We start from the raw sequence: 72089 nt of genomic DNA, 5'->3' as shown, positions 1-72089 counted from the left end.
CTCCCCCTTCTCTCACTTCAGTACACAGTTGTCTCTCAGCCTTCATCGGTGAGAGAAGGCAAACAGTGGGGAACAGAGACCAAACATTTCAGACCCGTATTATCTCAGACCTGGCAGTTCATTTCAGACCCTTATTATCTCAGACCTGGCAGTTCATTTCAGATCCGTATTATCTCCGACCTGGCAGTTCATTTCAGACCCGTATTATCTCAGACCTGGCAGTTCATTTCAGACCCTTATTATCTCAGACCTGGCAGTTCATTTCAGACCCTTATTATCTCCGACCTGGCAGTTCATTTCAGACCCGTATTATCTCAGACCTGGCAGTTCATTTCAGACCCGTATTATCTCCGACCTGGCAGTTCATTTCAGACCCTTATTATCTCAGACCTGGCAGTTCATTTCAGACCCGTATTATCTCCGACCTGGCAGTTCATTTCAGACCCTTATTATCTCAGTCCTGGCAGTTCATTTCAGACCCTTATTATCTCATACCTGGCAGTTCATTTCAGACCCTTATTATCTCAGACCTGGCAGTTCATTTCAGACCCGTATTATCTCAGACCTGGCAGTTCATTTCAGACCCGTATTATCTCCGACCTGGCAGTTCATTTCAGACCCGTATTATCTCAGACCTGGCAGTTCATTTCAGACCCTTATTATCTCAGACCTGGCAGTTCATTTCAGACCCGTATTATCTCCGACCTGGCAGTTCATTTCAGACCCTTATTATCTCAGACCTGGCAGTTCATTTCAGACCCTTATTATCTCAGACCTGGCAGTTCATTTCAGACCCGTATTATCTCAGACCTGGCAGTTCATTTCAGACCCGTATTATCTCCGACCTGGCAGTTCATTTCAGACCCGTATTATCTCAGACCTGGCAGTTCATTTCAGACCCTTATTATCTCAGACCTGGCAGTTCATTTCAGACCTGTATTATCTCTGACCTGGCAGTTCATTTCAGACCCTTATTATCTCAGACCTGGCAGTTCATTTCAGACCCTTATTATCTCAGACTTGGCAGTTCACAATGAGTAACGATAACGTGGCTATATAGACAGTGTACCAGTACCAAGTTGCTGTGCTGGGTACGAGGTAATTGAGGTAGATATAGGTAGGGGTAAAGTGACTAGGCAACAGGACAGAAAGTAAGCAGTAGCAGCATATGTGATGAGTCAAAAGATTTATTGCAAAAAGGGTCAATGCAGATAGTCTGGGAAGATATTTGATGAACTATTTAACTAACTATTTATCAGTCTTATGGCTTGTGGGTAGAAGCTGTTCAGGGTCCTGTTGGTTCCAGACTTGGTGCATTGTTACCACTTGCCATGCAGTAGCAGAGAGAACAGTATGACTTGCGTGGCTGGAGTCTTTTACCATTTTCAGGGCCTTCCCCTGACACTGCCTGGCATAGAGGTCCTGGATGGCAGGGAGCTCAGCCCCAGTGATGTACTGGGCGGTACTCACCACCCTCTATAGCGCCTTGCGGCCGGATGCCAAGCAGTCAAGATGCTCTCAGTGGTGCAGCTGTAGAACATTTTGAGGATCTGAGGTCCCATGACAAATCTTATAAAAACTGCTACATGCCTTTGTGGAAAACAGGAAGGAAGATGAGAGATTGTTCTTTAATAAGGAAGGTTTTCAGGGTCACCTCCGGCTCCACAGATCAGAGTGTTCTTCTGAAGGTGTCTGCTGGCCAATCACTGTAACCAACATTACATTCTCATATCCTACTAACCAACAACATCTTCCATACAGAGAAGAAACAATAGGCTTTGATTTGGGGGTAAAAACATCATAGGACACACACATGCACACACACACTATTAATGTAATCTTCCCCAGCTGGCCCTTGGCAGAAGAAAGCGTGACTCAGAGAAAAGGAAAGGTCAGTGTTTGTTTACAGCAGAGAGAGATGATCGCTGCAACATCTCTGCTTTGAAGTGAGCGTCTCTGTCTGTGCCTGGAATAGAAATAACTAACAAAGAACAGAACACAGCAGGGCAGGGGGGCCACTCTGTCGCACTGATTCCAGTGTGTGTGTGTGTGTGTGTGTGTGTGTGTGTGTGTGTGTGTGTGTGTGTGTGTGTGTGTGTGTGTGTGTGTGTGTGTGTGTGTGTGTGTGTGTGTGTGTGTGTGTGTGTGTGTGTGTGTGTGTGTGTGTGTGTGTGTGTGTGTGTGTGTGTGTGTGTGTGTAAAGCCACACCATGGCTTTACAGCTCTGCAATTAGGCCATTGTCTGTGCTCATAAAGCTGTCGGTCCTGTACCACATGTCTCCTACAGAGAGACAGACTGACAAGATGGAGGACAGGAGAACATATGTAGAAACAGAGAGGGCAATTGTGGGGGAAATGAAAGATCAGTCTAAAGGGTAGATACAGACAGGGAGACATGGAGATAAATGGAGAGAGTGAGTAGAGGAGAGAGACAGAGATAGAAGGAAGGCAAAGCAGATGGAAGTGAGACAGACAGTTCCTCTTTAGTGTTTGAGAATGAGAGGGGACCTGTTACTGGAAGAAAACAAACTGCAGTACTGCAATGCTGTGTGAAAGTAGACAAGAATAACACACACGCACATAGATTGCTGTTATTCACACCACCCTCCTATCAATTAGAGTACATGGGAGCATCACAAAGAGAGGATGAGAGAGGGAAATGAAAGCACTCTCACTTTACTCAGCATTCTTTCATCTGCTGCTCTTTTCTCAGCCTTCTCTCTCTCACCCTTCCCCTGTCTTTCTGCTGCCCGACTATCCTGTCTCTGCATCTCCTTTTGTTCCAAACCTCCTTCTCTCTCTTACCCTTCCCCTGTCTTTCTGCTGCCCGACTATCCTGTCTCTGCATCTCCTTTTGTTCCAAACCTCCTTCTCTCTCTCTCCCTTCCCCTGTCTTTCTGCTGCCCGACTATCCTGTCTCTGCATCTCCTTTTGTTCCAAACCTCCTTCTCTCTCTCTCCCTTCCCCTGTCTTTCTGCTGCCCGACTATCCTGTCTCTGCATCTCCTTTTGTTCCAAACCTCCTTCTCTCTCTCTCCCTTCCCCTGTCTTTCTGCTGCCCGACTATCCTGTCTCTGCATCTCCTTTTGTTCCAAACCTCCTTCTCTCTCTCTCCCTTCCCCTGTCTTTCTGCTGCCCGACTATCCCGTCTCTGCATCTCCTTTTGTTACAAACCTCCTTCTCTCCTCTTCCCCCGTGTCCTCGCTCTCCCTCCCTCCCTGCCTGGACAATTCACATGCTGCTTGTAATTTAGATGAGTGTGGGACTAATATTTCCACACAGACACAGCACTAGTGTGTCAGTGGTTTAGTAGGACACCTCCATCACCAGGAGACTCAAGTGGTCTCTGTATCAACCTGCTGGCTGTGTTTGTGTGTACAGCACAACACAGTAGAATGACACTTTATTCATCCCCACCAGACAAATGGAAATAGCTGCCACAAGCAGCTGAAACAATGACATGCATTCTTGTCCACGTCTGAGTGTGTGTGTGTGTGTATGCACATGCACACGCTCATCTTAGAAGATTGTGTGTGTGTTCGGCCATATGTGGTTTTCATTCCTTCTACATTAAACTTGTATCTGTTACACCACAGCTTGTGAGCTGGCTACAGATGGGGCATTCGCAGCACATTCTCATTCCTGTCACAGTGACAGTTCCTCTGGGTCAGGCCGGGGTCAAAGGCCAGGAGGCCCATTTAATACATTTAATACACTCAATACAAGGACATATTCCATACAAAAACATCCCCTTTCCCCCCAGTGGCCTTCCACAGAGATGTGTCATGCATATTCGTGTTATTAGATGTGCAGAATGCATTCATACGAAGAGCTCCAGCACAGGTCATAGACACTATTTAGAGGTGTATATGGGTCACTGCACATGGCGTTCCAGTGTTCTGATCGGTTCTAGAGTGCTGCTGGAATTTTCCATTTGGCCACAGATGTGCCTATGTGCTGTAAGTCATTCAGCTAGATAGAGTTAACACTAAGGTTAATAGTGATGGGAGCGCCGTGGCAGGAAGATACACAAGCAGCTCTTTACAGGAGCAGTTAGTATGTTTTAAATATAGAGAGAGCACGAGAGATCGACATGCTTGTTATTCCAGAGGTGTTTTAAAATGCCATTGAACAGCTCCTGCTTCATCACATAATCCCTGCATATTACAAAGAGAGAAATGTAATTAGGAGGAGAATGTGGAGCATGAATGTGAGGGCTTAAATGTTCCTCTGTCTCATTAGTGTTACGTCGTTGCTCCCCCAGCGCCCGGACCTCCGCCTGGGAACACCAGGAGGATGGAGAGACTGTGACTGCAGGGTGTGGGGCTTGGTGTGTGGGTGTGTTTAACTACACTCAGCTGACTTTCTCTCTCTATCGCTACTTTAAACACTGTCTGAGTCACGTCAGCACTGGGTGAAATAGCGTCTGGATGGGAGCAGAGGCTGAAATATCTCCCTGGCAAAGCAGCCAATAACTCACATAGAAATGTCAGTTCATTTCTCAGCATGAAAGGGAGAGATGGAGTGAGCGATTGAGAGTGAGTGAGAGAAATTGAGTTGGTGACTAAGAAAGAGAGGAAAACTGCTGAATAATTCTGTGTAAATTTGAATTGGGCTTTTGTTTTGTTTGACAGAAACCAGAAAGCCGTGCTGTTTGGATCCCCTCAACCTCCCTTTTTGGCAGAGTCTCAATGTACCATGAGTATGTTGTTCTCTGCCTATGTTCTTTAATCAGAAGCCAATAGACATGTTATCAACTTTACAAACACAACAGTAAACCCTCATGTTGAATGGTGGTTAGGAACCACCAAGTCTTCCTCCCAGGAAAGATCTGCTTTCTCTCCAATCCCTCATGGCTTGTCCTCCCTCTCCATCCTTCCACCACCACCACACCTTCTGTCCATCCCTCTACAGGTGAGACCTCATGGCTTGTCCTCCCTCTCCATCCCTCCACCACCACACCTTCTGTCCCTCCCTCTACAGGTGAGACCTCATGGCTTGTCCTCCCTCTCCATCCCTCCACCACCACACCTTCTGTCCCTCCCTCTACAGGTGAGACCTCATGGCTTGTCCTCCCTCTCCATCCCTCCACCACACCTTCGGTCCCTCCCTCTAAATCAAATCAAATCAAATCAAATTGTATTAGTCACATACACATGGTTAGCAGATGTTAATGCGAGTGTAGCGAAATGCTTGTGCTTCTAGTTCCGACAATGCAGTAATAACCAACAAGTAATCTAACCTAACAATTCCACAACTACTACCTTATACACACACACAAGTGTAAAGGGATGAAGAATATGTACATAAAGATATATGAATGAGTGGTGGTACAGAACGGCATGGCAAGATGCAGTAGATGGTATAGAGTACGGTATATACATATGAGATGAGTACTGTAGGGTATGTAAACATAAAGTGGCATAGTTTAAAGTGGCTAGTGGTACATGTATTACATAAAGATGGCAAGATGCAGTAGATGATATAGAGTACAGTATATACATATGAGATGGGTAATGTAGGGTATGTAAACATTATATTAAGTGGCATTGTTTAAAGTGGCTAGTGGTACATTTTTACATAATTTCCATCAATTCCCATTTTTAAAGTGGCTGGAGTTGAGTCAGTATGTTGGCAGCGGCCGCTAAATGTTAGTGGTGGCTGTTTAACAGTCTGATGGCCTTGAGATAGAAGCTGTTTTTCAGTCTCTCGGTCCCTGCTTTGATGCACCTGTACTGACCTCGCCTTCTGGATGATAGCGGGGTGAACAGGCAGTGGCTTGGGTGGTTGTTGTCCTTGATGATCTTTATGGCCTTCCTGTGACATCGGGTGGTGTAGGTGTCCTGGAGGGCAGGTAGTTTGCCCCCGGTGATGCGTTCTGCAGACCTCACTACCCTCTGGAGAGCCTTACGGTTGTGGGCGGAGCAGTTGCCGTACCAGGCGGTGATACAGCCCGACAGGATGCTCTCGATTGTGCATCTGTAGAAGTTTGTGAGTGCTTTTGGTGACAAGCCGAATTTCTTCAGCCTCCTGAGGTTGAAGAGGCGCTGCTGCGCCTTCTTCACAACGCTGTCTGTGTGGGTGGACCAATTCAGTTTGTCCGTGATGTGTACACCGAGGAACTTAAAACTTTCCACCTTCTCCACTACTGACCCGTCGATGTGGATAGGGGGGTGCTCCCTCTGCTGTTTCCTGAAGTCCACAATCATCTCCTTTGTTTTGTTGACGTTGAGTGTGAGGTTATTTTCCTGACACCACACTCCGAGGGCCCTCACCTCCTCCCTGTAGGCCGTCTCGTCGTTGTTGGTAATCAAGCCTACCACTGTAGTGTCATCCGCAAACTTGATGATTGAGTTGGAGGCGTGCATGGCCACGCAGTCGTGGGTGAACAGGGAGTACAGGAGAGGGCTCAGAACGCACCCTTGTGTGGCCCCAGTGTTGAGGATCAGCGGGGTGGAGATGTTGTTACCTACCCTCACCACCTGGGGGCGGCCCGTCAGGAAGTCCAGGACCCAGTTGCACAGGGCGGGGTCGAGACCCAGGGTCTCGAGCTTGATGACGAGTTTGGAGGGTACTATGGTGTTAAATGCTGAGCTGTAATCGATGAACAGCATTCTCACATGGGTATTCCTCTTGTCCAGATGGGTTAGGGCAGTGTGCAGTGTGGTTGCGATTGCGTTGTCTGTGGACCTATTGGGTCGGTAAGCAAATTGGAGTGGGTCTAGGGTGTCCGGTAGGGTGGAGGTGATATGGTCCTTGACTAGTCTCTCAAAGCACTTCATGATGACGGAAGTGAGTGCTACGGGGCGGTAGTCGTTTAGCTCAGTTACCTTAGCTTTCTTGGGAACAGGAACAATGGTGGCCCTCTTGAAGCATGTGGGAACAGCAGACTGGGATAAGGATTGATTGAATATGTCCGTAAACACACCAGCCAGCTGGTCTGCGCATGCTCTGAGGACGCGGCTGGGAATGCCGTCTGGGCCTGCAGCCTTGCGAGGGTTAACACGTTTAAATGTTTTACTCACCTCGGCTGCAGTGAAGGAGAGCCCGCAGGTTTTGGTAGGGGGCCGTGTCAGTGGCACTGTATTGTCCTCAAAGCGGGCAAAAAAGTTGTTTAGCCTGTCTGGGAGCAAGACATCCTGGTCCGCGACGGGGCTGGTTTTCTTTTTGTAATCCGTGATTGACTGTAGACCCTGCCACATACCTCTTGTGTCTGAGCTGTTGAATTGCGACTCGATTTTGTCTCTGTACTGGGACTTAGCCTGTTTGATTGCCTTGCGGAGAGAATAGCTAAACTGTTTGTATTCGGTCATGCTTCCGGTCACCTTGCCCTGGTTAAAAGCAGTGGTTCGCGCTTTCAGTTTCACGCGAATGCTGCCGTCAATCCACGGTTTCTGGTTTGGGAATGTTTTAATCGTTGCTGTGGGTACGACATCGTCAATGCACTTCCTAATGAACTCGCTCACCGAATCAGCATATTCGTCAATATTGTTGTTGGACGCAATGCGGAACATATTCCAATCCGCGTGATCGAAGCAGTCTTGAAGCGTGGATTCAGATTGGTCGGACCAGCGTTGAACAGACCTGAGCGCGGGAGCTTGTTGTTTTAGTTTCTGTTTGTAGGCTGGAATCAACAAAATGGAGTCGTGGTCAGCTTTTCCGAAAGGGGGGCGGGGGAGGGCCTTATATGCGTCGCGGAAATTAGTATAACAATGATCTAGGGTTTTTCCAGCCCTGGTAGCACAATCGATATGCTGATAGAATTTAGGGAGTTTTGTTTTTAGATTAGCCTTGTTAAAATCCCCAGCTACGATGAATGCAGCCTCAGGGTGTGTGGTTTCCAGTTTACAAAGAGTCAGATAAAGTTCGTTCAGGGCCATCGATGTGTCTGCATGGGGGGGAATATATACGGCTGTGATTATGATTGAAGAGAATTCCCTTGGTAGATAATGCGGTCGACATTTGATTGTGAGGAGTTCTAGATCAGGTGAACAGAATGACTTGAGTTCCTGTGTGTTGTTATGATGATCACACCACGTCTCGTTAATCATAAGGCATACCCCCCCGCCCCTCTTCTTACCAGAAAGACGTTTGTTTCTGTCGGCGCGATGCATGAAGAAACCAGCTGGCTGCACCGACTCCGTTAGCGTCTCTTGAGTTAGCCATGTTTCCGTGAAGCAGAGCACGTTGCAATCCCTGATGTCTCTCTGGAATGCTACCCGTGCTCGGATTTCATCAACCTTATTGTCAAGAGACTGGACATTGGCGAGTAGTATGCTAGGTGGAGCGCGATGTGCCCGTCTCCGAAGCCTGACCACGAGACCGCCTCGTTTGCCCCTTTTACGGCGTCGCACAGGGTCGCCGGCTGGGATCAGATCCATTGTATTGGGTGGAAGGCAAAACACTGGATCCGTTTCGGGAAAGTCATATTCCTGGTAGGAACGATGATGAGTTGACGTTAATCGTATATTCAGTAGTTCCTCCCGACTGTATGTAATGAAACCTAAGATTACCTGGGGTACCGATGTAAGAAATAACACATAAAAAAACAAAATACTGCATATTTTCCAAGGAACGCGAAGCGAGGCGGCCATCTCTTTCCGGCGCCGGAAGTTCCGGATCTACAGGTGAGACCTCATGGCTTGTCCTCCCTCTCCATCCCTCCACCACCACACCTTCTGTCCATCCCTCTACAGGTGAGACCTCATGGCTTGTCCTCCCTCTCCATCCCTCCACCACCACGCCTTCTGTCCCTCCCTCTACAGGTGAGACCTCATGGCTTGTCCTCCCTCTCCATCCCTCCACCACCACACCTTCTGTCCATCCCTCTACAGGTGAAACCTCATGGCTTGTCCTCCCTCTCCATCCCCCCACCACACCTTCGGTCCCTCCCTCTACAGGTGAAACCTCATGGCTTGTCCTCCCTCTCCATCCCTCCACCACCACGCCTTCTGTCCATCCCTCTATAGGTGAAACCTCATGGCTTGTCCTCCATCTCCATTCCTCCACCACCACGCCTTCTGTCCCTCCCTCTACAGGTGAAACCTCATGGCTTGTCCTCCCTCTCCATCCCTCCACCACACCTTCGGTCCCTCCCTCTACAGGTGAAACCTCATGGCTTGTCCTCCCTCTCCATCCCTCCACCACCACGCCTTCTGTCCCTCCCTCTACAGGTGAAACCTCATGGCTTGTCCTCCCTCTCCATCCCTCTACCACCACGCCTTCTGTCCCTTCCTCTACAGGAATGTGCCACATATCTCTGGCATACTGTGCACATCCTCAGAGTGTAATTGCTTTTCACTTGTCCCTGAGGAGAGGATAATTACACTATGATTACTGTTTTCATTGGCATTTCGCCCGCGCACCAGTTGGTGTGTGAGTTCATGTCAGACACGGGGTCTCAAAGGTCCCCTCTTTGATGACAGCTTCCCTGGGCACAGTTTACCCCTTTGAAGAGAAGCCACCATGCTGCAGTACATTTGCATTCCCAATAAGCTGTATGATCTGGTGTGTGTGTCTTTGTGAGTGTGTGTGTTGCGTGTGTGTTCATGATCCCTGCAGAGAGTAAGTCCATAAGGTAGTTGTATGGTGCTGCCTCTATCTGAGTAGTGACTGGTTGGGTTGTGGAGCTCTGGGTTATTGGCTTTGTTCTCTGCTGGTGTCGGCTTCTGGGAACTCTTTTTTATTTCCTAGGAACACAATATTTTTCAGACTGCTCCAGTATCTGTCTGTTTGTTGGTAGCTCTCTGTTGTCAGATAGAGGCAGCTCCAGTGTCTGTCTGTTTGTTGGTACCTCTCTGTTGTCAGATAGAGGCTGCTCCAGTATCTGTCTGTTTGTTGGTAGCTCTCTGTTGTCAGATAGAGGCAGCTCCAGTGTCTGTCTGTTTGTTGGTAGCTCTCTGTTGTCAGATAGAGGCTGCTCCAGTATCTGTCTGTTTGTTGGTAGCTCTCTGTTGTCAGATAGAGGCTGCTCCAGTATCTGTCTGTTTGTTGGTAGCTCTCTGTTGTCAGATAGAGGCTACTCCAGTGTCTGTCTGTTTGTTGGTAGCTCTCTGTTATCAGATAGAGGCTGCTCCAGTATCTGTCTGTTTGTTGGTAGCTCTCTGTTGTCAGATAGAGGCAGCTCCAGTGTCTGTCTGTTTGTTGGTAGCTCTCTGTTGTCAGATAGAGGCAGTTCCAGTGTCTGTCTGTTTGTTGGTAGCTCTCTGTTGTCAGATAGTGTGCTCCAGTGACTGTCTGTTTGTTGGTAGCTCTCTGTTGTCAGATAGAGGCAGCTCCAGTGTCTGTCTGTTTGTTGGTAGCTCTCTGTTGTCAGATAGAGGCTACTCCAGTGTCTGTCTGTTTGTTGGTAGCTCTCTGTTGTCAGATAGAGGCTGCTCCAGTGTCTGTCTGTTTGTTGGTAGCTCTCTGTTGTCAGATAGAGGCTGCTCCAGTGTCTGTCTGTTTGTTGGTAGCTCTCTGTTGTCAGATAGAGGCAGCTCCAGTGTCTGTCTGTTTGTTGGTAGCTCTCTGTTGTCAGATAGTGTGCTCCAGTGACTGTCTGTTTGTTGGTAGCTCTCTGTTGTCAGATAGAGGCAGCTCCAGTGTCTGTCTGTTTGTTGGTAGCTCTCTGTTGTCAGATAGAGGCTACTCCAGTGTCTGTCTGTTTGTTGGTAGCTCTCTGTTGTCAGATAGAGGCTGCTCCAGTGTCTGTCTGTTTGTTGGTAGCTCTCTGTTGTCAGATAGAGGCAGCTCCAGTGTCTGTCTGTTTGTTGGTAGCTCTCTGTTGTCAGATAGAGGCTGCTCCAAGGCTTCTCTCTGTGTTGATAGCATGTTGCTATCCAGTAATTATCTGCTCTCCAGTAATTATCAGATTTTTTGGGAAGACTTGCAGTAGTAGTCGTAGTGGCAACGATAGTTGTTGTACAATAGTGGCGTTATTAGTAGGTAGTCACTGTCATGTGTCATTAGTAGGTAGTCTCTGTCATGTGTCATTACTAGGTAGTCTCTGTCATGTGTCATTAGTAGGTAGTCTCTGTCATGTGTCATTACTAGGTAGTCTCTGTCATGTGTCATTAGTAGGTAGTCACTGTCATGTGTCATTAGTAGGTAGTCTCTGTCATGTGTCATTAGTAGGTAGTCACTGTCATGTGTCATTAGTAGGTAGTCACTGTGATGTGTCATTAGTAGGTAGTCTCTGTCATGTGTCATTAGTAGGTAGTCACTGTCATGTGTCATTAGTAGGTAGTCACTGTGATGTGTCATTAGTAGGTAGTCACTGTCATGTGTCATTAGTAGGTAGTCACTGTCATGTGTCATTAGTAGGTAGTCACTGTGATGTGTCATTAGTAGGTAGTCACTGTCATGTGTCATTAGTAGGTAGTCTCTGTCATGTGTCATTAGTAGGTAGTCTCTGTCATGTGTCATTAGTAGGTAGTCACTGTCATGTGTCATTAGTAGGTAGTCACTGTCATGTGTCATTAGTAGGTAGTCTCTGTCATGTGTCATTAGTAGGTAGTCTCTGTGATGTGTCATTAGTAGGTAGTCACTGTCATGTGTCATTAGTAGGTAGTCACTGTCATGTGTCATTAGTAGGTAGTCTCTGTCATGTGTCATTAGTAGGTAGTCTCTGTCATGTGTCATTAGTAGGTAGTCACTGTCATGTGTCATTAGTAGGTAGTCTCTGTCATGTGTCATTAGTAGGTAGTCTCTGTCATGTGTCATTAGTAGGTAGTCTCTGTCATGTGTCATTAGTAGCTAGTCTCTGTCATTAGTAGGTAGTCACTGTCATGTGTCATTAGTAGGTAGTCACTGTCATGTGTCATTAGTAGGTAGTCACTGTCATGTGTCATTAGTAGGTAGTCACTGTCATGTGTCATTAGTAGGTAGTCACTGTCATGTGTCATTAGTAGGTAGTCACTGTCATGTGTCATTAGTAGGTAGTCTCTGTCATGTGTCATTAGTAGGTAGTCTCTGTCATGTGTCATTAGTAGGTAGTCTCTGTCATTAGTAGGTAGTCACTGTCATGTGTCATTAGTAGGTAGTCTCTGTCATGTGTCATTAGTAGGTAGTCTCTGTCATTAGTAGGTAGTCACTGTCATGTGTCATTAGTAGGTAGTCTCTGTCATGTGTCATTAGTAGGTAGTCTCTGTCATGTGTCATTAGTAGGTAGTCTCTGTCATTAGTAGGTAATCTCTGTCATGTGTCTTTAGTAGGTAGTCTCTGTCATGTGTCATTAGTAGGTAGTCTCTGCCATTAGTAGGTAGTCTCTGTCATGTGTCATTAGTAGGTAGTCTCTGTCATGTGTCGTTAGTAGGTAGTCTCTGTCATTAGTAGGTAGTTACTGTCATGTGTCATTAGTAGGTAGTCACTGTCATGTGTCATTAATAGGTAGTCACTGTCACGTGTCATTAGTAGGTAGTCACTGTCATATGTCATTAGTAGGTAGTCTCTGTCATGTGTCATTAGTAGGTAGTCACTGTCATGTGTCATTAGTAGGTAGTCACTGTCATGTGTCATTATTAGGTAGTCACTGTCATGTGTCATTAGTAGGTAGTCTCTGTCATGTGTCATTAGTAGGTAGTCTCTGTCATATGTCAGTAGTAGGTAGTCTCTGTCATTAGTAGGTAGTTTCTGTCATGTGTCATTAGTAGGTAGTCTCTGTCATTAGTAGGTAGTCTCTGTCATTAGTAGGTAGTCTCTGTCATGTATCATTAGTAGGTAGTCTCTGTCATTAGTAGGTAGTCTCTGTCATGTGTCATTAGTAGGTAGTCTCTGTCATGTGTCATTAGTAGGTAGTCTCTGTCATGTGTCATTAGTAGGTAGTCTCTGTCAATAGTAGGTAGTCTCTGTCATGTGTCATTAGTAGGTAGTCACTGTCATATGTCATTAGTAGGTAGTCTCTGTCATTAGTAGGTAGTCACTGTGATGTGTCATTAGTAGGTAGTCACTGTCATGTGTCATTAGTAGGTAGTCACTGTCATGTGTCATTAGTAGGTAGTCTCTGTCATGTGTCATTAGTAGGTACTCTCTGTCATGTGTCATTAGTAGGTAGTCTCTGTCATGTGTCATTAGTAGGTAGTCTCTGTCATGTGTCATTAGTAGGTAGTCTCTGTCATGTGTCATTAGTAGGTAGTCACTGTCATGTGTCATTAGTAGGTAGTCACTGTCATGTGTCATTAGTAGGTAGTCTCTGTCATTAGTAGGTAGTCACTGTCATGTGTCATTAGTAGGTAGTCACTGTCTTGTGTCATTAGTAGGTAGTCTCTGTCATGTGTCATTAGTAGGTAGTCTCTGTCATGTGTCATTAGTAGGTAGTCTCTGTCATGTGTCATTAGTAGGTAGTCTCTGTCATGTGTCATTAGTAGGTAGTCACTGTGATGTGTCATTAGTAGGTAGTCTCTGTCATGTGTCATTAGTAGGTAGTCTCTGTCATGTGTCATTAGTAGGTAGTCTCTGTCATGTGTCATTAGTAGGTAGTCACTGTGATGTGTCATTAGTAGGTAGTCACTGTCATGTGTCATTAGTAGGTAGTCACTGTCATGTATCATTAGTAGGTAGTCACTGTCATGTGTCATTAGTAGGTAGTCTCTGTCATGTGTCATTAGTAGGTAGTCTCTGTCATGTGTCATTAGTAGGTAGTCACTGTCATATGTCATTAGTAGGTAGTCTCTGTCATGTGTCATTAGTAGGTAGTCTCTGTCATGTGTCATTAGTAGGTAGTCACTGTCATGTGTCATTAGTAGGTAGTCTCTGTCATGTGTCATTAGTAGGTAGTCTCTGTCATGTGTCATTAGTAGGTAGTCTCTGTCATGTGTCATTAGTAGGTAGTCTCTGTCATTAGTAGGTAGTCACTGTCATGTGTCATTAGTAGGTAGTCTCTGTCATGTGTCATTATTAGGTAGTCACTGTCATGTGTCATTAGTAGGTAGTCTCTGTCATGTGTCATTAGTAGGTAGTCTCTGTCATTAGTAGGTAATCTCTGTCATGTGTCTTTAGTAGGTAGTCTCTGTCATGTGTCATTAGTAGGTAGTCTCTGTCATTAGTAGGTAGTCTCTGTCATGTGTCATTAGTAGGTAGTCTCTGTCATGTGTCGTTAGTAGGTAGTCTCTGTCATTAGTAGGTAGTTACTGTCATGTGTCATTAGTAGGTAGTCACTGTCATGTGTCATTAATAGGTAGTCACTGTCACGTGTCATTAGTAGGTAGTCACTGTCATATGTCATTAGTAGGTAGTCTCTGTCATGTGTCATTAGTAGGTAGTCACTGTCATGTGTCATTAGTAGGTAGTCACTGTCATGTGTCATTATTAGGTAGTCACTGTCATGTGTCATTAGTAGGTAGTCTCTGTCATTTGTCATTAGTAGGTAGTCTCTGTCATATGTCAGTAGTAGGTAGTCTCTGTCATTAGTAGGTAGTTTCTGTCATGTGTCATTAGTAGGTAGTCTCTGTCATTAGTAGGTAGTCTCTGTCATTAGTAGGTAGTCTCTGTCATGTATCATTAGTAGGTAGTCTCTGTCATTAGTAGGTAGTCTCTGTCATGTGTCATTAGTAGGTAGTCTCTGTCATGTGTCATTAGTAGGTAGTCTCTGTCATGTGTCATTAGTAGGTAGTCTCTGTCATGTGTCATTAGTAGGTAGTCACTGTCATGTGTCATTAGTAGGTAGTCACTGTCATGTGTCATTAGTAGGTAGTCTCTGTCATTAGTAGGTAGTCACTGTCATGTGTCATTAGTAGGTAGTCACTGTCTTGTGTCATTAGTAGGTAGTCTCTGTCATGTGTCATTAGTAGGTAGTCTCTGTCATGTGTCATTAGTAGGTAGTCTCTGTCATGTGTCATTAGTAGGTAGTCTCTGTCATGTGTCATTAGTAGGTAGTCACTGTGATGTGTCATTAGTAGGTAGTCTCTGTCATGTGTCATTAGTAGGTAGTCTCTGTCATGTGTCATTAGTAGGTAGTCTCTGTCATGTGTCATTAGTAGGTAGTCACTGTGATGTGTCATTAGTAGGTAGTCACTGTCATGTGTCATTAGTAGGTAGTCACTGTCATGTATCATTAGTAGGTAGTCACTGTCATGTGTCATTAGTAGGTAGTCTCTGTCATGTGTCATTAGTAGGTAGTCTCTGTCATGTGTCATTAGTAGGTAGTCACTGTCATGTGTCATTAGTAGGTAGTCTCTGTCATGTGTCATTAGTAGGTAGTCTCTGTCATGTGTCATTAGTAGGTAGTCACTGTCATGTGTCATTAGTAGGTAGTCTCTGTCATGTGTCATTAGTAGGTAGTCTCTGTCATGTGTCATTAGTAGGTTGTCTCTGTCATGTGTCATTAGTAGGTAGTCTCTGTCATGTGTCATTAGTAGGTAGTCACTGTGATGTGTCATTAGTAGGTAGTCTCTGTCATGTGTCATTAGTAGGTAGTCTCTGTCATTACATTTACATTTACATTTAAGTCATTTAGCAGACGCTCTTATCCAGAGCGACTTACAAATTGGTGCATTCACCTTATGATATCCAGTGGAACAACCACTTTACAATAGTGCATCTAACTCTTTTAAGGGGAGGGGGGGTTAGAAGGATTACTTTATCCTATCCTAGGTATTCCTTAAAGAGGTGGGGTTTCAGGTGTCTCCGGAAGGTGGTAGGTAGTTAGTAGGTAGTCACTGTCATGTGCCATTAGTAGGTAGTCACTGTCATGTGTCATTAGTAGGTAGTCACTGTCATATGTCATTAGTAGGTAGTCTCTGTCATTAGTAGGTAGTCACTGTCATGTGTCATTAGTAGGTAGTCACTGTCATGCGTGCGGTAGCGTACCTGTAGTAGCATACAGTAGTCATAATCATGTGTTAAAATACAAGTCACTGTGGGTTTTCTCCTCTCCAGATCCTCCCCTATCTGTCACCACCAGTCTATGATGAATAATGTGCTAGTAAAAGAGAACCATCTTCTCTCATTAGCACGTTTAGCCATGCATATGCCTGTAAACAGTATAACTATTAACGATGAATGAATCTGAGGATAATTTCTGGAGCTGTCAAGGTCATTAGTACTCCTCTGGCCTGTCTTATTTCTAGCTTGCAGAGCACATTCACTCCTGGACTCGGATCATCTCTCGCTCTAGCTCTCTCTCGTACGCTCTCGTTCTCTCTCTCTCGCTCTCTCTCAGCCAGACTGCAAATCCACCACCACTCACTTTTACTCCACTGAGTGACTGACGAGAAGGAAAAAGACTCACTTGTCCAGTTTCAGTTCTTTTGGAAATGTGAAAGGAATGTAGGAGAATATAACACAATAGATCTGGTAAAAAATAATACAAAGAAAAAAACAAGTTTTGTATTTTTTTGTACCATCATCTTTGAAATGCAAGAGAAAGGCCATAATGTATTATTCCAGACCAGGTGCAATTTAGATTTTGGCCACTAGATGGCAGCAGTGTATGTGAAACGTTTTTGACTGATCCAATGAACCATTTGATTTCTGTTCAACATTTTGTATCAAGACTGCCCAAATGTGCCTAATTTGTTTATTAATAACTTTTCATGTTCAAAATTGTGCACTCTCCTCAAACAATAGCATGGTATTCTTTCACTGTAATAGCTACTGTAAATTGGACAGTGCAGTTAGATTAACAAGAATTTAAGCTTTCTGCCAATATCAGATATGTTTGTTTCCTGGGAAATGTTTTTCTTACTTACAACCTAATGCTAATCGCATTAGCCTATGTTCGCTCAACCGTCCCGTGGAAGGGACACTGATCCCGAAGATGTGACCTGAAGTCCTGAATGGGAAACTGTCTTCTTCTTTGCATCTAGCAGCTCCACTTTTTATAAATTGGTATTAGCTGTAAAAATAAAAGCTGAACCTCAACTTGACTGGATCAAGCTTTCACTGAAGCACATGGACCTTGGTCACCCATGTTTACATTTAGCACAGCCTCTGACAGACTAACCATCCAAACAACAGATTCAGCTGTCTATCTACTGGATGTGGAGCGTCCATCCTAATTGACATGGACTGACCAGTTGGCTATGCTTGTACTGCTGTAGAATCAACAGAGATTGTTTTCTTTTCAAACAATAGAGTACCCTGTTTACAGACTAGTTTCTTAATTTAAGACCAAAAAGAGTGTTACTCTTCTCGGTTAATTTGATCGTATGAATATCTTAAAGTGACAATCAGCAGTAGAAACAATAACAAAGCGTTCTCCCATCCCTTGTTTCAATTAAAAGTTAAGGGATGGCAGAGATGGATGCAAGGACTGACCATCCATGATATCACAATTATTTTTGGACTAAAATAATGTTATGTTTTGGGTTCTGATGGGGTACGACAGTAGAACTAAGCTCATGAGGCATTTATAAGTAATATTCTTCAAGAACCAATGGGTACATATCATTACTTCAGAAGTCCAAAAATGTATGTAGCAACTGCTGATCCCCATTTTAAGAATATGCTAACACACAGTCTGGATTATTAACACAGTACTATGACAATAATAATTATATAATAATTTGCTCCAACCTTGTAAATTATCAAATCAAATCAAAAATCAAATCAAATTTTATTAGTCACATACACATGGTTAGCAGATGTTAATGCGAGTGTAGCGAAATGCTTGTGCTTCTAGTTCCGACAATGCAGTAATAACCAACAAGTAATCTAACCTAACAATTCCACAACTACTACCTTACACACACACACAAGTGTAAAGGGATAAAGAATATGTACATAAAGATATATGAATGAGTGGTGGTACAGAACGGCATGGCAGATGCAGTAGATGGTATAGAGTACGGTATATACATATGAGATGAGTACTGTAGGGTATGTAAACATAAAGTGGCATAGTTTAAAGTGGCTAGTGGTACATGTATTACATAAAGATGGCAAGATGCAGTAGATGATATAGAGTACAGTATACACATATGAGATGGGTAATGTAGGGTATGTAAACATTATATTAAGTGGCATTGTTTAAAGTGGCTAGTGGTACATTTTTACATAATTTCCATCAATTCCCATTTTTAAAGTGGCTGGAGTTGAGTCAGTATGTTGGCAGCGGCCGCTAAATGTTAGTGGTGGCTGTTTAACAGTCTGATGGCCTTGAGATAGAAGCTGTTTTTCAGTCTCTCGGTCCCTGCTTTGATGCACCTGTACTGACCTCGCCTTCTGGATGATAGCGGGGTGAACAGGCAGTGGCTTGGGTGGTTGTTGTCCTTGATGATCTTTATGGCCTTCCTGTGACATCGGGTGGTGTAGGTGTCCTGGAGGGCAGGTAGTTTGCCCCCGGTGATGCGTTCTGCAGACCTCACTACCCTCTGGAGAGCCTTACGGTTGTGGGCGGAGCAGTTGCCGTACCAGGCGGTGATACAGCCCGACAGGATGCTCTCGATTGTGCATCTGTAGAAGTTTGTGAGTGCTTTTGGTGACAAGCCGAATTTCTTCAGCCTCCTGAGGTTGAAGAGGCGCTGCTGCGCCTTCTTCACAACGCTGTCTGTGTGGGTGGACCAATTCAGTTTGTCCGTGATGTGTACACCGAGGAACTTAAAACTTTCCACCTTCTCCACTACTGACCCGTCGATGTGGATAGGGGGGTGCTCCCTCTGCTGTTTCCTGAAGTCCACAATCATCTCCTTTGTTTTGTTGACGTTGAGTGTGAGGTTATTTTCCTGACACCACACTCCGAGGGCCCTCACCTCCTCCCTGTAGGCCGTCTCGTCGTTGTTGGTAATCAAGCCTACCACTGTAGTGTCATCCGCAAACTTGATGATTGAGTTGGAGGCGTGCATGGCCACGCAGTCGTGGGTGAACAGGGAGTACAGGAGAGGGCTCAGAACGCACCCTTGTGGGGCCCCAGTGTTGAGGATCAGCGGGGTGGAGATGTTGTTACCTACCCTCACCACCTGGGGGCGGCCCGTCAGGAAGTCCAGGACCCAGTTGCACAGGGCGGGGTCGAGACCCAGGGTCTCGAGCTTGATGACGAGTTTGGAGGGTACTATGGTGTTAAATGCTGAGCTGTAATCGATGAACAGCATTCTCACATGGGTATTCCTCTTGTCCAGATGGGTTAGGGCAGTGTGCAGTGTGGTTGCGATTGCGTTGTCTGTGGACCTATTGGGTCGGTAAGCAAATTGGAGTGGGTCTAGGGTGTCCGGTAGGGTGGAGGTGATATGGTCCTTGACTAGTCTCTCAAAGCACTTCATGATGACGGAAGTGAGTGCTACGGGGCGGTAGTCGTTTAGCTCAGTTACCTTAGCTTTCTTGGGAACAGGAACAATGGTGGCCCTCTTGAAGCATGTGGGAACAGCAGACTGGGATAAGGATTGATTGAATATGTCCGTAAACACACCAGCCAGCTGGTCTGCGCATGCTCTGAGGACGCGGCTGGGAATGCCGTCTGGGCCTGCAGCCTTGCGAGGGTTAACACGTTTAAATGTTTTACTCACCTCGGCTGCAGTGAAGGAGAGCCCGCAGGTTTTGGTAGGGGGCCGTGTCAGTGGCACTGTATTGTCCTCAAAGCGGGCAAAAAAGTTGTTTAGCCTGTCTGGGAGCAAGACATCCTGGTCCGCGACGGGGCTGGTTTTCTTTTTGTAATCCGTGATTGACTGTAGACCCTGCCACATACCTCTTGTGTCTGAGCTGTTGAATTGCGACTCGATTTTGTCTCTGTACTGGGACTTAGCCTGTTTGATTGCCTTGCGGAGAGAATAGCTACACTGTTTGTATTCGGTCATGCTTCCGGTCACCTTGCCCTGGTTAAAAGCAGTGGTTCGCGCTTTCAGTTTCACGCGAATGCTGCCGTCAATCCACGGTTTCTGGTTTGGGAATGTTTTAATCGTTGCTGTGGGTACGACATCGTCAATGCACTTCCTAATGAACTCGCTCACCGAATCAGCATATTCGTCAATATTGTTGTTGGACGTGATGCGGAACATATTCCAATCCGCGTGATCGAAGCAGTCTTGAAGCGTGGATTCAGATTGGTCGGACCAGCGTTGAACAGACCTGAGCGCGGGAGCTTGTTGTTTGAGTTTCTGTTTGTAGGCTGGAATCAACAAAATGGAGTCGTGGTCAGCTTTTCCGAAAGGGGGGCGGGGGAGGGCCTTATATGCGTCGCGGAAATTAGTATAACAATGATCTAGGGTTTTTCCAGCCCTGGTAGCACAATCGATATGCTGATAGAATTTAGGGAGTTTTGTTTTTAGATTAGCCTTGTTAAAATCCCCAGCTACGATGAATGCAGCCTCAGGGTGTGTGGTTTCCAGTTTACAAAGAGTCAGATAAAGTTCGTTCAGGGCCATCGATGTGTCTGCTTGGGGGGGAATATATACGGCTGTGATTATGATTGAAGAGAATTCCCTTGGTAGATAATGCGGTCGACATTTGATTGTGAGGAGTTCTAGATCAGGTGAACAGAATGACTTGAGTTCCTGTGTGTTGTTATGATGATCACACCACTTCTCGTTAATCATAAGGCATACCCCCCCGCCCCTCTTCTTACCGGAAAGATGTTTGTTTCTGTCGGCGCGATGCATGAAGAAACCAGCTGGCTGCACCAACTCCGTTAGCGTCTCTTGAGTTAGCCATGTTTCCGTGAAGCAGAGCACGTTGCAATCCCTGATGTCTCTCTGGAATGCTACCCGTGCTCGGATTTCATCAACCTTATTGTCAAGAGACTGGACATTGGCGAGTAGTATGCTAGGGAGTGGAGCGCGATGTGCCCGTCTCCGAAGCCTGACCACGAGACCGCCTCGTTTGCCCCTTTTTCGGCGTCGCACAGGGTCGCCGGCTGGGATCAGATCCATTGTATTGGGTGGAAGGCAAAACACTGGATCCGTTTCGGGAAAGTCATATTCCTGGTAGGAACGATGATGAGTTGACGTTAATCGTATATTCAGTAGTTCCTCCCGACTGTATGTAATGAAACCTAAGATTACCTGGGGTACCGATGTAAGAAATAACACATAAAAGAACAAAATACTGCATATTTTCCAAGGAACGCGAAGCGAGGCGGCCATCTCTTTTCGGCGCCGGAAGTAGTCAAATTATCAAAGCCGTACCATGCAGGCCCTGACCTTGAATGGTGTTCAAATGAATTCAATAGATATTCCTGCATAATTGACTAGTCTAGTTCCTCCAGGCCGTGACCTTGTCTTCTGAACAATACACAACAATTTGATCATTGAATTAGTCTTCCAGTCTGGAGCCTTGTTGCTTCACAGGACATATACAAAATGAAAATGTCAGGTCAAATACATAATCCGATTTTCTGCTTTTTAGATTGTATTTAAACATTAATTCCACTGAGAAATGGACATACTGTCTCCATCCAAATATCTTTATCTTTGGCCTTCCATATTAATCAGACCAAATCATGACTCAGACTGTTTCTGTATAATGGCGAATATGTTAATCTAGTCTAGATAGTCCCATGTTACGACTCGTTGCAGTATGTTTGTTTTTGGTTATATAATTAGAGAGGCTTTGGATGTTCCTAATTATTTCTATGTCATAGGTCTATATTCAGGTCTATATTCTACAGTCTTGACATAATGTTTTTCTACAGTAACAAAGCAGTTTTGGTAACAAATATGTCAAAAAACATTCAGCTTACTTATTCTCTCCAAAACCATTGACATGCTGCTTATTCATGCCCTGTTCTCTCCTCAGTTCTCGTCGCTGTGTGAAGGCTGTTTGCCGTAGTGGTGCTAGTTGGCTCATAGTGAAGTCAGAGGGGAGGCAATTAGCTCAAACAAGAAGAGGTGCTTGATGCCTGCCGGGACTCAAACTAACTTGCTATTATTCACTTCTCTTCTGCTGAGGAACACATGCCAGGTGCCCTCAGCTTCCGTCTTTCTGTCCATCCGTCTGTCCGTCTGTCCGTCTGTCCTAATCTCTCAGCCTCTATCTTATTCTGTCTTTCTCTTCTCCTGTCTCCTACTCCCTCTCTGGTTCTCTGGCCAGTAGCCACAGTGGAAATGAATATGGATCACTAGCTGCCTTGCACTCTCTGAAAATTCTAATTCTCCTCCTGAATGTATTGGCTGTTGGCAAATCATTTTCACACACTGTTTTTAGAAATAGATTTTCCCAGCTACAGTTGTAGTGCTAGTCCCTGATGAAGTGAAGGTGTTGATTTATTTTAGATTTGCTAAAAACAAAATGGACTCTTACATGAGGGTTCACTTTGACTGAGATAAACATAGACTAACTTACATATTCTGTGTCACACACTCAGGAATACACTCACAGCTCTATGTACCCCAGGAATGGTTTACGTTACATTACAGCATTACGTTACATTACAATATTACCAAGCACGTGAGAAGACATGGTTACACACTATTATTAAAGCCCAGCCTCAGTCTTCCAAGCACACTCTGTAGACAGAGACAGAGACAGGGGTGGGGTGCATGCACAGCTTCCTATCACTCTAATGTTGCCTCACACACTTGTCTCTATGTTCACACATCATACATGGAGCAGCACATTGTCCCATCCCAGTGAATAACATTTAGTGTTTAGTCACCACCCGCAGGTTCCCTGCAGTGCACACACATGATTGCAATAGACTAATTGAGGAATCATTTGACTCATGTTGCCTGTTTTATTACCGTGAGGTGATGGCGCTCAATAATACGCCGAGTTGAATAGTGAAGATGTTGTTAGCAGCACTGACATGTTAATTGTGCTGTTCTCTTAAATGACTGAAATACTTTTCCTTGAAACTCGACATGCCACACATTCTCACCGACTGCAGTTTTTCTGTACAAGTCTGTTATTGATATGTGGAGTGCAGTGGGCTTATTAAATGAGATTCTGTTGCAGTCAAATCAGTTAGCAGCAGCAGAACCTGTGAGAGGCTGAGACCAGGATGTGTTAGCATTGACATGTGGCTACCTGTCTGCCTGGTCTGTATGGTGATGTAGCCTAGCACTAGCTCTAATGGATAGCAGAGGAGTGGAGATGAGAGATTGGGTCCTACTCTAGAAGAAGTGAGATGTGATTAAGATCGATAGCACCGTCTCTGTTTGAGCATCGATAAGAGATGTTTTGTTACGGTCCTACACTCCATACCCCATAATGTCGACGTGGAATTATGTTTTTGAACATTTTTACAAATTCATTTAAAATGTATTCAACCCCTTTGAGCCTAAATATGTTCAGGAGTAAAAATGTGCTTAAGCAGTCACGTAATAAGTTGCATGGACTCACTGTGTGTGCAATAATAGTGTTTAACATGATTTTTGAATGATTACCTCATCTCTGTACCCCACACACTCACACAATTATCTGTAAGGTCCCTAGGTCGAGCAGTGAATTTCAAACAGATTCAAACCCCCAAAAATAAATGAAACACAAAGACCAGGGAGGTTTTCCAATGCCTCACAAAGAAGGGAACTTATTGGTAGATGGGTTAAAAAAAACAGACATTGAATATCCCTTTGAGCATGGTGAAGTTATTAATTACACTTTGGATGGTGTATCAATACACCCAGTCACAACAAAGATACAGGTGTCCTTCCTAACTTAGTTGCCAGAGAGGAAGGGAACCGCTCAGGGATTTCACCACGATGCCAATGGTGACTTTAAAACATTTACGGAGTTTAATGGCTGTGATGAGAGAAAACTGAGGATGGATCAACAACATTGTAGTTACTCCACAATACTAACCCTAATTGACAGTGTGAAGAGAAGGAAGCCTGTACAGAATACAAATGTTCCAAAACACGCATCCTATTTGCAACAAGGCACTAAAGTAATACTGCAAGAAATGTGGGAAAGAAATTCACTTTTTGTCCTCAATACAAAGTGTTATGTTTTGGGCAAATCCAATACAACACATTACTGAATACCACTCTACATATATTCAAGCATAGTGGTGGCTGCATCATGTTACAGTTATGCTTGTAATCATTAAGGACTGGGGAGTTTTTCAGAGTAAAAAAATTGTAACGATTTTCCTCCTCCTCTTCATCCGAAGAGGAGGAGTAGGGATTGGACCAAAGCGCAGCATTGTGATGTGACATATTGATTTATTAAACGAAACCAAAAAACACGAAGAACACTAGAGAATTACAAAAACAATAAACGACGTAGACAGACCTAGACTTGAGAACTTACATCAACACGAAGAACGCACGAACAGGTACAAACTACATCAAACGAACGAAAACACGAAACAGTCCCGTGTGGTGCAAAAAGACACAGACACAGGAAACAACCACCCACAACAAACAAAGTGAAACCACCTACCTTAATATGATTCTCAATCAGAGGAGATGAAAACCACCTGCCTCTAATTGAGAACCATATTAGGTACCCATAAACCAACATAGAAACAGAAAACATAGAATGCCCACCCACACTCACGCCCTGACCGACTAACACATACAAAAACAACAGAAAACAGGTCAGGAACGTGACAGTAATGTAAATGTTGAGCGGCTTCACTGCAATTAGATTGTATGTCTTAATATTCAATAAAAAAAAATATATATATACTGTATATATTTTCAATAAATGTTTTTCTTTTTAATCTAAAAACATTTTTTCACTTTGTCGATATGATGTGTGCTCTGTAAACGGGTAAGAAAATATATGCTGTAACACAAAAAAATGTGGATTAAGTCAAGGAGTATGAATACTTTCGTTTTTTTGTAACATTATATATATATATTTTTTTACATTACAAAACATTCAAACGACAGCATTCAGGTACACACAAACATCCACAACATCACCCCTGCCCAGACCCACCTGCTCACACCCCATCTCCATCCACAACATCACCCCTGCCCAGACCCACCTGCTCACACCCCATCTCCATCCACAACATCACCCCTGCCCAGACCCACCTGCTCACACCCCATCTCCATCCACAACATCACCCCTGCCCAGACCCACCTGCTCACACCCCATCTCCATCCACAACATCACCCCTGCCCAGACCCACCTGCTCACACCCCATCTCCATCCACAACATCACCCCTGCCCAGACCCACCTGCTCACACCCCATCTCCATCCACAACATCACCCCTGCCCAGACCCACCTGCTCACACCCCATCTCCATCCACAACATCACCCCTGCCCAGACCCACCTGCTCACACCCCATCTCCATCCACAACATCACCCCTGCCCAGACCCACCTGCTCACACCCCATCTCCATCCACAACATCACCCCTGCCCAGACCCACCTGCTCACACCCCATCTCCATCCACAACATCACCCCTGCCCAGACCCACCTGCTCACACCCCATCTCCATCCACAACATCACCCCTGCCCAGACCCACCTGCTCACACCCCATCTCCATCCACAACATCACCCCTGCCCAGACCCACCTGCTCACACCCCATCTCCATCCACAACATCACCCCTGCCCAGACCCACCTGCTCACACCCCATCTCCATCCACAACATCACCCCTGCCCAGACCCACCTGCTCACACCCCATCACCTCCAGCGCCCACTTCACTCTCCACCACATGGCCTCAAACTGCACTGTTTTGTTTCTCTCTGTTGCCCATGCACTTTCAACATTTAGATAGAAATGCATTTGACCTTGCAGGCCTACAAAAGGGGTGCTGTGGGACGCATGCAGCCCGCGGACCGCCAGTTGCCCATCCCTTATATAGGACATCATGATGTGAAATGTCTATGAAAACAGAGGAAGAAAAGAAGAGGAGGAAAAAACTATAAATGATAGATCAACTAGACTCCAACAGTGTGAATGAGATCATTTCTGAAGCATTGTCCTTTCCCCCCAGTGCTGTGATTGGTGAAGGCCGTGTTTAATGTGGATGCTCCCCTGGTGAGATGATTGCCTATGTGCAGCCATTACCTCCAGTACCAGTGAGAACTAAATGTTAAGATTTAAGAGAAGGTAACGATGTGCCTCGGTGTGGGTGCTCACACCTTGGATGTGTCTTAAATGGCATCCTATTCTGTATATATTGTACTACTTTTGAACCGCAACCCATAAAGTTCTGGTCAAAAGTAGTGCACTAGGGAATAGGGTGCCATTCGGGATGGAACCCTTAGCGGCTATACTGAATGTGTGAGGGAGAGAGGGAGGAATAAAAAGGTGGTAAAACTGTAATAGGTTGTATTTGGATCCCTGCATGTGCACATGGAAACAGATATCAATGTGGATTTTTCACTCACTTGTGTGAATTAACTATTGCAGTGAAAATATCTCTCTGGAACCATTTGTAACTTCAAAGACAACATGAAAAGGAGAAAAGAAAGGAAAGGACAATACCTGTGTGCCATCCCTCTGCTCACCTTATTTCATATGATAGAGAGTTAGAGCAGGACCAATTCCATGAGGTCAGATGGTCAGGCCGCTGACCATGATTGGGCCACTTGCTGGGTGGTTGCACAGCCTCACACGTCTCTGGGAATACTCATCTCCCAGGACCCATTACATAGTGATAGATTTCTGAGGCATCGCTGCAGGTGTCTCACCCACACTAACACGCGCTCATGCACTGTAAACACACACACACACACACACACACACACACATACTTAAAACTGGGCATGCTGAGCGTACTGAAGGATTATTATGTCTCCTGTTAATTTGATCATAATGCCAGCAATATTGTTAATGTCAAACTATTAACATTGGCCATCCCCTCTTTTCACAGTGAGTGAAGACATTGATCCCTCCCCTCTCTCATCTCCCCCAGTCTGCTGAAAGGAGTCAGGCCACATGGGCTTAATGGGAACTTAATGACTTTTTTACACCATAAAAACTGCTGTCCACCAGGAAACGGCATCAAACACATGCTCTCTGACCATTTCCCTCTGTTCAGTGACCACATAGGTCCTCCAGAGGTTGATGATCAACATTCACAGTGGCGACCCGTTGTTTTGCATGTTATTTTGGCATTAATACGTGTCACATATCAGTTTGCAAACAACAACAAAAAAACATTGAGTTAAAATAGCTGCATACAAACTTGATATCTTTTTTGCTTTCTTGAGTAAGGCAGCTCCAAAATGCAGATGTTTCAGCCTAGCTCAGTGCTTTCTGTGGTAGTGGGGCAGCCAGCGGAAAATACAGAGCGATGGGGTTGGCAATCTTCTCTAGTTGCGCCGTGATTGGCTCAGTGTTCTGTCACTCATGGGGAGACTACACAAAATCCACGGGGAGAGCTCGAAAATTCAAGCCCCTTGGGTGATGCCATAGAGCAACGTTAGAAGTGCCCATCCAAGAAGGCTCAACGTCATTGGCCACAGATAACTGATCATGTCAACATCATACTTTTAAAATTAGCTAGCAGTCATCATCATGAATCAAGACGACAATCTACTGGCAAATCCTTTTCAATACTTGTCATATGTAGAGAAATTATATGTAAAATGTGTCGGTGCTCATCGGCCATTGGAAATCGCAAATTAAAAAATGAGTGGTTTGGAAGAAATCAGTGGCTAACTGCAAGCATTACAAAGCAATAACCAGCCTGCTATTCAGTGGAGTGGCTGTGTGGTCCAAGTCTGGGTTTAAGGATCTCTTTAACTTATTTGGGATAGGGGGCGGTATTTTGACGTCCGGATGAAAAGCGTGCCCAAAGTAAACTGCCTGCTACTCAGGCCCAGAAGCTAGGATATGCATATAATTGGTAGATTTGGATAGAAAACAGTCTAAAGTTTCTAAAACAGTTAAAATAATGTCTGAGTATAACAGAACTGAAATGGCAGGCGAAACCCCGAGGACAAACCATCCCCCCCCAAAAATGTTTCATCCTACCACTGATTTCAATGACTGGCACTTTTACTATAGGGCAAAATCGTGCCCGATTGCAGTTCCTAGGTCTTCCACTAGATGTCAAAAGTCTTTAGAAAGAGTTTCAGGCTGGTTTTTGGAAAAATGAGCCAGAAATTGTAGTTTTTCTAGGTGGCTCCCATTTTTGCTGTAGTGTTTCCAAGCGCGTAAATGAGAGCGCGTTTTGGTATTTTTCTCCGGTAAAGACAATAACAATTCTCCGTCTTAAATTGTATTGTTTATTTGCGTATTAGGGTACCTAAGGTTTGATTATAAACGTTGATTGACTTCACCACCAATATTTACATGCTAAAATTGCCACGGAATACTCAGGAGGCAGGACTGAGGCTGGGCTTTGGTGTCATGCAGGAGAAGGGACAGAAAGCAGGGGGGTCATTCTATTTGATCAAATGGAACGACCCATGGCAGAGGTGGAGGGCTTGAAGGAGACTTTGATGCCACCCCAGATAAAGGCTCATTTACAGGGTGACAGTGACATGACAGCATATGGGAAATGCAGGTTGTCCCCTGGCTGTCCCTACAAAGAAACACAGCAGCCATTATGTTCTGGCCGCCTGCTTGGATGTGACAGCTGTGGGAGTGCTGAAGTAGTAGGTGATGAAAGCATGATAAAAATGGCAGCAGTCTTGGTGTTCATGCACATGCGTGTTTGGTAGTATGTGTGTGGAACTTGGAAGGTACGTGATTTCAAAAATCCTCCACCTGTGCTGCTTTTCCACAGGCTTTGTTGGCCTGTCAGCATAGATTACTATGAAGTTGATGAGATTGGACAGAGGCACTACTACAGTGGGCCGTGACAATGATGCGATTGGTCAGGGACTAGTTCCAAGAAGGCAGCTGGAGACACCTGATTGGTCAAAAGTACTCTTGTAGACGCTGATGAGGTTGATGTGATTGGGCGGTGAAAAAAACAGAGGTGATAATGACATTGACATTGGTGGTCAGGGACAGACAAAACACTTTGGCCTAATACCATTGAAATGCTGCATTTGGTTGTTAAAACCATCCCTGAATAGTACCTAACTATCGAAATGGCCAAGAGCTGTGTTGTTTTCTGGAGAGCCACTTCTCATGTTAATCCACAGAGACTGATAACCAGAGAGAAATATGATCATATGACTACCTTTAATTTATGGATGCATCCATATTAACCAGTCAATGCTGGATATGAGGGATAAACTGTGTGTGTGTGTGTGTGGTGTGCGTGCGTGCGTGCGTGCATGCGAGCGAGCGAGAGAGAGAGAGCGACGGGAAGAGTGAAATGGAGAGGCGGAATCCACAGCTTTATAACTGGGGGCTGATCTAGTGTGAGACGGGGGGGGGGGTTATTTCATCTTAAGGATGTTTGATTTAGGGTACTTCAAAAAGAGGGATATTTATTTCCTCATCAGAAGTGCAGTTCAAGTGTCTGAGGCCACCTGGGCCTACTGCATAATCCCTGTTCCTGATCAGCCAGAGTGTCCCAAACCCCAGCCCTCCTCTCTTCATACCCTCCTCTGTGTTAAACGCCATTTCGTGACATGCTGGAAGCAACTGCATAATAACCAGGGATGATGCTTTTTGTTTTTCAGGAATCTTAAGCACTGAGTTGAATAACAAATCATTAAGATCTATTGTACTGTGACACATGGGACATGTTTTTGTTAAATGTTGTCTTGCTCTCTGGGATAGATGTATTATTTGTATTCTAGCACCAAAAATCTTGAAATACAAGTTGATGAAATATGCTCTCTTGAGTTTCATTCTCTTGTATCAGTAATAAAACATTTGGCCGTTGGCAGTATTGAGGGGTTTTCTAATGACTTTCCGACTGAGTGACATTTTAGCATTCAACACATGTACTGTAACATGCTGCTGCGAAGGCTCAGAAATCAAACAGACAGAAGCAGAAGATGGTTTATCAGGCCAACTGCTGACAGACCACATCGTTGCACAGCCAGGCCGACCCAGCTCTGCAACAGACTCATTCGTTGGTGTAAATGATCCCAGAGATATTGATCCAGCATGTGAAGATTTCCCTGGGAAAACACACAACTACTCAGCGTTGTCAAAATGAAACCATCTACAATGCTGAATCTGCAAGTGGAACTAGTGCATGAACAGTATATACCAGAGTTCCCCAACCACAGGTGGGCCCATAAACCCTCGCTCGTTGGACACATTCTAGGTGTTTATAATCAGTCTTGTTGTGGACATTGTGTCCAGAAAAAAAAATTGGAACGAAAGGGAAAATATGGGAGAGGCAGAAACACAAGAGGAGGGTGAGAAGAGGGTCACACAATCAGTGGAGAAAAGTCTTTCTTCACCAGAATGAAGTGACATGCAGTGTTCTCCATCAGAGGTCACAGCTTGATGAAATAACTCTCTATGTCATGCTGTCTCGCTCTCTCTCTCTGTCTCTGTCTCGCTCTATTTCTCCATCTCTCTCTTCTCTTCCCCCATCTCTCTCCATCTCGTCTCACTGAATGTGTTCAATCCCATCAGACGACCATGAATAAATTGTTGTTGCCTGGGTAATTGCTTGGTTTTGGAGAAAATGTAATTGATTTCATCGAGGGAGACTCTGAGACTCTATGTGTCTTTGTGTTGGATGACTTTCAAAAGTAGACACGTTGTTTCATCAGAGGATGACAGGCAGTCCAAGCTCTACACTGAAGGTTAGCCGCTACTGCTACTGACCAGCACTTTGTTGGAGGACATTTTACAGATAATTCTTCTTCATCCTTTTCTGTAGGGAATTTTCTCATTTTAATTGCCTCTGTTAGTGTGTTAAGAGGACCGTATTGAATAGTTTACCATTGACTTTGGTCCAAACATCGATTGCCAAGAGAGACAGAGAAGGAGAGCTCAAGAAATAATGAGAGAGAGAGAGACAGAGAGAACGACAGGGTGTGTGGGAGAGAGAGACAGAGAGATAGAGAACGACATGGGGTGGGGGGGGAGAGAGAGAGACAGAGAGAAGAGGAGAGGGAGAGAGAGACCGAGAGAAGAGGAGAGGGAGAGAAGAGGAGAGGGAGAGAAGCCTGCAGACTATTGAAAATGGTAGTTTTTGTCAGTAGAATCGGCCTCATCATTCTCAAATCAAATCCAATTTTATTTGTCACTTACATGTGTTTAGCAGATGTTATTGCGGGTGTAGCGAATTGTGCAGCAATATCTAACAAGTAATATCTAACAATTTCACAACATACCTAATTCACACAAATTTAAGTAAAGGACTGGAATCAAGAATATATAAATATATGGACGGGCAATGTCAGAACGGCATAGACTGAGATACAGTAGATAGTATAGAATACAGTATATACATATGAGATGAGTAATGCAAGATATGTAAACATTATTTCAAGTGATTAGTGTTCAATTTATTAAAGTGGACAATGATTTCACGTATGTGTATGTAGGCTGCAGCATCTCTGTGCTAGTGATGGCTGTTTAACAGTCTGATTGCTGTTTTTCAGTTTCTTGGTCCCAGCTTTGATACACCTGTACTGACCTCGGCTTCTGGATGGTAGCGAGGTGAACAGGCAGTGGCTCGGGTGGTTGTTGTTCTTGATTATCTTTTTGGCCTTCCTATGACATCGGGTGGTGTAGGTGTCCTGGAGGGCAGGTAGTTTGTCCCCGGTGGGCAGTTGTGGTGCAGTTGCCGTACCAGGCTGGATGCTCTCAATTGTGCATCTATAAATGTTTGTGAGGGTTTTAGGTAATAGGCCAAATTTCTTCAGCCTCCTGAGGTTGAAAAGGCGCTGTTGCGCCTTCTTCACCCCGCTGTCTGTGTGGGTGGACCGTTTCCGTTTATCTGGGATGTGTACGCCGAGGAACTTAAAACTTTCCACCTTCTTTACTTGTGTCCCGTCGATGTGGATCGGGGGGGGGGGGGGGGGGGGGTGCTCCCTCTGCTGTTTCCTAAAGACCACAATCATCTCCTTTTTTGTTGACGTTGAGTGAGCGGTTGTTTTCCTGACACCATACTCCCAGAGCCCTCACCTGTTTGCGAGCCACATTGTTCAGTTCTTTCCTCTCACACTTCCTCCTGCACTTGTGCAGCCCGGGACAAAGAAAGAACGCTGCGCAACCTATTATAGTCAACATGTGAAAGAAAGCGAGGGGAGAAAATGACCAGACTGAGACAGAGATCACTGGTTGCTATAGTGCTTCTGTTTCTCACAAGCACATTTTGTCAGCTCTCCCTGTTCTTCCTATTTTTTCATGTCCTCCTTCACATTTGGCCAAGATTTTCCCCTGTTTGTTTACGACCAAACAGAAACAGTCATTGTGTTGCATGAATAGACTGTGCTCAGCTGAGATGGGTGTGTCAGGTGTGTTCTCAAGGTGTTTGTGTGTACTGCCTCCACACCCACGAGGCAGTCCCATCTTGACTGCTATAACCCCTCAGCTTAATAAACAGCAATTCACTACATAGCATCACATTCCACATTCCAGGTGTCTGTAGCAGATAGAAGATGATAACATGAGTGTTTCAGAGTGCACCACTCAGAGGCATGGCCAGTCCTATGACAGTGTGTTGCTCCATGATGAACACATTGTACTCCAGCGTCCTTCATTTCACTAAAGTAATGATCTTTACTGAATGGGGACTGTGTGTGTTAGAGACAGAAGAGGGAGAGATGGGGCTTTGGTAGAGAGGAGCTCAATCGCATTCTAAGCAGATGGAACCGCATGGCTTAGGGCACTCACTCTGTGTGACTGAGATGTTCTGTGCCTGTGTGTGTGTTCTGTTTCTGTATGTGTGTGTGAGTGAGCATATGTTACAGCCAGCCTTGTGTGCATTATGCAAATGTTTGCATTTGAGTGTGAAAGGATAGCATGTGTGTGTATAAACCATTTAAATGAGATGGTTCTGAGCGATGGAACCACTATTCATTATTATTGATTAGAGGAGATTCTGGGTTCTTGGTTCATTCATTAATATAACATTAGCATAGCTGAAATGCATCATTGGTGCACGTTGAGAGCACGATTATGGTGAGTATTTTTCCATTGTGTGTGTGCGTGTGTGTGTGTGTGTGTGTGTGTGTGTGTGTGTGTGTGTGTGTGTGTGTGTGTGTGTGTGTGTGTGTGTGTGTGTGTGTGTGTGTGTGTGTGTGTGTGTGTGTGTGTGTGTGTGTGTGTGTGTGTGTGTGTGTGTGTATGAGCATGTGTAGCATACATACACAGTGAGATTTCCTCTGAAAGCAGAATTGCTCCAGTACATTTTCTGAGGGCTAAGTACAGTTAAGTGTAAGTGTATCTAGGCTATTTATATTTTTAAGTAGCATGGTCATTACAGTGGAAGAACAAAAGTAGAGCCCCACTTTGTTTGGTTTGGGTTGAGTCACCCTGTTCATGTAGCCTACAGAACCATGGACGAGTATGTTATCAGCCTAGCTGAGATGTTCTGTATCCATTAACCAGACAGCATGATACCGTCATCACATTGTTCTCACTAATAACACCGTGTAGGCCTACACTATGTTCCCCTGGTATGGACCAGAGGACCCTGCTACTCACATCAACACATGAGTAGAACAACGCCAGCCGTTTGGGCTTTAGTTTAGTCTCTCGCTCTCACTCTCTCTCTCTCTCTCTCTCTTTGTCTCTGTCTCTGCCTCTCTCTGCCTGAGAGAGAGAGAGCTCCCGTCCTGCTGCCTGCTACAGACGTCCTCTCTCTGCCTGAGAGAGAGAGAGCTCCCGTCCTGCTGCCTGCTACAGACGTCCTCTCTCTCACCCAGCGTGCTGAATGACAGGTGGGCTGGTTATATACAGGGAACCTGCTCATCCAGCACTCTCTTGGAGTGGAAGAGAGAGTGTTCTTTATTCCAGAGGGGTGAGGAATGGTGTCAGTGTGCGGTTGACACATTCCCTTTGGTGAGAACATGGAGTGTCTCGTAGTTAAGGTTGCAAAGCTACCGGTAATTTTGGTAATTAACAGAAAATATATGGCAATCGATAGTAACTTTGGTAATTTATACTTTAATAACTTTCATACTGTATATAGTCTCAATTGTTTTTATCTGTGTCCATATTGTCCATGGGTTTCTAGTAGACAGACCATATGGTTCAAGAGAAAACAGCATAATTAATGATGGCATTCAACAATCAACACTGGCATTAACTATACAACTGTTCAATTATGAACTCTTTTTTTTTGGGTGCTAAAATCATTTACAACAAAGACATATTGACATAGTAAAATAAATTAAAATATATTTCATGTTGCCAATGGCATTCACTAAGTTGATCGTTTAGTTTGTGTCATTAAATGTTTTATTTGAAAATCATCTTCTTTTATGATTGTATGTATTTAATTGATCACACAGAGGACCAGACACAATTAGACTCCTGTAATAATCTGAAGTACCCAAAAAGGCCACTTGATGTCTTGTGATGAATTACATAAAATCCATGATCCAAAATTCTGGTAGTTTACTGATAAATTTCGACGGTTTCCAGTAAGTTACCCTCCCTCTGCAAACCTACTCATAGTAGATTACTGTAATGTTGTGAGATTGGTAAAATCAGTGATGATGATCACTGTCTCATATATACCTGTCCAGCTGTGTCTGCTCACCACTGCCCCCCTCTGTCCTCTCCACAGCTCACAGTGCTGCTGGTTGGAGTATGTGCAGTACTGTCTGGTCCAGCACTAGAGAGCTCTGTATGGTCCCAGCAGAAGAGACCTCATCTCAGAGACTGGATACATTACAGATTGTTTACTCTGTACTATGTCAAAGATGGGTTCAATGCGTTTAAATTGACACACCTGCAAATGTTCCTCTTGCAGATATATTGTTTGTGGATATTGACGTCAAACCACACCTGTCCATAAAACACTGTGTAAACATTTTGGTGAAACCCTCTCAGTGGTTGATTGAACTGGGTCTTTGTGAGTGTCTCTACCAGACTAGCCTGCCTTGGCAGTCTAACGAGCATCTAGCAAGTCATGTTCCCAAATAAAGTGGGTGAAATGATGGGTTTCTAAAGTATATTTACCTTGTGTTTACTGTTGAATATTAATTAGACGTTGCCTACAGTATAGCAGATGCTCTTATCGTGGTTTAACTAAAATACAATCATTTTAATTAATTCACTTTCAGAGCCAAGATGAAACACCAAATGTATTCAATTCTGATGCAAATAGTCTTTGTTGATTTTGCCAGATGGAAGTTTCCAAACCAACACAATATGATTCATTTGTTTGATGTAGTAGCAACATATGCCTCAGAGATAATGGAATACACACTCAAAGTGCCCTAATGCAACACGTCCTCCCTGGTCTGTTGTGAAGACATTAGTCAGACTGTCAGAGACATTTTCTGGGTCTCAAGCAGCTCTTGACATTGACCTGCTGTTATCAAGCTATAAGAAGTGTGTTGGTTCCTATCAGAAGCTCATTGTTCATGTGGTCCTGTAGAGTCTATCAGATCGATCTCTCCCCCCTGCCGTGTCAGCTATCTGGCTGTGGGCTATCTCTGTGTGAATGTGCAGCAATGTGTATATGTTTGTGTGTGTGTGTGCGTATGCACTTGTGTGTTTTGTGTGTGTATTTGTCCGTCCATCCGTGCGTGCCTGTGATGTGCATCTGTGTGTTCAACCCTCTGTCTTGGTAAGCTTTCTTTGTTTGTGTATTGAACTTCTATTTGATGGTCTCTAGGAACATTGTATATCTTTCTATTGTGTGTGTGTTCCTGGGCAGTGATGACAGACACCCTTGATGGCCTGACAGTACAGTACTCACTAACCGCCTGTCTCTCTGTAACATCAGTCATCTGGCTCCTGTTACTCAGTGATTGTGTTTACGTCCTACATGGCACCCTATTCCCTCTATAGTGCACTTCTTTCTACCAGGGCCCATAGGGCTCAGGTCAAATGTAGTGTACTATATAGTGAAAGGAATAGTGTGCCATTTAGTATGAACCCTGTGTATGCCCAGTAGCATTAGCCAGGCACTGCCCAGCCCTGTCTGTCTGTATGAACCCTGTGTTTGCCGAGTAGCATTAGCCAGGCACTGCCCAGCCCTGTCTGTCTATATGAACCCTGTGTTTGCCCAGTAGCATTAGCCAGGCACTGCCCAGCCCTGTCTGTCTATATGAACCCTGTGTTTGCCCAGTAGCATTAGCCAGGCACTGCCCAGCCCTGTCTGTCTGTATGAACCCTGTGTTTGCCGAGTAGCATTAGCAAGGCACTGCCCAGCCCTGTCTGTCTATATGAACCCTGTGTTTGCCCAGTAGCATTAGCCAGGCACTGCCCAGCCCTGTCTGTCTATATGAACCCTGTGTTTGCCGAGTAGCATTAGCCAGGCACTGCCCAGCCCTGTCTGTCTGTATGAACCCTGTGTATGCCCAGTAGCATTAGCCAGGCACTGCCCAGCCCTGTCTGTCTGTATGAACCCTGTGTCTGCCGAGTAGCATTAGCCAGGCACTGCCCAGCCCTGTCTGTCTATATGAACCCTGTGTCTGCCGAGTAGCATTAGCCAGGTGCTGCCCAGCCCTGTCTGTCTATATGAACCCTGTGTCTGCCGAGTAGCATTAGCCAGGTGCTGCCCAGCCCTGTCTGTCTCTATGAACCATCTGACTCACAGAGAGAGAGATGGCCAGTCATTGACAGTCTACACACACACACCTCAGACAGCATTGGTCATGCTGAGAATCAATGACTAGCTCTCTCTGTCTCTACATAATAAAGCATATCTCACACTAGTCTGGACAGACCTGTTGAATGGGTGGACCTGTGTGACGCAGCATGACCATGACCATGCTGGGATGACCTGACCCTGAACGTGACCATGCTAGTCTGCGGTCACATCATCAATACTGACAGCCACAGATGTAGTCATCAATACTGACAGCCACAGATGTAGTCATCAATAGTGACAGCCACAGATGTAGTCATCAATAGTGACAGCCACAGATGTAGTCATCAATACTGACAGCCACAGATGTAGTCATCAATAGTGACAGCCACAGATGTAGTCATCAATAGTGACAGCCACAGATGTAGTCATCAATACTGACAGCCACAGATGTAGTCATCAATACTAACAGCCACAGATGTAGGCATCAATACTGACAGTCACAGATGTAGTCATCAATACTGACAGCCACAGATGTAGTCATCAATAGTGACAGCCACAGATGTAGTCATCAATAGTGACAGCCACAGATGTAGTCATCAATACTGACAGTCACAGATGTAGTCATCAATATTGACAGCCACAGATGTAGGCATCAATACTGACAGCCACAGATGTAGTCATCAATACTGACAGTCACAGATGTAGTCATCAATACTGACAGCCACAGATGTAGTCATCAATACTGACAGCCACATATGTAGGCATCAATACTGACAGCCACAGATGTAGTCATCAATACTGACAGTCACAGATGTAGTCATCAATACTGACAGCCACAGATGTAGACATCAATACTGACAGCCACAGATGTAATTATCAATACTGACAGCCACAGATGTAATTATCAATACTGACAGCCACAGATGTAATTATCAATACCAACATCCACAGATGTAGGCATCAATGCTGACAGCCACAGATGTAGTCATCAATACTGACAGTCACAGATGTTGTCATCAATGCTGACAGCCACAGATGTAGTCATCAATACTGACAGCCACATATGTAGTCATCAATACTGACAGTCACAGATGTAGTCACCAATACTGACAGCCACAGATGTATTTATCAATACTGACAGCCACAGATGTAATTATCAACACTGACAGTCACAGATGTAGTCATCAATACTGACAGCCACAGATGTAATTATCAATACTGACAGCCACAGATGTAGTCACTAATACTGACAGCCACAGATGTATTTATCAATAATGACAGCCACAGATGTATTTATCAATACTGACAGCCACAGATGTAGTCACCAATACTGACAGTCACAGATGTATTTATCAATACTGACAGCCACAGATGTAGTCACCAATACTGACAGCCACATATGTATTTATCAATACTGACAGCCACGGATGTAGTCACCAATACTGACAGCCACAGATGTATTTATCAATTCTGACAGCCACAGATGTAGGCATCAATACTGACAGCCACAGATGTAGTCATCAATACTGACAGCCACATATGTATTTATCAATACGGACAGCCACAGATGTATTTATCAATTATGACAGCCACAGATGTAGGCATCAATACTGACAGTCACAGATGTAGTCACCAATACTGACAGCCACAGATGTATTTATCAATTCTGACAGCCACAGATGTAGGCATCAATACTGACAGTCACAGATGTAGTCATCAATACTGACAGCCACATATGTATTTATCAATACTGACAGTCACAGATGTAGGCATCAATACTGACAGCCACAGATGTAGTCATCAATACTGACAGCCACAGATGTAGTCATCAATACTGACAGCCACAGATGTAGGCATCAATACTGACAGACACAGATGTAATTATCAATTATGACAGACACAGATGTAGTCATTAATACTGACAGACACAGATGTAATTATCAATTATGACAGACACAGATGTAGTCATCAATACTGACAGCCACAGATGTATTCATCAATACTAACAGCCACAGATGTAGTCATCAATACTGACAGAGACAGATGTAGTCATCAATATTGACAGAGACAGATGTAGTCATCAATATTGACAGAGACAGATGTAGTCATCAATATTGACAGAGACAGATGTAGTCATCAATATTGACAGAGACAGATGTAGTCATCAATATTGACAGAGACAGATGTAGTCATCAATATTGACAGAGACAGATGTAGTCATCAATATTGACAGAGACAGATGTAGTCATCAATATTGACAGAGACAGATGTAGTCATCAATATTGACAGAGACAGATGTAGTCATCAATATTGACAGAGACAGATGTAGTCATCAATATTGACAGAGACAGATGTAGTTCAGATATAAAATAAAAACATAAGGTGATGAGATGAAAGTTGACTGGAGTGAAAAGAGACACAGCTGTTACAGTTAGACGACCCATCTGTCTGTCCAGTCAGAGGTCAAACACACCCTCCCCTGTCCTCTACACTGCACTCTTCTATAACCTCCATTATGCTGTTCAGAGAGGTGTAAAGATGTGTTGTTTACTGTACCGTTCCCTTTAAGAGAAGCCAGGCAGCATTACTCCATTATTATTTATATTTTGCCGTTTATCAAAAGTGTTGGAAAAACTTGTCAATAATCAACTGACTGTCTTTCTTGATGTCTATAGTATCTCTCTGGTATGCAATCTGGTTTCCGCTCAGGTTATGGATGTGTCACTGCAACCTTAAAGGTCCTCAATGATGTCACCATTGCCCTCGATTCTAAGCAATGTTGTGCTGCTATTTTTATTGACTTGGCCAAAGCTTTTGATACGGTAGACCATTCCATTTTTGTGGGCTGGCTAAGGAGTATTGATGTCTCTGAAGATTCTTTGGCTTGGTTTGCTAACTACCTCTCTCAAAGAGTGCAGTGTATAAAGTCAGAACATCTCGTCTCAGCCACTGCATGTCACCAAGGGTGTACCCCAAGGCTCAATCCTAGGCCCCACGCTCATCTCAATTTACATGAACAACATAGATCAGGCAGTAGGAAGCTCTCTCATCCATTTATATGCAGATAATAGTCTTATACTCAGCTGGCCCCTCCCTGGATGTTGTGTTAAATGCTCTACAACAAAGCTTTCTTAGTGTCCAGCAAGGTTTCTCTACCCTTAACCTTGTTCTGAACACCTCCGGAAAAAAAGGTAATGTGGTTTGGTAAGAAGAACACCACTCTTCCCACAGGTGTGATTACTACCTCTGAGGCTTTAGAGCTTGAGGTAGTCACCTCATACAAGTACTTGGGAGTATGGCTAGACGGTGCACTGTCCTTCTCTCAGCACATATCAAATCTGCAGGCTAAAGTTAAATCTAGACTTGGTTTCCTCTATCGTAATCACTCCTCTTTCACCCCCAGCTACCAAACTAACCCTGATTCTCTGTAAACTGGTCATCTCTGTATACCTTTCGCAAGACCCACTGGTTGATGCTTATTTATTAAACCCTCTGAGGCCTCTGAGATATCTACTGCAGCCCTCATTCTCCACATACAATACCCGTTTTGCCAGTCACATTCTGTTAAAGATCCCCAAAGCACACACATCAATGGGTCGCTGCTTTTTTCAGTTCGCTGCAGCTAGCGACTGGAACAATCTGCAACAAACACTTAAACTGGACAGTAATATCTCAGTCTCTTCATTCAAAGACTCAATCATGGACACTCTTACTGACAGTTGTGGCTGCTTTGTGTGATGTATTGTTTTCTCTACCTTCTTGCCCTTTGTGCTGTTGTCTGTGCCCAATAATGTTTGTACCATGTTTTGTGCTGCTACCATGTTGTGTTGCAACCATATTGTTGTCATGTTGTGTTGCTGCCTTGCTATGTTGTTGTCTTAGGTCTCTCTTTATGTAGTGTTGTGTTGTCTCTCTTGTCGTAATATTTGTCCTATATTCATATGTTATTTATTTTTATTTATTTATTTAAAAAATCCCAGCCCCCGTCCCTGCAGGAGGCCTTTTGCCTTTTGGTAAGCCGTCATTGTAAATAAGAATTTGTTCTTAACTGACTTGCCTAGTTAAATAAAGGTTCAATTAAATAAATTAAATAAATAAATACTCCATTACTCCTGCTGTGAGCCACAGTTTCATGTTCCGTGCCTCACTAGAACCCAGTATTATTATTTAAATTTCACAATGGCAGTACAGCTCCTCTCCCAGCAGCCTCAGGGACAGCAGCTATGAAATGATGAGCAGGGCTGCTACTGTTGTTGTTGTGTTCCTGCTCCTTTCTTCTCTCTTTGACTCCCAGAGCCAGAGTGGCTGTTCTGAAGGCCGTTGTGTGAGGATTAGATTAAAGTTCTCTCAGGAAGGATCAACATGAGTGTGGGTAATTGAACAGTGGAGTGTGTTCTCCTTCCCCTGAGCTATTCCTGTGACAATCACATTCAGCAAGCCAGAAAGAAAAAGACAACATGAGTAGGAAGAGATGAGGCGAAACGGAAAACCACAGTTTAATTGAGCTTAAGTTGGTCCAGAGGATTGATTTCCAGGATGCTAAATCACAACAACAGGATGAGAACAGTGATTTATAGCTTGTCCCTATGGACCTGAATGATGCCTCTGCTCACATCATCTGTTTGTGTGAGTCAATAGGGCAGCAGAGAGCACCATGGCAACAACATTAACCATGGATGGTGTTCATCTATGTCTTCCCTTATGGAACTGTCTGCACTCTGCAGCACAAACAGCTGTCTGTTTGAATTCCTTGAACGGGGCTTTAAAAATAATGTTAATTATTAACAAACAGAGAAATGACTCGACAAAAGCAGAGCCCAAACCATTCAGAATGCAGAGATGAAGGGTTTATGTAATTTGGCCTTGAGAGATAAAACATAATAAAACATTCCCAAATAGTGCCATCTAGTGGTAATACATGTCCCCACCTAAAGAGAGTCTGATACTGCTAGTCCTCTTAGCAGTACATTCACACCAAGTCTGTTCTGTTACATTACCTCCTACCTGACATGTTATATGAGTCATGACTGTCATACCTTCATACTTATTACTATAGTAAGTGATGGATGGAGCAGGGAAGTCTGTCCACTGGAGATACTATATATTTAAGTTTAATTTAGTGAAGTACCTAAAGTATCACTGAGTGATTCTAAAGAGTCTAGAACAGTACCACTGAGTGATTCTAAAGAGTCTAGAACAGTACCACTGAGTGATTCTAATGAGTCTAGAACAGTACCACTGAGTGAGTCTAAAGAGTCTAGAACAGTACCACTGAGTGAGTCTAAAGAGTCTAGAACAGTACCACTGAGTGAGTCTAAAGAGTCTAGAACAGTACCACTGAGTGAGTCTAAAGAGTCTAGAACAGTACCACTGAGTGAGTCTAAAGAGTCTAGAACAGTACCACTGAGTGATTCTAATGAGTCTAGAACAGTACCACTGAGTGAGTCTAAAGAGTCTAGAACAGTACCACTGAGTGATTCTAAAGAGTCTAGAACAGTACCACTGAGTGATTCTAATGAGTCTAGAACAGTACCACTGAGTGAGTCTAAAGAGTCTAGAACAGTACCACTGAGTGAGTCTAAAGAGTCTAGAACAGTACCACTGAGTGAGTCTAAAGAGTCTAGAACAGTACCACTGAGTGAGTCTAAAGAGTCTAGAACAGTACCACTGAGTGAGTCTAAAGAGTCTAGAACAGTACCACTGAGTGAGTCTAAAGAGTCTAGAACAGTACCACTGAGTGAGTCTAAAGAGTCTAGAACAGTACCACTGAGTGAGTCTAAAGAGTCTAGAACAGTACCACTGAGTGAGTCTAAAGAGTCTAGAACAGTACCACTGAGTGAGTCTAAAGAGTCTAGAACAGTACCACTGAGTGATTCTAAAGAGTCTAGAGCAGTACCACTGAGTGATTCTAAAGTCTAGAACAGTACCACTGAGTGATTCTAAAGAGTCTAGAACAGTACCATTGAGTGATTCTAAAGAGTCTAGAACAGTACCACTGAGTGATTCTAAAGAGTCTAGAGCAGTACCACTGAGTGATTAAAAAGAGTATAGAACAGTACCACTGAGTGATTCTAAAGAGTCTAGAACAGTACCACTGAGTGATTCTAAAGAGTCTAGAACAGTACCACTGAGTGAGTCTAAAGAGTCTAGAACAGTACCACTGAGTGAGCCTAAAGACTCTAGAACAGTACCACTGAGTGAGCCTAAAGACTCTAGAACAGTACCACTGAGTGAGTCTAAAGACTCTAGAACAGTACCACTGAGTGATTCTAAAGAGTCTAGAACAGTACCACTGAGTGAGTCTAAAGACTCTAGAACAGTACCACTGAGTGAGTCTAAAGAGTGTAGAACGGTACCACTGAGTGAGTCTAGAACAGTACCACTGAGTGAGCCTAAAGACTCTAGAACAGTACCACTGAGTGAGTCTAAAGACTCTAAAACAGTACCACTGATGGATTCTAAAGAGTCTAGAACCGTACCACTGAGTGAGTCTAAAGAGTCTAGAACAGTACCACTGAGTGAGTCTAAAGACTCTAGAACAGTACCACTGAGTGATTCTAAAGAGTCTAGAACAGTACCACTGAGTGAGTCTAAAGACTCTAGAACAGTACCACTGAGTGGGTCTAAAGAGTGTAGAACGGTACCACTGAGTGAGTCTAGAACAGTACCACTGAGTGAGCCTAAAGACTCTAGAACAGTACCACTGAGTGAGTCTAAAGACTCTAGAAGAGTTCCACTGAGTGATTCTAAAGATTCTAGAACAGTACGACTGCCTCAGGGCAGAGTAAGAGGTCTGTGTATAGAAATGGACCTGCTGGCTGCCTCAGTAATGACAGGGCTGTGAATTGTGCTGTGTGGGAGAGAACAGAGGGGAGAAATAGGCTTTACTGCTGCTAAAGCATTCTTTAAAGACAAGAGCAATAAAACAGCACTTTGACATAGAGAATCATTTCAGTCTTTATGGGCCTACTCTAGAAGTGATGAAACAATAGCTGCCAACATCTGCAGTGGCATCTCAACATAAATAACATAACTCTATTTCACAGTTGTTTCACAGCTCTCTGTCTCCATCTCTCCCCCCACCACCCCCTAGTTTTTAAATAAACACTCTCTTTGTATTTTCCAGTAGTACAGTTGTTCGTCACCAAACTGTTCCTGGATGGTTGGGAGAAGTTGCTCTCGGAGGATGTGTTGGTACCATTTTTTATTCATGGCTGTGTTCTTAGGCAACATTTTTAGTGAGCCCACTCCCTTGGCTGAGAAGCAACCCCACACATGAATGGTCTCAGGATGCTTTACTGTTGGCATGACACAGGACAGATGGTAGCGCTCACCTTGTCTTCTGCAGACAAGCTTTTTTCTGGATGCCCCAAACAATCGGAAAGGGGATTCATCAGAGAAAATTACTTTACCCCAGTCCTCAGCAGTCCAATCCCTGTACCTTTTGCAGAATATCAGTCTGTCCCTGATGTTTTTCCTGGAGAAAAGTGGCTTCTTTGCTGCCCTTCTTGACACCAGGCCATCCTCCAAAAGTCTTCGCCTCACTGTGCGTGCAGATGCACTCACACCTGCCTGCTGCCATTCCTGAGCAAGATCTCTACTGGTGGTGCCCCGATCCCGCAGATGAATCAACTTAGGAGACGGTCCTGGTGCTTGCTGGACTTTCTTGGGCTCCCTGAAGCCTTCTTCACAACAATTGAACCACTCTCCTTGAAGTTCTTGATGATCCGATAAATGGTTGATTTAGGTGCAATCTTACTGCCAGCAATGTCCTTGCCTGTGAAGCCCTTTTTGTGCAAAGCAATGATGACGGAACGTGTTTCCTTGCAGGTAACCGTGGTTGACAAAGGAAGAACAATGATTCCAAGCACCACCCTCCTTTTGAAGCTTCCAGTCTGTTATTCGAACCCAATCAGCATGACAGAGTGATCTCCAGCCTTGTCCTCGTCAACACTCACACCTGTGTTAACGAGAGAATCACTGACATGATGTCAGCTGGTCCTTTTGTGGCAGGGCTGAAATGCAGGGGAAATGTTTTTTGGGGGGGATTCAGTTAGTTTGCTTGGCAAAGAGGGACTTTGCAATTAATTGCAATTCATCTGATCAATCTTCATAACATTCTGGAGTATATGCAAATTGCCATCATACAAACTGAGGCAGCAGACTTTGTGAAAATGTATATTTGTGTCATTCTCAAAACTTTTGGTTTTGTTGGAGTGTGTTGGACTGTCTGTACTTAGCCTACTACTCTACTTAGCTTGCTACTCCACTTAACCTACTACTCCACTTAGCCTGCTACTCCACTTAGCCTACTACTCCACTTAGCTTGCTACTCCACTTAGCTTGCTACTCCACTTAGCCTGCTACTCCATTTAGCCTACTACTCCACTTAACCTACTACTCCACTTATCTGCTACTCCACTTAACCTACTACTCCACGTAGCCTGCTACTCCACTTAGCCTACTACTCCACTTAGCCTGCTACTCCACTTAGCCTACTACTCCACTTAGCCTACTACTCCACTTAGCCTGCTACTCCACTTAGCCTGCTACTCCACTTAACCTATTACTCCACTGAGCCTGCTACTCCACTTAGCCTACTTTTCCACTTAGCACTGCTACTCCACTTAACCTACTACCCCACTTAGCCTGCTACTCCACTTAGCCTGCTACTCCACTTAGCCTACTACTCCACTTAGCCTACTACTCCACTTAGCCTGCTACTCCTACACTCCACTCTGTCATCACATTCTGTGTGCTTTCCCCTCGCTGTCATTTTGATATGCAATGGATATTTCCCAGAAGGCTTTTAGTAATATATTCACATATTTATTGCAAGTGAGTTGTTTCATTTCATGCCTGTCTTCACCGTGTCATCCGTTCGCATGGTGAGCTGAGATAGAAAACGTCCCATGTAAAGCATGTTAAACTCAGTGTCAGCTGAGAAGGCCTTGGGGCAGCACCCAGGTCATGGTTGACCATTTTATAGGGCTGCTGCTTAGGTGTCAAATGAAACTGAGGAGATGTAGTGCAGGATAAGTTCCTGTGATTTTCCAGAATGCCAGTTGACTGTGAAGGATGTTTAAGCCTTGGCTCTCACACCAGTAGACGAGTATGCTGTCTTATAATGGACCGTAAAAAAATCTCTTGTTTTATTGTCACATACACTGGATAGCTGCAGTGAATTGTGGTGTTTTACATAGTCAATCATAGTAGTACGGTGCCCCTGGAGCAAATTAGGGTTAAGTGCCTTGCTAAAGGGCACATTGACAGATTTTCCATCATATCGGCTCGGGTATTCGAACCAACAACCTTTGTTACTGGCCCAAATGCTCTAACCGCTAGGCTACAGACCCCAGTGAGACAGATTAGACTTTAGAATAGTGTTTGATTGGAGAATGAGGAGTGGAATGTTTTTTCCATTCCCGATCATCATTCTCCTTCCCCTCCGTCACACCATTAGAGAGAGGGATTACAATGTTATTTCAGTCTGACACGGGAGAATGGCCCTGAGTAACGGAGACAACCTAGATCACAAACATCCTGATCACACTTTATCATACTATCATCTCAGCCTGTCTGCTGTTGTTCAGTGGAGACTGGAGAGCCGAGGAGAGTTGAGCATACAGTACTGTATAGGCAAGTCTCAATAGGAAGAGAGAGGGCTCATGACCAGGGACATTTAGTTCTGCCTGATGGAACACTTACACACTGGACAAGGATCATTTGATTAAGCAGAGTCCATTCATGACTTTGTGAGGTATTGGATTAGCTTGAATTCATTTAAAATTCATTTAAAAGGCTGGCAATATTGAACAGTTATATCCGTACAGTACTTCACTTGTCTATGTCAGCACAAAATGAATCAGATGAGATTTCTCTCCAGACTGTTCATAAGAGACAAATGATGATACTTCTGGAGTAAGCTTGAGTAGAGCAAGCAGAGTTCAAGTTGATCTGTTCTCTTCAGCATGGTAACGCCATTACTATCGAGTTTGCTTCCGATGCAATTGTTATGGTGAGACCTTGTTTGGAGTAATTGGCCACAGAGTTGTCTATTGAGATTTTAGTGTGGGTGTGTTTTGGAGAGAATGTGTCCTGGATCAACAGCCTTGAATGTCTCTCTGAATCAGACGAGTGACAGGCAGTGAAGTGACAGTGTTCAAGGGAAGGGCTCTGTGTGGGAAACTCAACATGGTAGAGACATTGGGAGGTTTATGTTTGCTAATCTACAAACCGTGAAGTTGACACTATTTCAGAGCATTTAAAGTGTTTATACTTTCATAAATAGTGTCCTTTTGGAGCTTAATATTACTCTCACCCCCCTCTCCCTCTTATCCCCCTCTCACCCCCTCTCCCTCTCACCCCGCTCCCTCACTCTCTCTCTCCCTCTTATACCTCTCTCCCTCTCATCCCCCTCATCCCTCACTCCCTCTCATACCTCTATCCCTCTCATCCCCCTCTCCCTCTCATACCTCTCTCCCTCTCATCTCTCTCATCCCTCTCATGCCCTCTCCCTCTCATCCCCTCTCCCTCTCATACCTCTCTCCCTCTCATATCTCTCTCCCTATCATCCCTCTCATCCCTCACTCCCTCTCATACCTCTCATCTCTCTCATCCCTCTCACACCTCTCATCACTCCCTCCCTCTCACCACCCTCTCCCTATCATCTCTCTCATCTCTCTCATACCTCTCATCCCTCACTCCCTCAGATCCCCCTCTCCCTCTCATCCCTCTCATCCCTCTCATACCTCTCATCCCTCTCATCCCCTCTCCCTCTCCCTCTCATACCTCTATCCCTCTCATACCTCTCTCTCCCTCATACCTCTCATCCCTCTCATCCCCTCTCCCTCTCCCTCTCATACCTCTATCCCTCTCATACCTCTCTCTCCCTCATACCTCTCATCCCTCTCATCCCCTCTCCCTCTCATACCTCTATCCCGCTCATACCTCTCTCTCCCTCATACCTCTCATCCCTCTCATCCCCTCTCCCTCTCCCTCTCATACCTCTATCCCTCTCATACCTCTCTCTCCCTCATACCTCTCATCCCTCTCATCCCTCACTCCCTCTCATAACTCTCTCCCTCTCATCCCTCACTCCCTCACTCCCTCTCACCCCCCTTTCCCCCTCATACCTCTCTCCCTTTCATCCTCTCTCTTTTTAAAGGTTTGACAGTGCAAGTTGGAAGTCGTGGATGTTGCCTGTGAAATAGAGCAAAGATTTGTGATAGTTTAGGCCCTTTCCTTATGCAGGAAAAAATGTTTTAACTTAAATTCTTTAACTTAAGTAGCACTGTTGAAAATGGTCTGTTATCGTAGATTCTCCACTTGCTCAGAGCAGGCTGTCACATTCTAGGGAGCAGACATGAAAATCCCTTTTATTTGTCTCCACAATAGGACAGACCCATCACATCTTTAACGTGGCCTAAATATGATTTAGCATGTTAAGTGTGGAAACAGATAACACCAGGTTTTGAGATGATACTAATGCTTTTAAAACCTGCTGCTTCTACAGCTGTGTAAAGCCTTGTAATATGCCACTTTCTTTCTAGCTTACCACCCATGTTCTCCCCATGTTCTCCCTAAATGCAGAATGGGACCTTCATTACCTCAATTACATATTACCTCATTAAATCACCTCAACTACCTCGTCCCCCAGTACACTGACTCTGTACCAGTACTCCTTGTATATAGCCTGCATATAGCCTCGTTATTGTTATTTTATTGTGCTACTATTTTCTTTTTATCTATTTGCTAATTTTCATACTTTTAACTGTATTGTTGGGAAGGGGCTCGTAAGTAAGCATTTCACATTAAAGTCTACACTTGATTTGATTCTACAGAGATGATGATGACAGGCATAGAAGATTAGGCCTTCATCTCCCAACGCTCCCATTTTCTTTTCAGGCTGACCTTCTGTTCATCAGCAGGGTAGGACCATTATATTTGAGCAAAGCAATTTTGTTAGAAGAAATGACATGTCATCAACATGGATCAGTACTTTGCAGGATGGGACTGACATTTGGATTTGCCCCGTTTCTTTTTTTTTTTTACACACATTTGAGTCAGATTGATTCCTGCTGTACTCAGGTGGGAGTTGTCCTCTTCAGCAGAACTTGTAGAACCTAATGGAAAATGTGAGCTTTTCTCTTATCGGAAGTCTCGGTAGACGAAAACAAAATCTGAAAAGAAGTCTGCACGGGAAGCCAGTAATATGCCTTACATAGATGAGAGGCTGGAGAGGAGGGACAGGGTTAGAGATAAGAGCCATCTAATCAGACACTCAAGGTTAAAGACGGTTGGATCCTTGTCTTTTACAAGCTTCACCCTGTGTAAAGATGAGATAGGAGAGAGGGGGGAACTGCCCTTACTTACCGTCTTATACTCACTGCTTTATCTGAGAAGTCGTCTGGCTGTCTGATAGCAGCTGTGGCCAGAACCTCAGCTGAAGTAGAGGAGACTGAGGTCAAACTCCAGTCCCCAAACAACCCCTTAAGTGCTGCCATAACCACACTATTTATGCTGCCCCTGTGTCCCCCTGCTTTATTAGGCAGAGTTTTATTCTGCCTTATTCAGCAGCTTCCTCTTAAAGAAATGTTCCTTTTCACGGCCTTATTGATCATGATTTATTCTGGCCTGTCAGGCCCTTGTTGCCAAGCCTCTGTTAACCTCCACTGTTGTTGTAGACAATCTGTCACACATTAACATGCATGTTGTCTGGACTCTTTAAATGATTTGTCACTGTTGGCCTAACTGAACCAAATGGACACTGTGCATGGAAGAATATACTATTGATAGTTACATTGCCTGAGCCACAAGGACAGCTGTATGGTTATTGATTTCTCAGCCTGCTCAGGATGGCCCATTATTCTGTATGATAAAATAGAGTTCTCTTTTATAACCATCTGATTGGGAATGGAATATTCAGTTGTCAAGAGGTTTGTTGATGAACCAGTGAGTATCAGATATTGTGGCATATTGCATTGATTTGATTTGAAAGCCCTCTGAAGCCCTGTCCACACCAAATGTGTGCAGTAGGAGTTAGCTGATCTCTGAGGTTGTGGCTGCTGTGGATTTAATGCTGATCAACACTGTGACAACATAGTGAATGTGCTGACTCTTTAAAAGACTAACCTGTCATCTAACTCCCTCTCCCCCTAACTCAGCCAACCTGTTGATAGATGGGACAGCATTGATTATCTTGGAAATGAAAGATAAACAGAGAGAGGGAGAGAGTGTGTTGGGTGCAGAGTGACATGGGCTCAGCAATACATATGGGTGTCTATGAGATCCTTAGATAGGGGGGGTGAATGGAGACAGAGAAGATTGAAGGAGAAGCAGAGAGGGTTGGAACTGGCAGGTTGAGGCGTGTATGGGATGAACGAGGGATTGACAGGAAGGTGTTGGCGGTGGAGATGTATTGGAGGTGTTGGAGGTAGTTTTCTCTCGGTGGAGTGATCGATGGTTCCTATTAAAGTAGGAGAGGCAATTAAACAGAGACAAGGGGAGTGTTTCGTCTTCATCTAAAATCTTCATCTAAAATCATTGTCTCTCTGTCCACACCTCACAGCTCTGCAATGGAGTCCAACTGAAATACCACGTGTGTGTGTGTGTGTGTGTATGTATGTGTGTGTGTGTGTGTGTGTGTGTGTGTGTGTGTGTGTGTGTGTGTGTGTGTGTGTGTGTGTGTGTGTGTGTGTGTGTGTGTGTGTGTGTGTGTGTGTGTGTGTGTGTGTGTGTGTGTGTGTGTGTGTGTGTGTGTGTGTGTGTGTGTGTGTGTGTGCGTACTATGACCATCTGTTCTGGTTTTTAAAGAACATGTTTTTAAAGAACACTTCTGCCCCTCTTTCTCAATGGGACATTGCCTTCCAAATAATACATTTTTTGTGAGTCAATGCTCCCACATCCTCTTAATCTTGGTCCCCCCAGCCAGCTGGCCCAGTCAGCCAGCCCAGTGCTCCATAAGTGGAACTGGGATTGTTCTTTCACAGTAGGATTACTCACGGAACAGCATGATGTCCTTGTTCACCAGCAGCAGACCCAGAACGTTCCTGTAAGGAATTAAAAACAGAAAAAAGGATTGCAACCTCTTCACTGTGATGTTACCTTGATATAACACCTTTTCACACCCTCACACTCAGACAGGACATAAATAAACATCCTTTACTCTGGCATAGCAACTAAACTCTCTCTCTCTCCCGCTCTCTTCCATGGTGTTGCCTCTGGACCTGTGGATACTCTCTCTCCCTATCGTCCTGGCTTTCCTCTGGGATGGCTGGCTCATCTCTCTCCTGGCTGTGCTTACTGGCCCAGGTAAGTGCTTTATGTTTTAAAGCATTACTCACAGTCAGCTTCTCCCAGCTAAAACGAGCCTTGGGTTCTCCCACTGCCCTGGAAGTGGAGGTGGGAGGATGGGGGTGGGGGGCAGTAATCTAGAGCTGTGGGGAACGGGGAGTGCCGACCCAGGGTAAAGCCGGGGCCTTATGACACACAGGAAGGGGAAGGGGGTTGGGGTTGTCACTTTCACTGCTCAATATTCAAGACAAATAGGCATTGTTTTCAGTTTCTCCCAGATTCTCTATATGTGTGTTTTTCCAGCTGTATATTTTTTTCAGACATCCCAGACATAAATTAAAATCCATTCAGCACAATTGCCAACATATCAAATAACATTCACCAGAGATAGAAAGAACATTGAAAAGGTAAGAAATAATCCTACTCACCTTGCTCCAGCACCCAACTTCAGATTTCATGAAAGCATCTCTGGCTGCTATAGCTGAGTCTAACCTTGCTGAGGTGATGGACCTCTTTGGGATGTTAATTTTCCTCTCCTAAGAGAGATATTCCTATCACTCTAAATCTGTATGTAAAGCTGTACAAGGTCGATTGCTTGTGTGAGTGTGTGCATGTGTGCCGGTGTGAGTGCTTGTTTGTGTGTAGGTTGTGAGACATGAGTCAAGTCAAGTGGCCTTTCAGATTGAAATGACTCTGCCTCTAAATAAAGATGTGTTGTTGATGTCACTGTAATTTCAAGTTGTGGATTTGATTCATGGGTAACATTTTGATCCCCTGAAAAAGTCAAACGCTTGTGCGTTTTATGATAGCCGCAATGTTCTCGGTCTTCCGAATGAAATTGGAGTTGAAGATATTAAAGGTACAGGACTAAGAATGAACTCATCAATCATCCACTATAAGAGCAGCTGTGACATTTTGGCCTTTTACACACACACACACACACACACACACACACACACACACACACACACACACACACACACACACACACACACACACACACACACACACACACACACACACACACACACACAAATAATGGTACAATTGTGTGTATATTAGTAGTACAAAAAAAAAACACACACACACACACACACACACACACACACACACACACACACACACACACACACACACACACACACACACACACACACACACACACACACACACACACACACACACACACACAAATAATGGTACAATTGTGTGTATATTAGTAGTACAAAAAAAACACACACACACACACACACACACACACACACACACACACACACACACACACACACACACACACACACACACACACACACACACACACACACACACACACTTAATTAATTAATTAATTAATTAGTTGTTCTAATTTTAAACAAAGAGGTCCATCACCTCAGCAAGGTTAGACTCAGCTATAGCAGCCAGAGATGCTTTCATGAAATCTGAAGTTGGGTGCTGGAGCAAGGTGAGTAGGATTATTTCTTACCTTTTCAATGTTCTTTCTATCTCTGGTGAATGTTATTTGATATATTCTTAGTCCTGTACCTTTAATATCTTCAACTCCAATTTCATTCGGAAGACCGAGAACATTGCGGCTATCATAAAACGCACAAGCGTTTGACTTTTTCAGGGGATCAAAATGTTACCCATGAATCAAATCCACAACTTGAAATTACAGTGACATCAACAACACATCTTTATTTAGAGGCAGAGTCATTTCAATCTGAAAGGCCACTTGACTTGACTCATGTCTCACAACCTACACACAAACAAGCACTCACACCGGCACACATGCACACACTCACACAAGCAATCGACCTTGTACAGCTTTACATACAGATTTAGAGTGATAGGAATATCTCTCTTAGGAGAGGAAAATTAACATCCCAAAGAGGTCCATCACCTCAGCAAGGTTAGACTCAGCTATAGCAGCCAGAGATGCTTTCATGAAATCTGAAGTTGTGAAGTTGAAATTGTGAATTTGCCCTCAAAACTTTTGCTGGGGATAAGGATAACATATGAAAAGCATCTATCTGTATGAGTTGAGAATTAGGTCAACAACCACTCAGTGGTTGACTAGTTTCTGTTTGATCACTGCTCCCCCTGGTGGTGGGAACACCATCTCCTCTAGTGGACTAGCCTACTAGTGGAACACTCATACTACATAAGCATATAGCTCTTTATTAAGTTGAGTATTGTTCTATTCTTTATTTACATTAATGGACCTCTTGTTTGAAATTTTATCCCCTAATAATTAGGGTTACTGATTGTTCAATGTTCTGTTCATTGTCAGTCATCTCACTGATCAACCACTGAAAGTCCTGTGTGGTTCCCTGTATGCTTGGACAATCACAGGTCTAATGAACGTGGCACAAACTTGTGCACGTGAAACAAAAAAAATCCCTGATAATGACAGATGACTGTTTGGAGAGGACAACGTCTCCTCCCAGACAGACGGACAGACAGCAGTTTCCCTCTGGAGACTCTAGTTCCCATGGTGTGCTGCTACTCAGTCAAGCTCCTACACTACTACTGTTAATATCAGCTGTTTATCTCAATGAGAGGTCAGCCAGTGTTATTGTGCCCTGTCCCTCTCCCTCCCCGCTGTACCAAGCTACTCCACTAGATGGTAGAGGATAGACATGAATAAGTGGGATAGCAGCTCTGGATGTGCAGGGTGCTTCTGACTGCTGTGCTTCCTGATGTCTCTGTGTTTCATCAGATTGCTGTGTGTGCCCTTTAGTCAAACAGGATCAAAGACAACATTTACCCCCGATCCAACCCTGCTGTGGTGCACCCTCGCTGGCTGTCACATCTAAGAGGTGAGAGAGTGAGGGTTAGCTTAATGTCAGTGTGGGACAACTGCGTGATGGCCTGCTGATAGGTGTGTTGCTGTTTAGTGTCGGTCTGTGTGTGTGTACTGTGTAAGCGGTGTGGGTCAATCTTTTCACCTGCTGGGTTGATTGATGCCATTAGCATCTGCCATTTTCCTCTGACCCTGTTGTACTTCCTGACATCTGTCAGACAGCCAAACTGCCTCTACAGTTCCCTGCAATGGGTGCACTGAGACGTGATTGGTATGGAAGGCTGAGGCTGTGGGGCTTAAACAATCAACATGACAAGTGACAGGCTAAGTGCATTAAAATGTTACTAATCCATTTTGCACAATCGTTGATTGTCCATGTCACTCTGATTAGCTGGAGACCCAGGCAGGGAAGGAGAGGCAGAAAGGAATCGATTCCTCTTTTTATAAAAAAATAAATAATAATTACGCATGAAGTGGTTTTATTTTTAGCTTTCGTCAATTGTACCCTTACTGACTGACGGCTGGACTGTATACCTCAAGTTCAGGGCATTTGTTTAGCCAGACACAAACACAGTGCTACAGCCTGAATGTGATGGAGGGATTCAGAGAGAGAGAGAGAGAGAGAGAGGAAAAGAGAAATAGAGGTACCGGCAGCCATTAGGTACTACACTTGTTTTTCAGCCTGCCACACGTTCAGGAGATATCCATTTTGAAGAGGTTATGAGACATCCACTGTTATGAGCTGGGCCCAACCATTTAGATACGGTCGTAACAAGGTCGTTGTGGCTCTCCGTTTATGATGCGTGAGACTACGTGTGTGTTTAGTTTATACAGCTAATAATCTGACCCGGCCTGAGACACAGAGGAACAGCCTACGTCTAGGCCTATGAATCCTGGCTGATTTGTGGTCCGTCTCCCTCAGTAGTTTTGTTTGAGCAATACTGTTGTTAATGTTCAACCTCACTTTGTATCTTTCCCCCACCTCCATGTCTGTCTGTCTGTCTGTCTGTCTGTCTGTCTGTCTGTCTGTCTGTCTGTCTGTCTGTCTGTCTGTCTGTCTGTCTGTCTGTCTGTCTGTCTGTCTGTCTGTCTGTCTGTCTGTCTGTCTGTCTGTCTGTCTGTCTGTCTGTCTGTCTGTCTGTCTGTCTGTCCGTCCGTCCTTCCATCTTCTCTCTCTTGGTCTCTCTTTCTCTCCTGTGTTGACATTGTTGAGATTCCCATTGCAGATCTGCTCTGTGTATTCTGTATACTGACTGCAGCTGCTGTGTCCACACGAAGGGCCTCGGCGGTGTACGATTCCCTCAGTGTCCTCTCACTGGTCTAGGGCTGGATTCTGCCTGCTCAATATTCCAATTTTTCACAGTAGGAGAGAGAGGCTATGTTCTTAGAGCAATATTCAGCTATCACAACAATTTCAGTTATAATGCAATCTTGTTCCTGTAGACACAACATAATCTCACCTCTTGCTGTGACTCAGAAGGCCATTGACACAGCATTGGTGCTGGTGAGAGACATTGGTTATTCTGGTGGTGATTTCACCTGCTGGGATCTGTATTTATGTTGGGATCTATGCATTTAGTATTCATCAATGCCACAGCAGAAGTTGTCGCAAGCAGACATTTATCCTAGTATATATATATATATATAATTTTTTTGCCATGGTGTTGTCTGTATGCCAGAGGCTAATGAAATCCTAATGAGTAATTTTCGGGGTGTGTTTGGCTCTGGTGTTGTTTTCATACACTTATCATACTGATAGGGTGTGATATATCAGGTTTTTAAGATTGAGGTTTTATTTATTTTCTCTCACAAGGAAATCCATTTTCAGTGAAAAGCCGCGGAAGCATAAACAATATCTACAAGCATGATTCATTGGTACAGAATCATGATATATTATAGATGCGTGACACACCAATCCCCTAAACAGCTTAACTTCATCGTTTACGCTTTAATGCCTATCTTTTTCCAGTTTTGCCTTAACTGTCAAAACCGACACGTCCGGAACCGGATGGGACACTGTGACTAATCATCTGTTAACGTTTCCATGCTGGCAACAGCCGAGAACTTCACGCTGCGGGTTCGTTACTCAGAGAAGAAAGGGCAGATATTCAGAACGGAGGACAGCACACCAGCCGAGTGTGTTTGGGCTGCGTGGATAGTCTGGGTTTATTGAGTACAGATTTCACGTTGCTACAGTCTGGAGTCAGTCCAGTCGAGTGTGTCTGTGTCTCGCCAGAAAACCGCCTCTCTGAAGACGCCTCGGATAGCGGGGAGGGGACAGATATGCTGTGGTGTGTGGGAAACACTGATATTGAAACTATTTTACCAGCAGGGGAGGTAAGTCTGTTTTGGTGTTTAATATTAAAAAGCAAACAAACTCCCCCGCATAAATAAAGCCCTCATCTAACACAGCCACTCACTCAGAAACACTCTCTCAAATCAACTTTAGTGGCTGAGGTTCTTAGACAGCAGCATACTAAAACCAAAACTAGCAGCGCTTTATCATCAAGGCTAATGAAGAGGTAAGTGTTAAAAGCATGCATCCTGGGACCTAACTTCCCACTAAGATATAAAACAAATAAAATCACATCCTAATAAGGCACAGGAGCTAGAGAAAACATAGAAGAATGAAGAAGAGAAAATGAAAAGTCATTCACTGCTTGATGCTCCCAATTTTGAGCTTTATTGAGCCGGTGATAGCAAAATGTTTCCACCATAATGCCTTTAGTCAGATTACTGGTTACTAGTTATGGTCGTTTCCCTATCTCAGCATAGATCCACAAACACTAAACAAACATTCACTTTCAAAATCAAATCAAAGTGTATTTGTGACGTGCACCGGATACAGCAGGTGTAAACAGTACAATGAAATGCTTGCTTGCAAGCTCTCTCCTTGCCTCCCACTAAACCTTATTAAAAGAGACAACGTGTCATCAATTAACTGAAAGCATTGATTGGTGGCCAGATCAGTTGGGTATTGTTGATGTGAATGGAGATGAGGAGGGAATGGAGACAACAGAGCCACAGGGAGTGGAGTTGGCAAATGGGTAATCCTATACCCAGCTGGAGGGTGTTTAAGTCAGTCAGAAGCAGTTGTAGAGATCAGAGGGAATGCTGTATCTAAAACCCCAGCCCCAGGAGGAGCTCACAACGGTTCAATTCCAGTTCATCTGCTTCCCAAAATCACAATCTCTCTAATGAAGTAATGCACTTTGGAATTACAGCCATTCATTGGCTACTTCCCTCCGAGAGGCCTTGTGAGGTTTTCCCCCATGATGTTAATTTATTTATTGCTCTCTCTCTCTCTCTCTCTCTCTCTCTCTCTCTCTCTCTCTCTCTCTCTCTCTCTCTCTCTCTCTCTCTCTCTCTCTCTCTCTCTCTCTCTCTCTCTCTCTCTCTCTCTCTCTCTCCTGTCTTTCTCTCCTATATTTTCCTCTTTCAATTCATCTCTCTTTCCTACTTCCCTCTCTCCGTCCATGCATTGGGCACTATCTATCTACCAGATTACGAGAGCCACAGGGGAGCGCAAACACGTGAGTAGAACAAGAAAGAGAGGGAAAAACACATCTCACTCAGCCAGTTCCATCCAGTTTCCCCAAGAGGATTTTGTGTTTGAACTAAATGTTGTGAAAAGCGTTGGTTCCTCACTTTGAGACTGTCCCGGCCCACCCCCTGAGCTTCTCATCTCTCCACTCTCCACTGTACTTAGAATAGCGGCTCCACCTGTGGGCGCCAATAGATCATTTTAGGATAGTTACTTCTAAAGAGTTGTGAGGGGCTGTGGAAACCCATAGAGAGAACTCATGATGGAGAACTGAGGAACAGGAGTCATGAACACCAATCTATAATTGATCTGAAGACCTTGAGGAACATAATGTTTTAGTGAAGACATTGTTACAGGGAAGAGCATCCCTTTCTTTGTGCAGATAAGTGGTGTAGTTGTGAGATAAGTATGTCTCATCTCCTATCTTTGTAATGGCCTCTTCTGTAAAGGCATTGGTGTATGAGTGTATTGGCAGTTAGTAACTAAACTGAAATTGTGCATTGCACCACCTACTGTGCTGGAGTGTGTATAGTCTGAACCGGTATAACGCCAAGAATGGTGATTTACTGCCACCCACAGTTCTGGAATGTTTGCTCAGAAGTATAAGTAATTGTCTGACTCTTTCTGCTGACCTGTATGGAATTCTGTCATCCTTCCTGAACCCATAGCAAGCCCCAGTTGGTGCTGCACATGCTAAAACAAGCTTTGGAATAAGTATGCCCTCTGTCCAACTCTATGGTATGTCCACGTGAGCTAATATAACCTTGCCTGAGAGCAGACAATGCCTGGACTAAGTATAGTACAGGGATGAGCAACTGCCTTTTGTAGGCCTGCGGATTAATTTCCAGACAAAAAATAGTATTTTGTATTTTTGGGGGAACTCAGTCAGGGTCTCAACTGTACATACGACTAATACAACTCGAAACTTGCCCCAGGCTTCATCGCAGCAGGCTAACTTGTTGTTGAGCTGTCTCAATGACCCGGGGTTTGATACCCTGTTAGTTACACAAGCAAGACAGACAAACATGAGTCACACAGAGCATCACTAATCCTTCACTGAGATGAGCAAGGTGGTTCCTTTTCACACAAAAGAGACACTATCTCAATTGACATGATGCGGACATGGCTTTCCTGTATATCTGCATGTCTCTGTTTATCTCTCTTTGTTTGTGTTGATCTGTGCGTGTCTTGGTACACAATGTCTAGGCACAGGATGAATTGATTACTCTTCTGAGCCTCCGGCTGATGGAGAGAGTCTGAGAGAGTGACGAGGGTAAAGTCTAGAGAGGAGAAACAGGGACATATCAGTGATAAAGCACACACCTGGCACATATTCTTCCTTCGGGTGCAGTAGCCTGGATGTCTTATGACTTGTTATTGGTGTTCTCAGTCTACAAAGTGTATTGCACCTGGTGTTAGGAGGGCACAGCTTGAGTCTACAGACATCAGTACACACTGTTCCCCATCCTTAGGCATGTTTTCATCACTGTTATTTGAAGACATTATTGGGTAATTTGTCTTGACTCCATGACATTGAGTAAATATGTGTAATTATGTTCTACCTGGGGTGATGAGAGCAGTCAGAGTACAGTGCATAACAGAGATGTGTACTTTATTGGTTCACTCCGTCTTGCTCATGTGAAAGCAGGTTGGTGTTATATTACTTTGTACTCAAGTTACGAGAACACATTTGATTCTATTGACATACACACTACAAGCATACTTTTCATCCTAGGGCCATGTTCTCCTTTCATCTGTTCTCCTTTCATTCTGCTTTCATCCTGCAAAAAAGAAACTGTAAACGCAACCAAGCCCCTCAATCAAGAACACACCAGGCAACATTCTAAAGAAGCATCAAACCAAGTTCTGCTCTGAAGACATGCAGCAGTCTGAGACTGTGCTGTAACTGTCTACCTTAGACAGCCATCCACCTTGAGTGAAACTCTCTCATTCACAATCCACTCATAATCTCTAATGTGTGTCCACAAATTGGCTTTTGTATAAGAAAGAGGGAACAGGCAGGAGATTGCAGGGAGAGATGGGGAAGATTAAAGTCATCTCCATCAGAACAGAAAGAGAACGACAAAGACTGAGATGTAAACAGAAGACATCAATCCTTTTGTGCTTTGTGTTCTCTTTCACAGCAGAGATTGAGCCAGCTAGTGGTGTCTATCGGTTCTCATTTCAGATATAAATCAGACCCTGGATCATCAAATCTTATTTGGGTTTTCGTTTGATGACTATCTATCACAGGCAGTAATGCTCAATAAGATTCCTATGAAGTAAGATTGATGTTTTGGATGATAAAGAATATAGAGAAGTATTTTATTTGCCTTTGCGGAGTGAATTTCTATGCCTATTCTTCATAGGAGAGTGCATGTCTTTAGGTGTACATTAAACACCCATTACCGCCATAGTAATTCCTCTATCTCGCGAACAGCTCATCACCTCTGGATCAACCGCCTACAGCATCTCTTCTCTCTCTTCCTCTTTGTCTCTGTCTCTCTCTGTCTCTCTGTTTCTCTCTCTCTCTCTCCCTCTTTGTCTCTGTCTCTCTCTGTCTCTCTGTTTCTCTCTCTCTCCCTCTTTGTCTCTGTCGCTCTGTCTCTCTCTCTCTCTGTCTCTCTGTCTCTCTCTCTCTCTGTCTCTCTGTCTCTCTCTCTCTCTCTCACTCTCTCTCTCTCTCTCTCTCTCTCTCTCTCTCACTCTCTCTTTCTCTCTCTCTGCCTGTATCTCTTTGATTCTTCTCCACAGTCTAAAAAACAGACAAACAATGAGCCCAGCCAGGCTGTTCCAGACACTTTGATTGTGACACAATGGAACCAGCCGGAATCTTTGGGCAAAGCTGCAGTAATCCGCTAGTGTGCCCAATTAGATCCAACAATGGGAGGCTCCCAGGCTTCCCGGTACTATCTAGCCCAGATCGCCCTTCGCTGCCCTGCCCTGACTTCCACTGTTTAGAAACTGGCTTCCACTGGTTTTCTCTTAATAACAACACTTTTTCTGCACATCCACTGCTTCATTCTGTGTTTTTCTGGCTTGTCGCCTTCCTTTCTTTTAATTTCTTTTCATTACACTTCCCCTTGTCTTTTCAACCCCCATTGTGTGTTCAGAGTTACTACACCATCGTATGATTAATGCAACCATACACATTTTCATTCTGTGGGTGTCTGACTTCTGTTTTGATGAATGAGCTCAAATGACGCCATGTTCAGAACGTAGAATGATGATGCGTTGAAGAGACATTCCAAAAACAAAGACATGAAGTGGATAGATGATGTGGTAGTGCAGTAATGGTGATTTTGTTTGTATGGTGTGAGTAGTGACTGAGAGAAAGAGGAGTGGTTTGGTTGATTCTATGGCAGTGAGTTGTGCCTCTCAGAGCCCTACAGCCTTCACTTGGGGCTCTGTTTGCTCCTCTCCCTGCGCTGCTGCTTTGATTGACACGCAGGTTCTTTTTCCGACCCAGTCGAGGACACAGAGATGGGATTTGGATAGAGCGAAAGAGGCAGACGCTACCCTACAGCTTGTAAAGGAAAACCACTCAAGGCATTTGCCTTTAAATAGGTCAGCTCAAAATGCATTTGGTGTGTTGACAATATGTCTATAAGAGACGTAAAGGGGGACTTTAAAAGACAGCCACCAAAGACTTCACTTGGTCCCAACAATCCGTAAATGGATTAATGGTGGGTGACAAAGAAAGGAAAACATGTCTGCTGGACAACAACATCAACAGCACCTGTATCTTCAAATCATTTGTGTTATGTTATTCACTGTAGCTCATCCACATCCTCAAAGGTTGAACTGGAGCTGGAAACTATAGCTGGAAACCTGTTGCTATATTACAGTATTTATCTTGTAGTGAGTGATCCTAATATCACATAGCTCACTGGGAATAGCATGGCATCATCCACTACTACCTATATGTAGCATTGTTATGGAGACAATCATCTAAATAGGCCATCAGGCCAGTCATTACCCCATCATTACTCTGCCTGAATGAGGCCAGTCATTACTCCATCATTACTCTGCCTGAATGAGGCCAGTCATTACCCCATCATTACTCTGCCTGAATGAGGCCAGTCATTACTCCATCATTACTCTGCCTGAATGAGGCCAGTCATTACCCCATCATTACTCTGCCTGAATGAGGCCAGTCATTACCCCATCATTACTCTGCCTGAATGAGGCCAGTCATTACCCCATCATTACTCTGCCTGAATGAGGCCAGTCATTACCCCATCATTACTCTGCCTGAATGAGGCCAGTCATTACTCCATCATTACTCTGCCTGAATGAGGCCAGTCATTACCCCATCATTACTCTGCCTGAATGAGGCCAGTCATTACCCCATCATTACTCTGCCTGAATGAGGCCAGTCATTACTCCATCATTACTCTGCCTGAATGAGGCCAGTCATTACCCCATCATTACTCTGCCTGAATGAGGCCAGTCATTACTCCATCATTACTCTGCCTGAATGAGGCCAGTCATTACCCCATCATTACTCTGCCTGAATGAGGCCAGTCATTACTCCATCATTACTCTGCCTGAATGAGGCCAGTCATTACCCCATCATTACTCTGCCTGAATGAGGCCAGTCATTACTCCATCATTACTCTGCCTGAATGAGGCCAGTCATTACCCCATCATTACTCTGCCTGAATGAGGCCAGTCATTACCCCATCATTACTCTGCCTGAATGAGGCCAGTCATTACCCCATCATTACTCTGCCTGAATGAGGCCAGTCATTACCCCATCATTACTCTGCCTGAATGAGGCCAGTCATTACCCCATCATTACTCTGCCTGAATGAGGCCAGTCATTACCCCATCATTACTCTGCCTGAATGAGGCCAGTCATTACCCCATCATTACTCTGCCTGAATGAGGCCAGTCATTACTCCATCATTACTCTGCCTGAATGAGGCCAGTCATTACCCCATCCTTACTCTGCCTGAATGAGGCCAGTCATTACCCCATCCTTACTCTGCCTGAATGAGGCCAGTCATTACTCCATCATTACTCTGCCTGAATGAGGCCAGTCATTACCCCATCATTACTCTGCCTGAATGAGGCCAGTCATTACCCCATCATTACTCTGCCTGAATGAGGCCAGTCATTACCCCATCATTACTCTGCCTGAATGAGGCCAGTCATTACCCCATCATTACTCTGCCTGAATGAGGCCAGTCATTACCCCATCATTACTCTGTCTGAATGAGGCCAGTCCTGGAGACTAGCACTTGGTCTCAGTCATTCATAAACTGCTCATTTACTTGACTAGTCTTCCACAAATAAAGCTCAAGGTCCTGAGACCTCATTCACCGGTGTTGTGTGGAGGCAGGCAGTGATGACGACCTGGTCTGCTTGAACTCCTAATAGTGCTACCAACAAGAGTGCTCAAAATACCTGCAGATTAGGCCACAACAAGTGACCTACACTTTTCTATTTACGAATCCAAATGTTATTAAAACACTTTTTATGACTAATGGATTTGTATTCATTTACTTTAATGATCCCAAGTAATGTATTCAGAACTGATCTTATTGATTCATTGCAGCAAATGATTTTATTTGACTGCTCTTGGGGGTTTTCTGTTTGTGTTCAATGCATCCTGAATCCTGTAGCAGCATCACTAACACCCTGTTTGTGTTCAATGCATCCTGAATCCTGTAGCAGCATCACTAACACCCTGTTTGTAATTGGGGATTACCTCAGGGTTTTGGAGATTAGGGAAAGGCTGTGTTTGTCGGGAACGTGAACAGAACAATGAAACTCTCCAATTCCAAGAAAATAGATTTGCAATCAGAACAGAATAATTTGGAATGTGTTTCTGGCAGGGGATTTGTTTCCTATTATGACAGTATCTGTTTTTCTAGATTTTAAGCCTTTTCTGCTCTCTAGGTATTTATCGTTTCCATAGAGAGAGAGAGAGAGAGATGCAAAGTTATCTGAGCCATTAGTTCCGTGGGAACTTGATGAGTTCTGTCCATTTGTGGAGCTGTCTGGAGCAGCAGGAAGTGTCCATGATTAATGGGCAGCTGTAACCTTGCAATGAGGCTCATTTTCAGAGTCGGGGAGTCCCTACCAGCCATACATCCTCGTCATCTCTTATTAAACATCCTAGTGCTTCTCAATCACCCACCAACCAGTCTGAGTGTTCCCTCCCAGTCCTGGCTCTACATCAACAGCCACACAGCAGCCTATCCCAGCCTAACACAGAGCACGGCACATCACAACTAGGAAATTCATATTTTCCCCAAAATCAACCAATTTTCAATACGGGGAATAATTAATATTTATCCAGAGTCCCATTTAAAGCATTTAAAACCAAGATATGGTCACTGTGAAAGGGTTCTCCCCAAATAAGAGGGGTGCTGCTCCACCTTGTCGTCTTGGCTGCGCCACTATGTAAAGATTTCAGACAAAATTAAACTGATATTTAGTAATGATAGAGTAACTATCATTGTTGTGAATTGCGAAACAGGACGTTTTTGAGCTTTATCATGTTCCTCATATAAACTTTGTAACGGGAGTCAAACGGCAGTCAAATTACCAAGGTAACTGAACTTGATAGATAACTTCCTTCAACAAAAGACAGAATATCTCCTATATTTGGTAAAATCGAGTTGATTATTATATAGATAGCAGGTCAGCTCATGAATAATGTGGAAATCTGTTAGAAATGTTTTTCTCATACCATTTGTTGATCCACATTCTCTAACTATGCTCTCATACGGGCAGCAATGCGAGACAGCACAGAGAAGCTGGGGAAATGTTTTAGCGGTATTTTGACATACATAGGTAAGAGACGTAATTTGATAATGCAACCTCTGGATTACAGAATAAAGATAGGATTATCATTATAATATATATATATTTACCCTTTTATCTCCCCAATTTCGTGGTATCCAATTGGTAGTTACAGTCTTGTCCCATCGCTGCAACTCCCGTACAGACTCGGGAGAGGCAAAGGTCAAGAGCCATGCGTCCTCCAAAACATGGCCCTGCCAAGCCGCACTGCTTCTTAACCCAATGTGTCTGCGGAAACACCTTACAACTGGCGAACGAAGTCAGCGTGCATGCGCCTGGTATGCCACAGGAGTCGCTAGAGCGTGATGCGACAAGGACATCCTGGCCAGCCAAACCCTCCCCTGACCCGGACGATGCTGGGCCAATTGTGCGCCGCCTCATGGGTCTCCCGGTCACAGCCGGCTGTGACACAGCCTGGGATCGAACCCGGGTCTGTAGTGATGCCTCTAGCTCTGCGATGCAGTGCATTAGACTGCTGTGCCACTTGGGAGGCCAAAGTTGGGAATTTTTATGCGAGACAGGAGTCAGGATTTTGGGTTTCAGTGGGGTTGGGACTGGATAGGATCTAGGACAGGAGAAGTTAGAATGTTCCCTCATGCCTCTGTATTAAGACCTATGTAGTGAATTGTGCATAGGCCTTTCAAATTTGTGACTGTCTTAAAAGTCACATTGACAGCTCAAGTAGAACCCGTTGTTTTATAGGCTATACTGAAGAGGTTTCCTGTATTAACTGCGTTCAGGTCCTGTGTGCAGCCCGGCAGTGTCAATTATGCGTGTGGTTTGAATTTATGTCGACTTTGTGTGAAGTAGATATGCTAGGGCCTAGGCTAAAGGCTTCCATGCGACAACCTGTTTCGTAAAAATAAATGTAATAGCATATTATCTCATCTGCTGCTGCGCATGTTGTGTATTTTGTGGAATTGCATTAGTGCCACATTGGGGGAAAATGTTGTAATTTCCCAGGTCTTCTCATTTTATTTTTCAGGAAATGTGAAGTGTTCTCGAGACAGTCCCGGTATCTCGGTTTCCCATGTTAATCCCTAACCACAACACAGAACCAAAAGCCCGGAACAGAAGTGATCAAGCCCGGAACATATAATTCAGTACACATCTAAATATTCCCATTTTCAGAGTTCAAACAGTTGTGTTTTCACAGGGAAGTGTGTTGAGTGACAGGACGATGATATTCCTCATTTGTCTGGTGGTGATTGTTAATCAGTGTCTGTGTTAGTATCCCTGAGCTGGTAATCAGAGAGAGACTGCAATGCCATTATGGTACTGCTGTCAGACACTGGAGCATTGTGAGTGTGTGCAATGCCATTATGGTACTGCTGTCAGACACTGGAGCATTGTGAGTGTGTGCAATGCCATTATGTTACTGCTGTCAGACACTGGAGCATTGTGAGTGTGTGTTTGTGTGTGGAGTTTTAGAGAGCAGTGTCACGGCCCAGACAGTCTGTCTCTGTCTCTGTCTCTGTCTCTGTCTCTGTCTCTGTCTCTCTCTCTCTGTCTCTCTCTCTCTCTCTCTCTCTGTCTCTGTCTCTGTGTGTCTGCTTAATGAATGTCTTCACGTTAGAAAGCTGGCGCAGCAGCAAGTCCAAATACCAACGGACCATTGGCTAACTGATAGGCTAGACACTGGCTCTGCAGCATTAAGATTCTTCTCACTATTTCAGAAGAAAGGTAAAGGTCTCCCAGAGAGACTGGCTCAACTCATACAAAAGGAAACTGGCAAATGCATGCTCACAAATTGCAAACATTTAAAATGCTCTTGCGCTAGCATTGATTTAGCAGAAGTACAAAAGATACACACACAGCTACTGTTCTGGGTTTTGTGTTACACAGAATGGTGCAGAAACATTTGACCGTCTGTTTGTTTGTCCGTGTGTATGTTTGTCCGTGTGTATGTTTGCCCGTGTGTATGTTTGTCCGTGTGTATGTTTATATATTATCCAAGTATTATCCAAGATGGCGTAGCAGTCGGATGTGTCTTTGTCCTGTCTTGTCCCGTGTAAATAGTATTCGTATTTTTCGTATACATTTCGTATATATTTTAATTTCACTTTCCATCTAGGAACTGAATATACATTCCTACATTCCGCCTCACCCAATGTGGTACGGACCTGCTTTTTTTTTTTTATACTTTAGAACCGTAACCCCAATCAGAAGCTAGCCAGATAACTAGCTACTAGCTAGTAGTCAGTTAGCCACTGCTGCGGTCTTCGCCCTTAACTCGGACACAGCCAGCTTCAATACCGGGCCAATACCTGCCAGTCTGCAAGCGCGATATCAACCCAGAGCATATAGGACTGCTTTTTCTCTACCACATCACCGGATTCCTGACGCAAGCTCTGGACAATTACACCGTATTATCACAGCTAGCTAGCTGCAACCGAGTGGCTACTACTGGCTAACACCTCTGTCCCGAAGCAAGCACCAGTTAGCCTTGAGCTAGCCTCGAGCTAGGCCCATCTGCCGGCTAGCCGAAGAGGTCTACCAGCGAATTCTTGGGCTACAATACCTCTTTTGCCAATTGGACTGGACCTTTTTTTTGCCGACACAGAGCCCTGCCAATCCATCACAACTGGTCTAAATCAGCTACAAGCTAATTTAGCCATTTTTTTGCCGCTGCTAGTAGCTTTTACCTTCTGCACAGACACCAGCCCTGTTATTAGCCTGGATATTACTCACCAATTTACCAGCATCGGACTGTCTCTCGACAACAACGCCGGATTCCTGCCGTAATCCCTGAGCCACTACTTCTGATCCTCACAGCTAGCTTGCAGCTAGCGCAGTTAGCGCCACTGCCACGAAGCTAGCACCAGTTAGCAAACACAATTCTACAATTCACAACCTCTCTTTCGCCATTCGGCTTGGATTCTCTGGATTCTCTGTCGACACGACCACGTCTGAGCAGACCCCCTCCGTCTGAGCAGACCACCCCCCGGGCTACTAACTTTAAACGCCGCGTGCTAGCTTAGTGGAGGCCTCCCTGCTCCATCTACGGCTGCCCCCTGGACACTATGATCACTTGGCTACATAGCTGATGCATGCTTGACTGTCCATTAATTCACGGTACTCCATTCTGTTTATTTGTGTTTTATCTGTCGGCTCTGTGCTTTAACTCAGGATCTGTGTGTAGTTAATCCGACCCTCTCTGCCTAGTCGTCGCCATTTTTACCTGTTGTTGCTGTGTTAGACTAGCACCCTGTTATTGCTGCTGTTATCTTACCTGTTGTTTTAGCTAGCTCTCCCAATCAAGACCTGCAATCACTTTATGCCTTATTGTATGTCTCTCTCAAATATCAATATGCCTTGCATACTGTTGTTCAGGCTAGTTATCATTGTTTTGGTTTGCAATGGACCCTGTAGTTCCACTCTCCGTACCTCTGATACCCCCTTTGTCCCACCCCCCACACATGCGGTGACCTCACCCATTGAGACCAGCATGTCCAGAGATACAACCTCTCTTATCATCACCCAGTGCCTGGGCTTGCCTCCGCTGTACCCGCGCCCCTCCATACCCCTGTCTGCACATTATGCCCAGAATCTATTCTACCACGCCCATAAATCTGCTCCTTTTATTCTTTGTCCCCAACGCTCTAGGCGACCAGTTTTGATAGCCTTTAGCCGCACCCTCATCCTACTACTCCTCTGTTCCTCGGGTGATGTGGAGGTAAACCCAGGCCCTGCATGTCCCCAGTCACCCTCATTTGTTGACTTCTGTGATCGAAAAAGCCTTGGCCTCATGCATGTCAACATCAGAAGCCTCCTCCCTAAGTTTGCCTTACTCACCGCTTTAGCACACTCTGCCAATCCTGATGTCCTTGCCGTGTCCGAATCCTGGCTTAGGAAGGCCACCAAAAATTCTGAGATTTCCATACCCAACTATAACACTTTCCGTCAAGATAGAACTGCCAAAGGGGGAGGAGTTGCAATCTACTGCAGAGATAGCCTGCAAAGTTCTGTAATACTTTCCAGGTCTATGCCCAAACAGTTCGAACTTCTAATTTTAAAAATTAATCTCTCCAGAAATAAGTCTCTCACTGTTGCCGCCTGCTACCGACCCCCCTCAGCTCCCAGCTGTGCCCTGGACACCATCTGTGAATTGATCGCTCCCCATCTAGCTTCAGAGTTTGTTCTGTTAGGTGACCTAAACTGGGATATGCTTAACACCCCGGCAGTCCTACAATCCAAGCTTGATGCCCTCAATCTCACACAAATCATCAAGGAACCCACCAGGTACAACCCTAAATCCGTAAACATGGGCACCCTAATAGACATTATCCTGACCAACCTGCCCTCCAAATACACCTCTGCTGTCTTCAATCAAGATCTCAGCGATCACTGCCTCATTGCCTGTATCCGCCACGGGTCCGCGGTCAAACGACCACCCCTCATCACTGTCAAACGCTCCCTAAAACACTTCTGCGAGCAGGCCTTTCTAATCGACCTGGCCCGGGTATCTTGGAAGGATATTGACCTCATCCCGTCAGTTGAGGATGCCTGGTCATTCTTTAAATGTTACTTCCTCACCATATTAGACAAGCATGCTCCGTTCAAAAAATGCAGAACCAAGAACAGATATAGCCCTTGGTTCACTCCAGACCTGACTGCCCTCGACCAGCACAAAAACATCCTGTGGCGAACTGCATTAGCATCGAAGAGCCCCCGCGATATGCAACTGTTCAGGGAAGTCAGGAACCAATACACGCAGTCAGTCAGGAAAGCAAAGGCCAGCTTTTTCAAGCAGAAATTCGCATCCTGTAGCTCTAACTCCAAAAAGTTCTGGGATACTGTAAAGTCCATGGAGAACAAGAGCACCTCCTCCCAGCTGCCCACTGCACTGAGGCTAGGTAACACGGTCACCACCGATAAATCCGTGATAATCGAAGACTTCAACAAGCATTTCTCAATGGCTGGCCATGCCTTCCTCCTGGCGACTCCAACCTTGGCCAACAGCCCCGCCCCCCCCGCTGCTACTCGCCCAAGCCTCCCCAGCTTCTCCTTTACCCAAATCCAGATAGCAGATGTTCTGAAAGAGCTGGAAAACCTGGACCCATACAAATCAGCTGGGCTTGACAATCTGGACCCCCTATTTCTGAAACTGTCCGCCGCCATTGTCGCACCCCCTATTACCAGCCTGTTCAACCTCTCCTTCGTATCATCTGAGATCCCCAAGGATTGGAAAGCTGCCGCGGTCATCCCCCTCTTCAAAGGGGGAGACACCCTGGACCCAAACTGTTACAGACCTATATCCATCCTGCCCTGCCTATCTAAGGTCTTCGAAAGCCAAGTCAACAAACAGATCACTGACCATCTCGAATCCCACCGTACCTTCTCCGCTGTGCAATCCAGTTTCCGAGCCGGTCACGGGTGCACCTCAGCCACGCTCAAGGTACTAAACGATATCATAACCGCCATCGATAAAAGACATTACTGTGCAGCCGTCTTCATCGACCTGGCCAAGGCTTTCGACTCTGTCAATCACCATATTCTTATCGGCAGACTCAGTAGCCTCGGTTTTTCTAATGACTGCCTTGCCTGGTTCACCAACTACTTTGCAGACAGAGTTCAGTGTGTCAAATCGGAGGGCATGTTGTCCGGTCCTCTGGCAGTCTCTATGGGGGTACCACAGGGTTCAATTCTCGGGCCGACTCTTTTCTCTGTATACATCAATGATGTTGCTCTTGCTGCGGGCGATTCCCTGATCCACCTCTACGCAGACGACACCATTCTATATACTTCCGGCCCTTCCTTGGACACTGTGCTATCTAACCTCCAAACGAGCTTCAATGCCATACAACACTCCTTCCGTGGCCTCCAACTGCTCTTAAACGCTAGTAAAACCAAATGCATGCTTTTCAACCGTTCGCTGCCTGCACCCGCACGCCCGACTAGCATCACCACCCTGGACGGTTCCGACCTAGAATATGTGGACATCTATAAGTACCTAGGTGTCTGGCTAGACTGCAAACTCTCCTTCCAGACTCATATCAAACATCTCCAATCCAAAATCAAATCAAGAATCGGCTTTCTATTCCGCAACAAAGCCTCCTTCACTCACGCCGCCAAACTTACCCTAGTAAAACTGACTATCCTACCGATCCTCGACTTCAGCGATGTCATCTACAAAATAGCTTCCAACACTCTACTCAGCAAACTGGATGCAGTTTATCACAGTGCCATTCGTTTTGTTACTAAAGCACCTTATACGACCCACCACTGCGACCTGTATGCCCTAGTCGGCTGGCCCTCGCTACATGTTCGTCGTCAGACCCACTGGCTCCAGGTCATCTACAAGGCTATGCTAGGTAAAGTGCCGCCTTATCTCAGTTCACTGGTCACGATGGCTACACCCACCCGCAGCACGCGCTCCAGCAGGTGTATCTCACTGATCATCCCTAAAGCTAAAACCTCATTTGGACGCCTTTCCTTCCAGTTCTCTGCTGCCTGCGACTGGAACGAATTGCAAAAATCTCTGAAGTTGGAGACTTTTATCTCCCTCAACAACTTTAAAAATCTGCTATCCGAGCAGCTAACCGATCGCTGCAGCTGTACATAGTCCATCTGTAAACTACCCACCCAATTTACCTACCTCACCCCCCATACTGCTTTTATTTATTTACTTTTCTGCTCTTTTGCACACCAGTATCTCTTCTTGCACATGATCATCTGATGATTTATCACTCCAGTGTTAATCTGCTAAATTGTAATTATTCGATTTATTGCCTACCTCATGCCTTTTGCACACATTGTATATAGATTCTCTTTTTTTCTACCATGTTATTGACTTGTTTATTGTTTACTCCATGTGTAACTCTGTGTTGTCTGTTCACACTGCTATGCTTTATCTTGGCCAGGTCGCAGTTGCAAATGAGAACTTGTTCTCAACTAGCCTACCTGGTTAAATAAAGGTGAAATAAAAAATAAAAAAAATAAAATGTTTGCCCGTGTGTCTGTTTGCCCGTGTGTCTGTTTGTCCGTGTGTCTGTTTGCCCGTGTGTCTGTTTGCCCGTGTGTCTGTTTGCCCGTGTGTCTGTTTGCCCGTGTGTCTGTTTGTCCGTGTGTCTGTTTGCCCGTGTGTCTGTTTGCCCGTGTGTCTGTTTGTCCGTGTGTCTGTTTGTCCGTGTGTCTGTTTGCCCGTGTGTCTGTTTGCCCGTGTGTCTGTTTGCCCGTGTGTCTGTTTGTCCGTGTGTCTGTTTGCCCGTGTGTCTGTTTGTCCGTCTGTCCGTCTGTCCGTCTGTCCGTCTGTCCGTCTGTCTGTGTGCTCACACAGTGTTGGCGCTAGGGTTGCAAAGGGTCGGAACCTTTCTGGTAAATTTCCTGATTTTTTCAGGAAATTTTCCATGGGTAGTTAGCTTATAACAGTGAACCTTTTTGTGGGATACACATAAGGCAATTCCTGGTCTTGTGGCATATTTTGGTTAAACTATCCCCAATTCAATGGAATTGCAACCCTCTGCATGCACAGTGCATTCTTCCATCACATGCACAGTGCATTCTTCCATCACATGTACAGCTGATTCTCAAGATCTTGCACACTAATGAGATGCTATTGAGCCCACACTACTACACTGTCTGAGCCAAGGACTACATGCTTTCTGGTAAGTTTTGATTACAATTCTGGGTGGGGTGAATATATTTTATATGACATACATTATTATTTGTTAACTAGTAAATAGTAGCCTACAGCAAAGTGTGTTTAAATCATTTCTAACTTGTTAACCATTTCTGCTAGTTAGTTTTTGCTACCATGTGGGTTTTAGCTTGCTTGAGCCTGCTAACTGAGGAGTGTTCACCTGTTTTCATCCTCTAGGACCTTTCTGAGAGTATCTATGTTTAATCTAACTGCTTAACTATTTATCTGTACATGGAATTGTATTTGTTTTTTTAAACTAATTTATTTCTAATCTTGACAGGAAAATGCCACGGGCGCTATCTGATGTGTAGAGACATTTCACTGCAGCTAATGTAGAAGGAAAAGCTGTGTACCTTTGCAAATACTGTGGCAAATCATATGTGAAGAATGCAACAAAGATGCAGAATCATCTGGCCAAGTGCATAAAGTTCCATCAGTGCTCACAACAAGCAACCTCTGACAAAAGTTCCTCTACTTCTATTCGAGGTGAAAATGATGAATCAAACACCTTATCGATAGCAACAGCTCATGGTCCTCCTGGAATCAGAAGTTTTTTTGACTCAATGGAAAAACGTAGTCAGAGAAATGCTGATGAATGTCTTGCTCGAGCTGTGTATGCAACTGGTTCACCACTGATGCTAACAG

The sequence above is a fragment of the Salvelinus alpinus genome, unplaced genomic scaffold, assembly GCF_045679555.1.
Source record: "Salvelinus alpinus unplaced genomic scaffold, SLU_Salpinus.1 scaffold_57, whole genome shotgun sequence".
Classification (NCBI taxonomy): domain Eukaryota; kingdom Metazoa; phylum Chordata; class Actinopteri; order Salmoniformes; family Salmonidae; genus Salvelinus; species Salvelinus alpinus.
The sequence above is the reverse complement of the archived record's forward strand: the minus strand, read 5'-3'. Positions refer to the sequence as shown.